Source organism: Pogona vitticeps, chromosome 5 (assembly GCF_051106095.1).
Source record: "Pogona vitticeps strain Pit_001003342236 chromosome 5, PviZW2.1, whole genome shotgun sequence".
NCBI lineage: Eukaryota > Metazoa > Chordata > Lepidosauria > Squamata > Agamidae > Pogona > Pogona vitticeps.
In genome coordinates this window covers 122,665,147-122,737,235 of record NC_135787.1, presented here as the reverse complement: position 1 = coordinate 122,737,235, position 72,089 = coordinate 122,665,147, and the positions used below count along the sequence as shown (strand labels likewise).

General features: G+C 40.0%; 1 long non-coding RNA gene across 1 annotated transcript; it reads right to left on the bottom strand.

The window, feature by feature from the left end:
• Window positions 1-21,636: 21,636 nt before the first annotated feature.
• LOC144589541 (uncharacterized) lies at window positions 21,637-62,932 on the bottom strand. The gene is made up of 2 exons (XR_013545708.1): window positions 47,973-62,932; window positions 21,637-31,520 (listed from the first exon to the last, which is right to left on the bottom strand). It is a non-coding gene; the product is annotated as an uncharacterized LOC144589541 (long non-coding RNA).
• Window positions 62,933-72,089: the final 9,157 nt, after the last annotated feature.

Below are 72,089 nucleotides of genomic sequence, written 5' to 3'. Positions count from 1 at the left end.
GATATATTCTTTGGAGTCATTTTTTTAAAAATTAGTCCTTGGAAATGCAGAAGTGGTAGGTTATTAGGAGGACAAAGAAGAGACATTCTGTAGGTTCATTGTTTTTCTTCATTGCTTACTTGTCAGACCCCCCTTGAGAGAGGCAGACAATAATCTATAGATCACCTTGAACAACTTAACTTTCTCCTCTCCTTGTGTATATTGATCACGGTTCAGGATGTTCTTTTATCTAAGAAGCTAACAGCTTTGGTTGGCATTACAGAGGACCAGAGCTAATATTGCTCAGTAAAGGATGACCTCTTTGTAACCAAATTGTGAGAGGCAAGGCAATGGATCAAGTCTGTCAATGGCTGTTCAGAGTTAGAAAATAATGGGTTGCTAAAGTCCAAAGTCTCTAAGCATCCGATTAGGGCTTTAAATGGATCCAAGCTTCAAATGATTCTACTAAACACTGCCTTTGCTTATAATCTGCTGTCTTTGTCTCACCTATCCTTTTACTTCCTCTGTGATCTCCGATTGCCAAACACAATTGCAACGTTCATAAGGCAGCGATTTCTCATGTTGCTTAAGCTGCGAAATACAATCTATTTGGCAACAGTAATGGGTAAGAGCATTATTGATGCACTTCATGCTATTCTTTGTTGAAAATGGTTCAAGGTCTATGAAACAATTGTTCCAGCCAGACTCTGCATATAGGAAAGGAGGCCACTGATGGAGAAGGAGCATTTGTATGGCTTCTCCAGCCAAGCCCATGCTTGCAGTGTCAAGAATAGCTTTCAGGTTTAGAAGGGACAACAAAGGAGCAAGATGAATTTATCCCTCCTCCTCCTCCTCAGATTACCCCATCTTCCCATCCCAATAAACTTGCTGCTGACCTCATAAAATTTCATATGTGCGGGTGGATCAGAGTCTGTAAGCTTGTATTGCTTACAATTGTTTACCATAGTTAGGTAAAGGTAAAGGTTCCCCTTGACATTTAGTCCAGTTGTGTCAGACTCTAGGGGGTGGTGCTCATCCCTGTCTCCGAGCCGTAGAGCCAGCGTTTGTCCATAGACAGTTTCCATGGTCACGTGGCCAGCGCGACTAGACACGGAATGCCGTTACCTTCCCACCGTGGCAGTACCTATTTATCTACTCGCATTTACATGCTTTTGAACTGCTAGGTTGGCAGGAGCTGGGACAAGTGACAGGAGCTCACTCTGTCATGTGGATTCGATCTTACGACTGCTGGTCTTCTGACCTTGCAGCACAGAGGCTTCTGCGGTTTAACCCGCAGCGCCACCACATCCCTTTACTATAGTTAGTTTACTTCAGTTGTGAACTGTGAACTGTTTAAGGGCTGAGAGCAGTATCTAAAGAAAAACTACATGTCACTAATATTTGCAGATATGGACCTCTCTGTTTGGAGTGTCATTTCCTGGTACTATTTACAAATGTGAGAGCTGGCCATTGAAGAAAGCTGACAGGAGAAAAATCCATTCACTTGAAATGAGGTACTAGAAAAAAGCTTTGCAGGTAGCACAGGCAGCAGTAAGAGAGAATTTGCTTCACAAATTTGTAGACTTCCAACATTTTTTCACTGAAGAAAAAATATGAGCACACCGCCATATGCACATTTGAGAAATGTACACAAGCAGAAATGTGTACATTTGTAAAATATGTGCAAACACACTTAAGGCAATGAAGAAATATACACAAAGATGAATAAACAGATACAAAGTTTGAAACTCAACAAAACTTGGCTCCCAGCTCTCAAAAATACAGTGTGCAAAAGGTCAATGAACTCTACCCAGCCACAAAGACAGGGGATTACTACACACAAAAGACCAGCTAATGACACCCATCTATGACAGTGAAAGATAATCTCTCCTTCTTATCACAATAATACACCCACAACAAGACACACTAATCACCCATCTACAGAAAAAGACAAAAGCCCATCTCACAGCCATAAATAGTCCACTCCCAAGCCAACTACACCAGAGCATAGAGTGCTGTCCTCTGAAGGTGCCGGCCACGGAGACTGGTGAAACGTTAGGAAGAACAACCTTCAGAACATGGCCAAAGAGCCTGAAAAACCCACAACAACCATCAGATACAAACAGTTGGGGGCAGGGGTTATGAAAAAATGCAGAGATTTCTGCATATGGAGAAAAACAAGTCCTGGAATCCAGTATAAGACAGGAAGGCTTTGGGCTTCTGAGAATTCTAGGAAAAAATAGATTGACATGTTTTCACATTCCTAACAGTCCCCCTGCCCAATAATAATAATAATTGTGTGCCATCAAGTCAATTCTGACTTACAGTTATCCTTTTCAGGATTTTCCAGGTAGAGAATACTCAGGAGTGGTTTACCATTTCCTTCTTCTGGGGGTGCCTTGGGACTGTGCAGCTTGCCCAAGGCCACACAGGCTGGCTCTACTGACAGGAGGCACAGAGGGGAATCAAACTCCCATCCGATGACTCTGCAGTCCGATAACTAAATCACTGAGCTATCCAGCCAGCACCTGCCCAAACCCTCACATTTCTGGAAAATGATTATTCACTCTTCTGTGCACAAGCAATGTCTCAATACAAGAGATGAGCACAAACCATGCATGGAACAGTTGTGCACCTGTGAGCTAAACTGGCACAAACTGTTGAACTAGTGGGTCCTGCCCACCTCTACTCAGTACAACAGAATTATTTCCCAAGCACTGAAGCAAATACTGTAGACATACTAATACAATGCATCAAAACTTCCACTTGGTGTAATTTTGGCTTTCCTATGACTAAACTATGAGCACCATAAATTGCCCTACTTTGTTGCAGGAGCAAGTAAATGATGCCACGGGACAATGGTGGAGCGGAGGCCGAGAATGTGCCTTTGTCATCACTAAATCTGGTCCTTACTTGCCATTAGAATAGAAAGACATGTTTTATTCACAGACAGTGTCATCTTTCAGTGTAATGAACACCCAAAAAATGCAAATATGTATTGATCCAAACAGAGGTTGGGAAATGTGACAAGCAATCTAGGAAAACTTTGCCATTCTAAGTAAGGAAAGTAATTAGAAAGATGACTATAACCTTTCTTTAATGAATAGCAGTAATAAATGACTTCCTTGGTGTTCTTGTGACCCTGTCAAGTTGGCAAGGTGGTCTCTCCTCAGTCGATGCTGCATGTTGAACTTCTTTGTAATCGCTGTTTCACAGCTGTGGAAGGCAGTGCCCGTTCGTTAATTGATTGGTTTGCGGTTTGCATATGCAGTTAGTAAGATGCAGCAGGGTTCATCTCTCTCTGATCTCAAAGGTGCTGCAATGCACACATACAGAGAAAGGGGTGGAATTTATCATCCTTAGGCTGTGGGTGCTGATCTTGTATCTTCTTGCGGCTGGGGCTTGAAATGCTCACTTGTCAGTGTCACAACAGACAGGTTCTTCAGCAACCAACAGCATCTCCAGGAGCCCCATTTAAAGAAAGAATACAACAAACCATCCCTTGAAGATAAGGAGGGAAAGATGCCTTCCCAGTATTGTGAAGTTTCATTTGTCAGAAACCTGAGGAACTTTATTAGTTCATACATGATAGACAGAATTATAGCCACCTACCTACACAACCCCTGAGGTTTTTATAATTGTATTGGGAAATGCCTTCAGAGCTAAATTGAAACATTCATTTCCTAAACAAAATTATACACGGAAAATACATTTCCCACCCTACCCCAGAATAAAGACACGAGACCAGAATTATGGATAAAACATGGACCAACTTTATTGAAATAATAGTTGCCGTCCTTCAGCAAAAGGGGGTCCTGCCGTAGTGCTGAATCAGGTTTAAGCACAGAGGTCTCAGCCGACCCCTTAACCAACAAATGGCCGAGTCCCTGGCCCCAGGTTCTTACGGTCATAAAGACGGTGAGAACCCAGCTGGCCCCAATGTGACCACCCCCGGACCTCAAGCCACCTTCTCTTAGTTGACTGTTGGTCCGGGTGTGGCCCCAGCCCATATTTTCCCCAAGCACTGTAATTGCACAATCCACAGTGCTGGGAAGCCAGATGAGCTATACCTTACCTGAGATTGAAATGGGACTCAGCAAGAACCTGTTTTATCCACACTACCCGCCACAGCATAGGGACTAGCTTTGCTAAGTCCCATGACTGCCATCGAGCTATCGAGCTCAGCATGCAGAGCCTCTTTGATGTCTTCCAAGAAGACGTCCAAACCACCATTGGACAAAGATACACCATTTGACCAAAAAAACTCTGGCCTATCCAAATGGATCTGCTGGTGACCAATCACCAATCCAAGGCTGCTGCAGACCACTCTGAGGACTTCCCTATTAACACTCCTTCGAGCAGTGTTAACGGGTAAAAAATTCCTGGCATCTCTCCATGCCAACCACGGGATGTTCGTTGCCCAAACGATGCTCATGGCTGGGTACATGGCCTTTAGCCATGTGAGATCAAAAAGCACGTCCAGAATCAAGGCCTTTCCATGATGTTTGGCCAGATCGTTGCCCCCCCAGATATATTACCAATACATCTGGGAAAAACTGGCCAAAAGCAACAGCTCTGCACAACTGGCACCACAGCATTCCATGCAGCCCTTTCCATTCAATATGGACTCTGGCTCCCAGGCCCAGACTGCTTCCCCATGGGGGTGCAGCTGTGTAGCGAGCTGCCCAAAAAACATAGCTGTGGTCCACAATCATGATGTGCCTTCTCCTTGCTGCCACCATGGGACCTGTGAAGATAAAAAGAACCAGGCCCCTGCCTAGACATTAGGGAGTGTCCTAATATACCTATGGTAGGTGGATGAAGACCACCATCCTATCTGCTTAATTTCATCAGTGTTGTAGCCTAGGGTCCCTGCAGTGGATGCCTCACCAATTCTAAAGGAATGTGTGCTGAATCTCAGTCCCTGTACACCCACCTTGTTTAATGCAATGTTAATCAATTTCCAAAACTGGAATCTTGTCAATGGGAAACCATCCCTATGCTGAAAGAAATATCCTTGCTTCTGCCCCCTACACTTCAGATATGCACCTGTGGCTCTAACTGGGCAAATATCCTCCATGTGGCAATGCGCCAATGTAATGCGAGCTCCCCTACCTTGCTGATCAGCCTTGGATCATTGAATATGCATCTGAACCGATCCGTCCAAGACCCTAACATCCTGCCATTGCAGCACTACCTTGGTCTTGTCCCCCTTTCCAGAAGCAACTACCTCACTAATCCTAAGGGTGCAAATAAATGTTAATAGGGACGCTGCTTTGAATAAAGCTGTTTCATAGGTGTCTCTACATAGAAGCTCCCACTGCATTCCAACAACGCAGGTGATATAGGGGCCCTGAAATCCCTAACTCTTCCCCTCTCTTTAGACCACCCATCATTTTCTTGATGCGGTAGTCAGATGAGTAATCCTGATAACCATGAACCCTGGCATGGTAGGCAAGCACCGACAATCTACCTTGTATAGTTTTTTTTAATAGAATTTGTGCTGCGAAAGAGCTTTGGCTCTCTCCCTTCAAAGGAGGGAGGAGCGAGGGGGGTGTAAAGCAGAATGCCAAACAGCTGAGGATCTGAACAGCCTTGCCATACCACAGTCGCCTGCTATCCACCCAAACCCCACAACAATAAGGTGCTCCATCGACTGTTACTATGATGAAATCCCCTTTCCATTGCTCCTTATACCTTGGAATGTCTAATCTCATTGTTAGTATCGTCTGTCGCCCTTTCTCTCTTTTATTTTATTTTTATATATAAACCTTCAAAGGCTATTACAAAGAGAGCCCAAGGCGAACGTCCAAGAATACCAAAGATCCGATCACGCTAGGCGTGAGCCACAGGACCACGTGGTCGCCCCCCCTTTACTTTACCAAGCTACTCTAATTAAATACAAGGAATCAATTAGAATTAAGTACAAATAACTGATTAAAAAGTAAACAACATAATCAAATAAGGATCCAATAAGGATCAATCGAACCATGGTGGGGAGCCGATGCTACTCCCACTTCCTGAACTCTGAGCTGTGCAGACCTCGCCGGAGACTACACAGCGAAAAAACAGCCAAGCAGAAAAAAACTCCATCCGTGTCTGTTGCCAGCCAAGGAAGAGGAAGGAGGGGGGGGAAACGGCCCTTAAATAGCCCCCCCCCTCCTCCCAGGATATTCTTGTGGGAATAAAAGTCTTGCAATCCTCCAGAGAGGGAGGGAGGAAGGGAAAGACGAGCTGTGCTGCTGGAGCGTGGCTCAACAGCAGCTCGTGCAGTTTCATTCCAAGGGATTTCAAACTGCTCTAGTATTAAGGAAGTCTTCTCAGAAACTCTGAAGTCTCTCACAAACATGGTTTAAACTCTTAAGACAGCCTCAGAAACTGTTTTCAAAGGAACCTGTTTTCAGACCTGGCACGGGAGCAATGCCTTTAAACATGTGCAGTGCTCTGCAGCCTCCAGAGCCATTGCCATCCTTCCCAAGGCTGTATGGGATTAGCGTGCATGCATTTTTCATCACTTGACAGTGGCTGCATGAAGTGATGCATGTGATTTAATCAAATAGCATAAGGAGAGCTTTCATGTCATCTCATCTCACTTCAAATACTCAATTCTATAATGGACAATCCATACAAACAGAGATCAAACGACAAGCAAGCTGGTCCATAAACTCTGGAATCTTCCAGGGCAGTGCATAAAGAGGTTTCTAAGATGCTGGCTTTACCTGGCAGCTGTAAATGTAGCGGGAAAAAGTAATTAATTGTCTGTGAGAAAATACTGGGCCTTGTATTTCTTATTTAGAACATCAAAAAAACAAACAACCAAAAAAACAGAATCCTCCCCAGCTTCAAGTGATGTTGGGCACCACATCCTATCATCTCCCAGTGCACTATGACCTTTGGTTGTAGATGATAGGAGTTGCACTCAGGAAGCAGGCTGCAGGCTGTAGAAGGCTGTTCCAGAACAACGTAATATGTGTGTACTCCCCTCCTTTCAAATAATTATCACATTCATGTCATAGACAATAGGGTAAGCAGCTTTGGAAAGTCTGTACTCACACTGTTTGGTTAAGTAAAGATCCTTACATATCCCCACGAAATGGTAGGCAGAAGATGTGGAATGTCTACATTGTTCTTTATGCAGATTTATTTTTAAAGATAAAGTTGTAATAGAATCACCATCTAGTAGTTCAAATATGTTCCTCTATATCCTACCTTAGATTCAAAGTTTTGGAAGTAAAAATAAAGCAAAATATATTTTCATGTATAAAAGAAACTTCATTTTCAATCCAAAATATACTACAGTCTGCCGATTGTAAAATATCTGCTATTGTTGTTGTGAATTATCTGCTATAGAAAATTCAAATAAATAATATTTTATTAAACAATTCATATACAGTGGTGCCTCTACTTACAAATGCCCCTACATATGAACATTTCGACTCATGAACAGCTCCGTTCGCAAAATTTTGCTTCTACTTGCGAACAGAGCTTCCACTTATGAACACAAAAGGCAGGGGAAAAGGGTGGGAAATTCAAATTGCTAACTGTAGGTGGCCACGAGGCTGCTTCTTTGTAGCTCTTTCGCCCGGGCAGTTAGAAAGTGTGGGATCTGAGGAGGCTGCCTGCTAGGTAAAGTGCTGCTTTATACTTTTTAAAAACTATTCTGGGTATTTTTGGAGTGTGGTTTTTGGCTAGGGGTGGTTATGTTTCTGTGCTGTGATGGGTCTTTGAGGGGTTTGTTTTTTGGTTCCCCCCATTTCCAATGGGGAGTTGGTTGCTTTTTGGAGTGTTATTCCCCCATTTCCGATGGATATTGGGGGTTTGGTTGCTTTTGGGGGGGGTTTCTCCATTTTCAATGTGTCTGGCATGCTTTTTGCTTTGTTCTCTGTATTTCTTTTTTTTTTTTGGTATTTTTTATTTTTTATAAGGGATAACAAAAAGGAAAAGGGAATTGGGATTGATGAGGAAGAGGGGAGACAATAACATACTTTCATCCATTCTGTACCTATTGCCATATCAAGATATTAAATTATTCTATTTACTCTTTTCTGCCTTCTAGATTCAGTTCGCCTTTCAATATGTACTGTTCACAAGCTGCCTGTTGATTCTGTCCACTTGTTAAATAGATCCCATCTTTCTGTTGCCTTTTGCAAGGGATAGTCCTTCATGACTTCTGATAAAATGTCCATTTCGGCTATTTCCCGTATCTTTTCAATAAGATCTTCTTGTTTCGGTACCGTTGATCTTTTCCAATTTTTAGCATATAAAATTCTAGCTGCCGTAACTATGTATATAACTATATAATTCTTTGACTTATCTATATTTTCAGGTATCATACTCAATAAAAACAGTTCTGGGGTTAATGGCACTTTACAGAGCAATATTTGTTCCAACATTACATGTACTCTTTTCCAATATTGTTTCGCTACTCCACATGACCACCACATATGATAATAGCTTCCCACTTGTGATTCACATTTCCAACACTTATTTGATACATCTGTATACATCTTTGACAATTTTTCTGGGGTCATGTGCCATCTATAAAACATCTTATATATATTCTCTTTAAAGTTCACCGATCTTGTAAGCTTTATATTATTTTGCCATATTTTCAGCCATTGATCAATATCAATGTTATGCCCTATATTTTGTGCCCACTTAATCATACATTCCTTAACCATTTCATCTTGCATCTTAATTTCCAACATATAATTATACATTTTCTTAACAGTTTGTTCTTTTGAACCTAATAAAAGTTTGTCAAAAATCGTTTGCTCTAAGTAGAAGCCTTCTATTTTATCTTTTGTATATCTAGATTCTAGCTGTGCTCTAGGCCACCACTCTATATATATATTCTGTGACTCTAGCTCTTCTTTAGACTTTAGTTCACCATCCTTTTTTAATAGGTCTTGATATTTTAAAAAGTTTGTTTTTGTCATAAGACTGGGTTGGATAAAGGCCTCTAACGGTGACACCCATACAGGTATTTTATAATAAATTTGTTGTACAATTTTTCTCCACATTCCCAGTAAAGCTCTTCTTATCATATGTGAATTAAAAATTTTTTGTTCTTTGTCCTTTTTATACCATAAATAGGCATGCCAGCCTAATTGCAAATCATGTCCCTCCAAGCTATTTGTTCTTTGTCCTTTTTATACCATAAATAGGCATGCCAGCCTAATTGCAAATCATGTCCCTCCAAATCATGTCCCTCTGTATTTCTGATCTGCTCCTTTTTTTGCAATGGTTCCTGCATGCTTGCCTTGCTTTTTCCTTTGAGTTCTGTGCATTTCTGATCTGCTCCATTTGTTTTCTGTACATTTGCAATGGTTCCTGCATGCTTCTCTTGCAGCTTGGGTTTGGGCTAGGTGGGGGGGTTATGTTTCTGTGCTCTGATGGGTCTTGCAGACCTTTTCTGCAAGGGTCTGCGCTGGCTGGTTTGCTCTAAAATGGAGTTTAGACTCAAGTCTCCCCCCCTCCATTGTCTTCTCTCTCTCTTTCTATGCTCCCCAGGTGCTTGGTTTGGTTTAAAATGTATTTTGTTTAAATGGTGCTTGGTTTGGTTTAAAAGGTGTTTGATTTAAAAGGTGCTTGGTTTGGTTTAAAAGGTGTTTGGTTTAAAAAGTGTTGGTGTAAAATTGTTCCCCATTGTTCCCTCCTTCCCTCGTTTCCTGCTCTTTTTTTAACCTAAGCCATCTTAGGTTTTAAAAAAATTATCCCCCTAATGGTAGAGGATGGACTAACCAGTTTTGCATTAGTTCCTATGAGAACTAATGCTTCGACTTACAAATGGCACCTCTACATACAAACAAAAAACAGCCGGAGTGGATTAATTGGTCTTCAGTGCATTCCTATGGGAAATGCTGATTCGACTTATGAACATTTTGGCTTCTGGGATGGATTAAGTTCATAAGTAGAGGCACCACTGTATGTCTTACGGCTGCAATGCTAGATACATATACCTGATACTAAGTTTCATTGCACTGTATAATAAAGTATCTATCTATCTATCTATCTATCTATCTATCTATCTATCTATCTATCTATCTATCTATCTATCTATCTATCTATCTATCTATCTATCTATCTATCTATCTATCTATCTATCTATCTATCTATCTATCTATCACAGAACGAGAGAGAGAGAGAGAGAGAGCTGGGGAGAAAGGGGCAAGGGTCCAAGACATGCAACCATAAAGCAATGTTGGCACAAACATAGGGAGAACCTTTCAAATTTGACTGTAAAATACAGAAATAGAGGAGAAAGTCTTCAGCACATCACTAAATACATGCAATTATAAGTGGAAGGAAATCTGAAATGCAGTTATATATAACTACCAAAGGTGGGAGGGACAAGACAACAATTCTGGGTGACAGAGGGTATATATTCAAAACAGTCAATACATACGCATTTGGTAATAACCTATGAATTGTGTTTCTGGGGAGGGGGACTGAACGAAATATGCACAAATGTGTTTTTGACCAAAAAAATGAAGGTGAAACAAACTAATTTAAAACAGCAAAAATAAAAGGGGGAGGTTGATCTTTATAGGCTACCCTATTCCATCATCTTGCCAAAATGTAATTAATTTTTTTGAATGTGTCCATGTTAACACATTAGTAGGAAAATGGATAGGAAACAAAGAGAGAATATCATCTATCAACACACAAAAGCAAATGTGCTACTGAAATGTGTGCTGTGTTTTTTAGAGGAGCTGCCAGCAACCAGTCATGCATGCCTCTATTTCTGCTGGAGTTAATCGTGCACATTGTACTTTTTTTAGTCCTTTGTTCCCCTTGAGGAGGGGGGATTATGCAAGGATTGCCCAGGGGATACGGGTGGAAACTGGGTGTGGAAGAAGCTGGGGAAATGATGCGATGGCATCTCATTTTCTAGTGCACAGACTGACAATAAAAATAACTGCAGTGATATTGCATTCCTTCTGCCCATTCTGAAAGTATTCACATAAGATGGACAAATTGTCAGGCTCCAGTGTTTCATTCTACTTCCTTTGGTTCAAAAAAGAGGAAGAATTGCACATTACAGCAATGCTAGATTCTGTAAAGGTAGGGTCTGATAGGTATGAATATGTTTGTGTGTACAACCAGACACTGCCATGATGATGATGATAGAACCATAGAATGATAGAGCTGTAAAGCTGAAAGGGACATCAAAGGTCATTGAGTCCAACCCCCTGCCAATGCAGAAAATCCTCCAGTGAAGGAGATTCCACCACTCTCTAAAGCAGTAAATTCCATAATCAAAATGGCTTTCACTGTTAAGAAATTCTTCATAATGTTTAGTCAAAATCGCCTTCTTTGCAATGTGAAACTGTTCATTTGGATGCTATATTTCTGTTGATACATCCTACTGTAACTTCTCACTTTAAAAAAACAATTTTTCCCTGCAGCTAATGTTTAGCTACTGGTGGTCTGATGATGATGATGATGATACATGAGGGAATATAAAGAAACTGGAAAATGACCCTCATAATATTAGAGCACAGCAGTAATGAACAACAAAGCAAAAAAGATTAGCTTCTTGTGACCTAGCCCTGAACCACAACAGTGTAGCTCAAGAATGCAGTGAAGAAGCTGTTCACATAATCCTGTATATGAACTGTATGTGAATGTTCAGATCAGTGCTTGGCTCCATGCAGCTGTACTCGACCTGACCTATGTATGGGAAGGAGTCAATTAACAAGGCAAAGTCAAGTCTGGGAGTTAGAGGAAATGAGTCTGAAGAACCCAGAGAGAAGTGGCAACAAAAGTAGCATGACAATAGTTCCCAGTAGGAATGGAAAGAGAAGAGGGTCCTATGGATGGGAGTTGGCTTACTGGGAATAAATAGATGCCTAGAGAACTTTTTGAAAAGCAGTCCTGAGAATTGCTTTGTGTTGGAATGAGAAGTGGTTAACTAATGAAAAAAGGAGTCAGATTCTGGGATTTTCCCCTGCTTAGTGTCTCTTTGTGCATGTTACAAGAGGATATCCTGTAGACCATCTTGACTGCCAGTCTTTTTGCTATGAAACACTTGGCAACAGAGGCACGATATTGTGCAGCAATATCAGGTCATTACATGAACATTTAAAATTATGGATAGAGAAACACAGTACCCCACATTCATAAACCAGAGGGCTTAGGAAGACTTGAATTCTGTTTGAAAAAATCATTTCTAATTTTGCATCTGTACAAATAAACAAGCATAGGCAACTTTATAGAAATTGTGTGATATTTCGTACTTTTTGGTGATTTAGATCATGTTTTGTAAATAATAATATAAGTAAAGCCACTCTAATCAGATCCAAATTGCCTTTTTTTTCCTTGCAATGTTATATCAAAATGCATGTATACCTCTGCAATGAAGAACATTTTTAAAAATGCAAATGCATCGAAGAAAAGAAAATCTGGAGCAAATGGTATATACCTGAATTGTGGGATCAATTTTAAGAATTGTTAAAGTGGAATGCATGCAGAGTAAAGCTCAGTATCAGACAACAGGAGATGGATGGGACCTATAAAGCCCTACATCACTTAAACCATATTCTCCAACAAGAACAAGCATGACTTTTAAGATCTTCAAGGGAGGCTCATGTTTCTCGGAGGTGCATTCTGCAGGAACATGAAAGAGAGTCTTCCTGCTCACCTCTCTCAAGGCAATGAACTCCCTGCTAAGGGAGTCCAGCCTAGCTCCATCCCTTTGCCAGCTGACACAGATATTTTCATTCAAATAGGCTTTGGGCTTTTCAGCTGACTTGTGTGCTGTACTAGATCTTCTTCTGAGTGTCTTGTTAACTGCTAACTTCATATTTTATCTACAATGTTATGTTTTAGTTTGTATTATTCGGTATCTGTATCTTTCTGTATTTTCTGTACGTCTTGTACCTGTGTAAGTGACACATCTATCACACAACCTCAGCTACAGGGAATATGATACCTTTCACAGACTTAGAAACAATGTGTCATAAAAATTGAACAGGCTGACAATGGAGGAGCTGTTGTGATCATGAACAAACTGGGCTACACTCAGGAGACTGGAAAACAATTCTCCAGTACAATGCTGCATGCAATAGACCTTTCTCCTCTGATCACTTTGTGGAATGCCAAAAGGAGCTGCACATTCTGTTCCAAGAATTCCCTGCAGATGTATATGATCTCATCTGTACAGACATGCCTCAGGAGCCTCGATGAAGCATTGTCTATATCTGCTACTAAAAATTCACAAACCAGGCAATCCCAAATGCCCTGTGTCCGTCTTGGGACGGTGTCTCAGGAATCAGCACTATCACAGCTGGGATTTCTGGCCATAGTCTCTATATTTAGACCAAATGCCACCCTGAGTTACATAAGGGACAGTCCACAGGCAGTTTTCAAGAAAACACAATCTTGGCTGCATCATACACCAATATCCCAATCAGAGATGGACTACAAGAAATCGGGAATTCCATCCCTGTTGAAGCTAAAAGACAGGGAGCCACCAAACTCTGCAACATTGCGTTCATCTACAATTATTTTAGCTTTGAGAACATATTTCCACAGATGAAATGAATATTCATGGGTACAGGTATGGCCTCCAAATAAGCCAGCATCTTTATGGCTAACTTAAAACAACGGTTTCTGAGTTCTCCAGCAGCCCCATCACCAGCTGATCTGGAATCTGCTTGTGCACTGGTTCTAGAGACAAACCCAAGGAGTCGTGACAGGAGTGGAGGATCATTCCCCCAGGAATATTCTTCCTGAATATTTATTTTTGTGTGTGGAGGGTTAAAGTTTGACAACCCATCCGCATGGAATAGAGTCAGATTCTAAAGGGGAACAGGGGAACAAGAAACAATAAAAAAGTTCAACTCTCCTCAACCCTTTTATCTTAAATAAAGATGGTTAATCTCATGTATTAGCCCATCTGTGCAGGTTTGTCTGTATTCTGACTCTACTGTGTATGACTTTTCTAACAAGGCTGGGAGACAAAACTCATCACCTGCTGTCAGCTAAGACTAAAACAGGCACCTTACAGTAACTAGAAACCATGCCTTTAATACATGAAAGGGTGATTGACTTGTGTCACTGAACTCTCCGTTGTCAGGATCTTTATACTAACCTGCCTTGGAAAAAAGTTATGACTAGGCATGTGCCATTTGTGGTTTTATTTTTTTACTCTATATCTCAGAATTCTCCATTCTCGGAATTCCACCTGACAGATCTACGTCTACAGACACCAATATTGTGCTCACTCAAAGAAATGATGGGCTGGAAGTCTTCATGGCCTAGGATAGGCTGGGCCTATCTGCCTTTTAGAACTCCCAGCAAACACCGGGCAACATCCTTTTCTAACAGGAAACTAGGCAATGAACAGCCTGACCTTTACCTTGGTGATCAAAATTTAGATTATGACCAATGTTGACAAAACAGTTGTCATTTTCTGTATTTTATTTCATTCTGTTCCAACCCTGTAACTAGAATCAGGTGCATATAAGCTTGTGGCTTGAATCTTTGAATCTATGAATTTGAAGAAGCTAGGTCCACTCAAAACTCATGCCAAATGAATCTTGTTAGCGATACCACAAAATGGTTCCTAATTTTTGCTGCAAAAGACTAACACAGCTACCTCCATTGAAAAAGTATGTCGGTATGCCATCATGAGCAATAATTGCAGTACAAGGATCCCTCCCCCACCAGCCAGCTATTTATTCGGATTATGAAGTTGCTTTTTTCAACTATGACTCTGAGAACCTTTCAGTCAGTATGGTCATGTCCCGGAGCGTTCTGGGAATTATGGTCCAGAAAAGTGCCCTTTCCCAGCCTTCCCCTTCTAAGTTATGTGGAATTGATCCAGTGGCACTCAAAACCATTTGTTCTGTGGAATGGATTATTAGGTGAAGAAGAAAGGAAGGCAAGACATGCTCAATTAGTCAGTGATTCAGTGCAGGTGGCTTTCTTCACTAAGGTTAAGCAAGCAGCCTCCCACAGTGAGCACAAGGGCAGCAACCCCACCAGATGGCTACTGGAGAGAATGCTCATCATTTCTAAAGGTAGACAAATCATCTCTACTCTCAGCTAAAAAGAAGTCATGAGTTACCGGCAGTCTCCGCAGCAAGCGAGGTGAGAAAGTGGCCGCATGCAGAAATAATTACAAGAAGCGATATTTATGCACGCTCCTGTTATTGTGCTGGGCTGCAAAAACAGGCTGGGGTGACAGATGTCCCTTATTTTGAAAGAATGCCTTGTTTTCTAGAGTATGACAGCTTCATAGATCACTATGGATGTCCTGGGTTTCAGAACATTGCAACTCCCTAGCGGTTTACTCAGTAAACCAACAATTTGACCTGTTACAGTTTTTGTCTTGGCAGTCCTGCATTCAGCAAGTATTAAGGGAAATATTGACTCTGATACTGTAACTATCTCTTGCCCATGCATAAATTAATCAGAGTTGTTCAGGCCAAACTGGTTCCCAGTTCAAGCTTGATGATTTAGTCCAGATCTAACATTTCAAATTGCTTCTACTACTCAGTCCATAGCATGATTTGTGGCAAGTGGATGGTAGAAATTAAAAAATCAATGGCTTCTACAGAAACCATGTAATGAGCTCAGACCTCAATATGTCAAATCTGAACACTTGGTTATTTGGGGTCTAGCTTGCATTTTGTACAAATAATGTAACTTCAGAGCTGCATATTCGTGGCTTAAATTGAAAGGAAAACATGAAATTATTCAAAATGACCCAATTCACTTTGGTCTCACCTGTAGCTAGTTATTTTTTTTAAGAATTAACATTTCAAAGACTGTGCCAGAGGACAGTAAACTTGGGCAGAGACTATCAAGGCTGGTAAGCCTTTGAGTATGACCACAGACATAGAGTATAGGTTATCTGAGGTCCAGTCCATCAAAGAGTGGTGGAGCTCTTGACCAGGATGATTGCCATCTGGAGATCACAAAATCATAGAATTATGGAGTTGGAAGGGTTGTGCTCAATGCAAGAAGTCAAATCTAAGTACAGTGGTGCCTCGCTTAACGAGCACCCCATTTAACGACAAAATCACATAGTGATTAGTTTTTTGCAATCGCAAAAGCGATTGCATAACGATGTTTTGAATGGGAAAAAATCGCTTTGCGATGATCGGTAAGATGTTTCGCTTACCGATTTTCACATAGCAGGTTTTTTCCAATAGCTGATCGGTGGTTCCAAAATGGCCGCTGGAAAAAAATGGCTGCCCGCTCTTTTTTGGGACGGATTCCTCGCTTACCGGGCAGCAAAAATGGCTGCCGTATGGAGGATTTTCGCTTAAAGGTACGTTTTTACCCCATTGGAACGCATTGAAGGGGTTTCAATGCATTTCAATGGGGTTTTTGAAATCACATAGCGATGTTTTCAGTTAGCGGCGATTTTTGCCGCACCGATTAACATCGCTATGCGAGGCGCCACTGTATATCGGATGGATGGTTGTCTAACTTTCTCTTGACTGCCTTCAGTGTTGGACTACTTACCAACCCCCAAGGTAACTGCTTCCACTCCCATGCTGCTTATTTGATTTATATACTGCCCATCTAACCAATGGTCACTCTGAGCAGTTTACGGACAATCACAAAACATGAAAACAACATCATCAAAACACAATTAAATGATTTAAACAAAAGTTAAACAGATTAAAATTTGGTGGTGGTTGAGTAAGAGGCTGATGGTCAGCAAATTCTTAAATTGACAGATGCTGAGAAGCCTGATGATATAGATGTGTTTTTCAGAAAAAACATCTATTTCTTTTAAGAATAAGATACCAAGGTGGGGGTCAGGCAAATTTCAGTTGGCAGTTCATTTCAGACATAGCGCGCAACTGCAGAAAAGTCCTGCTTCCTTGTTCTCCTTCCAGGCCTCCCTCAGGGTTAACACCCTTAGGAATGAGTAGGGTGAGCTGTCTCAACCGGGGACAGGCATTCTACCACATAATGAGGTTTTTCCCTGATATTCCCCTGAAATCTGGATCCTTGTAACTTGAGACCATTATTGTATGTCCTGTATTCTGGAATGAAGGAGACACATCCTGCCCCTTCTCTGTATTGCAACCTTTCAAGTATTTAAAGAGTGCTATCATATCCCTCCCCCCAGTAATCTTCATTTTTCAAGGGTAAACATGTCCACTTTTTTCAGCCGTTCTTCATAGGGCTTAGTGCCCTGATCATCCTCATAGCCCTCCTCTGAACTGGTTTTAGTTGGTCTGTATTCTTCTTGAAATGCAGTGTTTAGAACTGGATACAGTGCTCAGGATGAGGCCTAACTAGTGTAAAAGAGAAGGGAGCTAGCACTTTGCAGAATTTTGAGACTATACCTCTGGTAATGCACCCTAAAATAGCATTGGCCTCTTTTGCACCCACATCACACTGTTGGCTCATATCGCTTAAGTTTACTTAACGATGTGCTGGTTTGCAGTCATTTCACCCCCACATAAACTTATCTTTTATCCAGGAATAAATACAGTAATTACTTAAATAATGTCAGGGATTGATGAGATGTTGGAATTTAAATATCACCAAGAAACTGAGAGAAGGGGAGTGCTTTTGCCATTCCAGACAAGAGATATGAAAAATACTCATTACATTCCTCATTGTTGATTGAGACTTCCTCAGTATGATGAAAACACCTGAAGAAATTTTCAAATTCTGAAAGATTCTTCATCTCTGCTTCATGACCAAGTGAAGGAGCTTTTTTTAAAGCTTTCTTTTGTCAAGGTGCCTCCATTTTGAATGAAATTCCTCTGTACAAAACTAATGCCATTTCCCTTTGAGAATAAAATCATGCAGCCACATAAAGCAATAACACTTGGTATTGTGATTCTTCTAAAAGATGTAAACAACTCATCCAATGCTTCTAACTGCAAGTCATCTAAATAAAGCCGTACCTATCACAGTTACATGAAATTTCCATCATCACCTCATTTGTACAGACGACTGTTTCTTGAAACTATAAAACGACTACAACAACAACAACTACAGGGCAAACAGCAAATACCTCACACTTCCACAAGCAAACAGAATATTTTGGCAGATTCTTATTCCCATACAGAGGAATGAAACAAGTGAGGATTTACATCTCTGCCCCAAACATTTCACTCCGCAAATCAACTCCACATCTATTGATGGCACCCACCTGACAAAGGCACACAGTTGTTGATGGCCAAGGGAAGACACTTTGTTGATGACACTGTTATTCTTTAAAACATGTACTCCTCCAAATAGTTTGCACTGCAACAGCATCACTTTGCAACTCAACAATATCTGGATGGAGCACAAGTTGCCAGCTTCTGTCAAGATCCTTGTGCAGTCTGGAACGGTTTCTGGAACAGAAACTCATAGAGATAGAGAACATGGTAACACATAACCTATATATTCATCTTTACATCAAATGAACCTCTTGCAGTTGGCTCCAGTTCAAAATTAGATCAGATTGCATATGTGACACTACACTGCCAAGCAAAAACAGATAAAATGGCAAAGCCAGATGTTTCCTCAGTTAAATGTTTGCAAATGTAGCAATAGATTTGACATGTTTGACAACCTTCCAAGGCTTTTTTTAAAAAAAAATTCCCAGGTCTCTGATGCTGGATCCTCTAACATAAATAGCCGAAGAACTGCAACACCACATTCTGATAAAATTCAGCTCTGTTTTCTCAAGTTAATAAAAGTCTTTTTGGGAGTGAAGATCATTAATTAGACTATTCAGCCTTGCATTGGTGAAAAAGTCAATAAACAGGCTAGTCACCTTCCGGTTGACATACTAAAACCTGAGCAAGAGATTTCATGTAACCCGCTTAAAAGTATTCTTGATTGAGTCAAAATTGGTTTTCTGCTCAGATTGATTATCTAACATGATTGAATATATATATTCACAGTTCAGGAATGGATGTAGATTTCTGTGGGAAATTAATCTGTTAAGCAGTGCTGCCCAGTGAAGCTTTAAATATATTCAGTATAGTATAATGTAATTGTATCTGTGGATGACAGCTGTGATATGACTGCCACTATAACTGCTTACCTTCGAAGATTTACAACAAATATGTACATTAATGAATTATCTTGGCTTTGAAGGAGTTAAATTAGAATTCAGATTTGAGATGACTAATCGCTTTTCCCAGTAACTTTTCAGTTTGGGGTCTTTGGTATCAAAGTCATTGAAATCAGTGGGCACCCATATAGTGAAATTAAAGTACGCTAGTTAACCTGGCATTGGAAATGAAATTAGGACTGATCGAAACAGCCTAGATAAGCATGTGGGGTTTGCCAGAAGTAGAACTGCCTCAGAAGTTAGGAAGAAGAATGTTTCTTGGGTGGGGGATTTACTTATGAATGTAATAATGGGAATCTACAAGAGTTCCTTGTACTCTTGATACTTCCAAAGCTTAGCTACACCTCACTTGAGTGCTTATTAATGTGTCTGCTGCACGATAAAAAGCTTCTTCTGGAGAAGCCATCTTTCTTCCTCTGTAATGACTCAGGAAGATACTATATCATCATGTACCCAAGGGTATCAGTCAGAGGCCCCATTTTCAGGGTGTTCAGCAGCTATATTTCCAAACACCCAGCTGAGCCATAGCTTTCCTCTGAATTCATCAAAATAAGAAAAAGGTAATGATCTGCATTGGACTCAGCCAAAGTTTGAAACCCAAGTAGAAGTAGAGGTAATTCAAGTGCTTTGTAAATTAAAACACCTCAAAGCATTCAGTGCTAATAGTGCTGAACCTGAACCTGAACCTCACTAGAAGTTTATTCAGGTTCTGAACATCAGAAAAGTGGGATACAAAATCAAAAATAGAAATGTTTCTGTACCAAACACCCAATATGATTTCTGTGGAAAGCAGTCAGGGAGAAACAGGAAATACAGAGTTCCGCCTTCTAATCCTTGAACTGATTTTATAAGGCACTGCTCAGTCATTGCACTTTGAAAGAGGAATGTGATATGGGCAACTGCTTTCTCTTTCCTCATACAGGAACCTTTCACTGTTGTTCTTTAAAGCCTTCAACTAAGGGAGTACATTGTAGTTAGTTGAATACCAAAATGTTATCTGAATGAGGGCTATTCAGCTAGAAAACTTCAATCTACACACAACCTCTCAAACAACACCATCCTAGCTACAATGGATGTAGAAGCACTCTACACCGACATCCCACACAGAGATGGACTAAAGGTAATCACAAATACCATTCAAAACAAGGAAGAAGCCCACATAGTCACCAACCTCTGTGATTTTGTACTCATACACAATTATTTCACCGTTGACAATAAAACCTACCTCCATATCAATGGAACTGTGAGGAGCACATACATGGTCCCATAACATGCAAATGTATTTATGGCTGACCTAGAACAACTTTTTCTTAACTGTTGTACCCAAAAGCCACTCTTCTATTTGAGGTACATTGATGACATTTTTCTAGTCTGGTCCCACTGAAAGGAATCCGTAGAAAAATTCCACAAAGAGTTCAATGACTTTTATCCGAATATCAACCTCACCCTGGAACAATCTATACAATAGGTGCATTTTTAGACACTATTGTAAAACTACAGCATGGAGATCTTATCACCATGTTCTACTGAAAACCCGCCAATTGATACACTTACTTGCATGCTTCCAGCTTCCATTCTGAACACACAACAAAATCCATTGTTTGCAGTCAAGCCCTCAAATACAATCACATCTGCTCAGACCCACCAGATAGAGACTCCAAATTCAAGGATTTACAAAATGCATTCCTCAGACTACAATACCCACCCAATATGATTAAGGAACAAATTAATAAAGTGAGATGGATACCCAGAAGCAATATCCTACAGGATAGATCCAGAAGGGAAAACGTGTCACTCGCGCGAGCCAGGAGATAAGGCTGAGGAGCCTAACGCCGAGAGAGGCCCCCGAAAGGAAAAGACCAGAAACCGGGCCTTCTCGGCGGTGGCTCCTCGCCTTTGGAACAACTTGCCCCCTGAGATTCGCGCGGCTCCCTTGCTGGGCATTTTTAAGAAACAACTAAAAACATTGATGTATAGGCGGGCCTTCCCAACAGAAAACCCTTGACGATCTTTTTCTTATTCTGTTCTTTTTTTTTTTTTATTTACGTTTCTGCTGTAAAGTCTTAAAATTACATTGTTGTTTTTACTGTAAGCCACCTAGAGTGGTCTAATATGATCAGATAGGCAGGATAGAAATTAAATAAATAAATAAATAAATAAAATAAATTGAACGCCATTAGTGGTCACTTTCAGTCCACAACTGAGACTACTCACATGCATCATAAGTGATCTCCAACCCATCCTCAACAAGAACACTTCGCTCTCCTGAGCCCTATACCTATAGTGACCTATAGACACCCCTCCAATCTCAAACAACTACTGACATCCAAGAGACTACATGACACTGACACAGAGATGGAAACAAAAACCTGCTACAAACCCAGATGTCAGTTCTGCCTCCCTATTTATTCAGGCAACACAATTACTGGACCTAAAAATATAACACACAACATCAAAGGCACTTTAACCTGTTCCTCTAACAATGTAATTTACGCCAATTTTTGCCAACAATGCCCACCTGCACTTTAAAGAGGACAAACAGACAAAATCCATGTAAATGAATCAATTGATGTAAATCAGATATCAGGAATGGCAACACACAAAAACCCATTTCACATCATTTTAATTTACCAGAAATAGTTACCACAAACTATTTGAAAGTAACCATCCTAGAAAGGAAAAAACAACAACAACCTACAGGACAAGAATCCAGAAAGAAACAGCTGAGATTATATATATATATATAATATATATACATATACTAGACACACATATCAATGGACTTAATATAAGCCACGGCTTTGGAGGGCACTACCAGATATAAACACTACAAATATTGTACTCTACTGCATCTCCCAGATATTTTCCCTCCTCTGAATAGATTGACCTTATAAATTTATAAGGTAAAACAAAATCTTTGCTCTTGTGGTCATCCATTGTCTGCAGCTGTTTACAAAAAAAAAATCTTGTGTGTGGGAGGAAGTTCACTGAAGAGTGTAAATAGTCCAACGAATTAACATTCATATTACTCTAACATTGTTATTTTTCCATTGTTAATTTCATGGGTTCTCACATTCTTTACAGCATAAGCTTCTATGAAAGACTTATATATCAAAGACACTATCATCACAATGTTTAACAGCCACTGACTTTCTTACCAACCAACCACAATCTTTGTATTTTGATATCTATATTCTGATGCCGTGTAGAAATATTTGCCGTGTTATATCTCCTTCTCTTACATCTGATGAAGTGGACTTCTACACGAAAGCTCACATGTAAAAAAATATAAAAGTTAGTCTTTAAAGTGCCACCATGTTTTTGTCTTTTGTCATCCATTGTTTTAGATACTATGTCTTCAGTGGCCAACAGAGCCTTGAGAATTCCCAGCTTTGTTTTGATCAAATGCCATCTCTTGTTTCACCTACTTCAGCATCTGCAATTAAAAGCAGTAAGGCGAGCTTACAGACCTAAAAATGATAAACATAATAGAATTGTTAGCCATGGTCATGAGTGTTTGAAGGCACACTCAAAATTGTTTTTGATGTGTGTTTAAAAAACATACATCAAAAATGCAAAGAGGTTAACTTCAAAGTTCAATTTTTTTTCCAAATGCCTAAATAAAAGAGTTAAAGTGGCAAAGAACAACCACAGAAACAAGGCTAAAAAACAAACAAAGTGTAACGGGGGGGGGGGGGGAGGTCAAGGTATACGATACCAGGAGACAGTATGGACTTCCATTCCGGCCTCCAGCATGTAAATACCTTAATGCATAGGACACAATACAATATTTTGTCATGCCAATTCTACCTAAAGAACCAATGCTGCAAAAACATATAAGACATCCAGGAAATTCTCAACACTGTCCTCTAGTTGTAATGAGAAATCAATTACTAGAGAATGTCATTACACAAGACCATTTTGGTGAGTCATCCCTTTTCGTGAGTCGTCAAAAGTTGACCACGAAGTTGCCCCATGAAGTGACGAATAATGAATATATTTGTCGATCTGTGGGAGGTTATTTTTTTTAAAAAAAAAACCCCACCCACTACTGCCACCCCACCACTCCCACCCCCACCGCTGTGCCGCTGTCGCTGCCCCCTCCAACCCCCACCCCACCCCTGCCGACACCCCCTTACCATAATTGTTGCTGCCAAGGTCTCCATCAGGCCTCCGCAACCAGTGTGTGTATAAAGGGAGTCTGACTGCCCTTTGCAAAGATGGTGGCTGCCGCTTCATTTAGGGTAGGGAAGCTGTAGCTGCCATCTTTGCAAAGGGCAGCCTGGATTCCCTTAACAAGAAGTTCCTTATTACCACTAAGGAACAAATACCTTTATATCTGCATATGATGATGCAGGTCTCAGTTATTATCAGCCTGCAAGATCTGTAATTTAAACTCTTAAACAAATATGTGAAGTATACAAATTGAAAAAGAAAAAGAGAAGCAGCTAAAAGAGGAACATCTACTCAATCCAAAACTAGAATTATCAGAAATTAAACCTTTTGCAGAATTTATACAAATAAATTCAAATATTGAGATAAATGGCAAAACACATTTGATTAATCTATTTGTTGATGATATTCTCTTCCTTTCTAATCCAGATCTGGCTGTGTTCATCCTAAAATATGTGCTTGAACAATTTCAAACTTATACAGGGCTAAAAATTAATTATTTTAAATTAGAACTTCTATGTATAAATGCTGCACTTCTTCTACAGCATAACATTTAGAATACATCCAGAGTGAACCCACACTTTTCCAGCCTTAAAACGTTAGGATTAATTTTGACCGAGAATATAAATCAATTTCTTCAAAGAAATTATGAAATATTAGATAACTGTCTTAAAATTAAAATGAGAAACTGGAAAGATCTGAGGCTGTCACTGTTTGGCCTAATTGCAGTTGTTAAAATATTTATTCTATCAAAATGTTTATTTTTATTCCAAACAGTATCTATTGAGCCAGATAAGATTTGATTTCACAAATGGCAAAGGTAATTAAAAATGTGGTGGCTAGTGTTAAATTTTTTTTTCTAAAACAATTAAATACTGTACATTTCAAAATCTAGAAGAGGACTGGCAGTCCCTAATCTAAAATTATACTTTCAAGCTTTTCAATTAAAGTAATTAGCTCAGGTAATTAGAGATGATAATTCAATACTATAGGCTGATATGCAAAGTGGAGATCAAAATCAGATACAATATTCTTTTTCCCCGAACTGCCTCAGAGGTTTGAGATATAATGTATGGAAGCAATGGGTTGGACTATTGGCTCCACCTCCATCTCTTCTTTGTTCACCGTCCACAGTTCTATTCTGAAGAGGCGACTGACCAATATAAAACCTGGAGATCACGTAGTTTCTTTAGAATACAAGATCTTTTCTTATGGATCATCAATCAGTAGCAATGCTCTCCAGATAACACTTCAAGGTAACAATCTTACTCGGTATCAAGAGTTCCAAGTATAAAGTTGTCTGAGACATATAATGCTCACTTGGGGACCAGCAAGACTACGAACACTGTGTGAACGTTATGTTTCATCTACCAACACAGCTAGGAGGAGACAGGCATCCAAAAAGTATGAATGGCTATTGAAACACAAGCATGGAAAAGCAAAGGGATTAAAAATGGTATGAAAAATGGATCTTGGTTTTTCAATATTGGATTCTCATTGGGACAACATTTGGTCAGTTTAAATCAACTTCTTCCCAGTTCTGTGAAAATGTATTAAAGATAGTACACCGGTGGTATTTAACTCCTACTAAATTATGCAGATTTAAATAGTACATAGCCAGCAACATACTGGGGAGGTGGAGAGATGTGATCAGTATGGCTCATTTATCCATTCATGTTTGGAGTGGTCTCTTGTGGTACAATATTGGAAGAGTGTTGTCTCAGTTCTAAATGAGATAAAACAAAGCATGGTGCTTTTATAGCACCCCATAGTGCTCTAAAGAACTCTCAGGGCAGTTTATAATTGAATTATGTGGGCTGCACTGTTGTCCCCCCCACTCCTGAACTGAGTAATCAGTTTACCAGCCTCAGAAGGATGGAAGGCTGAGTTCACCTTGAGCTGGCTACTTGGAATTGAAGCCAGGTCATGAGCAGAGTTTCAACTAAAGTACTGCAATTTATCCACTGTGCCACAAGTCTCTCTCAAACTAGTCAAGCAAGAGATTATTGTGATCAGCTTTTAGTATTATCATTTTTGTAACATAATAATGTCATTAGCATCTGAGATGGAAATTTCTCAAAAGTGAAAAAAAAAGTGGATGGCTTGTTTAGATATTTCGATGAGTAAGTTATGATCAATTCCCAGTAAATTCTGTGGTTTTGGTGCAAGAAATCCCAAATCCCATGCCTAGTTGGAATGTATTGAAAAGGGCACAGGGTGAACACAATCTATGTGGACTTATTTGGGCAGACTGGATTGGGGGGCCAGTGTACATTCCTACTTTAAACAAATGACAGTTATCACTTGCGTCCTTCAAACTTAGTAGTTTTCTGGCTTGGTGACAGTTTGATGATGTGTTGTGTTCATGCAAACTGCTTCCCAGAACAAAGTAAAATTAAAACAAGGAAGGGAGGGAAGAGGGGGGGAAGGGACATCACAGTTTTGTTCCTTACCACCATCTCTGTGGTGTATGTCATATTTATAGCAGGGATCCACAAGGAGCAATAGAGACAAAGTATCCTTTATGGACAACGTCCAAAAAGGAAAGGCCGTTCTTGTACAACTTCCCGTTAAAATATCCATTGTGAAATGTGGAGGTCTTGATGCCCTCACAAGATGTAAGTGTGTCTGTCAGTATCTTCCTAATTTGACCAAAAAATTGAAAGAAAAAAAGAGTTAATGGCTGTTCTACTTAAAAATAAAAAATGGTTTGTTTGCAATTTAGTAAGCATTAACTGGCATCTATGTCTGACAAAGAGAACAAATGCTACAGCTGTGTGCATTTTCTACACTAGCCAATGGGAATTATGAATCTTCGGTTCCTAAAACTCATTGGCATGGGCTTCTAATCAAAGCAAAGAGGCTCCAAGTAGCTCTAAGTAGGAATGGGCCAGCGCAAAATTCCAAAGTACAACATTCCAAGCTGGAATCAGAACTGAATCTCATGGTCTATGCACAACACATTTAAAAAGTTCTCTGCCCATCTTACCAAACTGTGAAGCACAACTCCTTCCACCTGTGAATCAAATGATATATACCAGCCATCAGCTGAAATCCTGTGGCTTAGTGTAAGAAAATGGCTAACTTTCACACCATTCCGAATCAGCAAATAAAGTGTTTGCACGATGATTCTTATGAGCAAACATGCATGCTGGGGTGGTACTTGTGAGCTTTTCCCACGAATCCCAGTGGGGACTTCTCTTTTTTTGCAAGTTAGGAACAGATTGAAACTTATTGGGGTTTTTACACTACACAATAGGATTTCAGCCATCGTAACCTAGATTTTTAACTTACCAATACTTTTGTTGAGATGGTCCAAAAAAGGAAAAGGAGGATGGGGGGAGAGACCAGAGTTTAAAACATTTCCCTTTTGGGGGGGGGGGACAAACAGCACCCAGAGTATCTTAACTAGGAGGACCAGCGGCCATGCTTGCAGGAGATTCTGAGGATTTTTTTTTAAATGTAACTTATTCAGCTTCTGAAGAAGACTTTCCAGTTGCTCTACATCAAATTGTGTGTGTCAAAACACAGACTTCCATTTCAAAGCATTGCAATATGCTTGCTAAACTGCTTTGCAGATCAAACACTGAGAGTAATAAACATAGAAACGATACTTCAAGCAATTACACTTAAAATACAAAAAAAATTAGAGGGCAGCAGAATGAACAAAACAGATGTTTCTGTAAGAGAACATAATACTTGTCATAATTTGTACTGAGAACAGAGACACTTGACTGCATTAATATAATACACACACAAGTATTTTGCATATCTAGTTATCCACTTGGATAAGTTAGTACTAATGTATGAGAAATGCTTCTTAGAAACAAGCATTATAGGTGTGAAATATCTTTGGACAAATATATAATACAAACCCGAGAGGGCATGTGAATTTCCAAGTTGACCACAGGATGGAGCAAAGAGCCCAGACGCATTGGTGGGGTGAAACACCCTCCATGGATCCCTTCTGTTAAATCTGGTATTCACGTGTCATTATTAGATGTGGCGAAAGAGAAACTAATGAAGAGTATCAGTTGGCAGCAACAGAGAAGGAGAGAATGCTTTTTCCTTTAGAAATTAACCTTGGTTGTCTCTCTTGCTGTCAATTTATAGATTAAATCACCCAAGTTTTATGGATGCAGCACCACTGATTTCAGATACAAGAGGAACGGTTAGTGGGGAGAGAATACAGAAGCAGTGTAAAGAATAGCAGCACCCCATATTACCTTTATAAGATGGAATCAGAGTACCATACTCATCATTGCCCTTTTAAAGCCCATCAGTCACTCCATTCCAAGTAACTGTCTTGAAAAGCCAATTGGGGCTTTGTTTGAGAGCTGAAAAAAAAAGAAGAGTGGAAGTATTAAATATTACATTGGTTAATAAAGCATGGCTCTGGTTTACCCCATTACTTTGTGTCTCACAACATTGTTCTGGGGTGGGGGCAGAGAAGAGTGGAAGTAAAATAAAACAGACTGCCATTGGCCAGGACCCTTTCTGTCTGTTCTCAATATTCAGTCTATCATGTGGCTTTGGCATTTCCTTTCCCCATTGACCAGAATGGAGTTTAAAAAAAAAAACAACTGAAAAAATACAAATACCATAATGGACCCAGGTAAGGATCAGGTTGGATGCACGGCCTGTAGAGTGTGCCTGTATTTTGTTATGAGGATGCTGTGCCTAGTCTATTTGGATAGAACTACAAGTAGTAGAACACTAATAAAAACATACTGACCTTGCTAGTAGGATACCCCACACACAAAGGAAAACCAACTAAGTAAAATAGCACAATCAATGCTTTTAATGAACATGATTCCCCCCCACTGCAAATACTGACAGATTTTAATCCATAGTAACTGTGATGCCTCCAGCCTCACAAAGGTATTGCAGTGTTGTAAAGATCAAAAGTCTGGTTTTGTATCGCAAACAAATTATGTGAGCTACTTGATCTCTGAATCACATGTCTCCAAACGTTAGCTCCGGAACGCTTGCAGCTGAAAACATTTCTTTTATTCTGGCTTGACCCTGAAAAGGAGCACTCACAGGTGACTCTGCCAACCGTCTTCTTCATCTTTAGTTATGTTCGCATTACTGATTTCAATCAGACCTTCCTACATTGATTCAAAGGAGCCCTGCCAATTGTAGTTCTTAGAGAGGGATGGGCACTTTGATAAAAGAATTCATAGGTCCTGTTCAAATACAAAAGAGATAAGATTCTTCCTTCTGTCTTGGGTAGCAAAATATGATTAGAGAGAATTTTGGATCCTGGTGGCAACAAAGAGCTATTCCCACTTGAACAGTAACCCCGGAAGTAGGTACTCAGTTACAGAGAACTCCCTTCACATACAGTTATATGGTTCCAGGGTCAATGCAGGACACAATCTATAGTATGGAATTTGGAGCACACACATATATGCATGCTTTCTGTATATGAAGTTCATCAATTACATTTACAACAATTCACACACTTATTACCTATATATCATACTGATTATTGTTCACCTAATGATTTCAAGATGCTGTGTATGTTGTTTTTCCTGTGGCCAATATCCTATTAGTCATACTGGCTGCTGTAGGATAATTGGTTTAAATTTTGTTGGTGAATTGATGTATGTGAAGACTTCAGCATAGGTTAACACCTTACCTTGCAACATTTTGCCAAAAGGATGTAAGCCAATTGTGTTATTATGCCATGGAAACTCAACAATATAAGGGTCAACATTTTCTTCACAACAATAACAACCAACTCAAAGTTGGCTGCAGACCACCATAGATGACTCAGGATTCAAACCTTTGATTCCTGTCTTCTGATCTAGCACTCTGACAGCTACACCAGATAGGCTCTCACAAATAGCTTATCATATAAGATTATTACAATCCACATATCTGAATAACAAGAAGAGTGAATACCCTGTCATAGCCTATAGCAGAAGCAAGTTGAGGAAAAAGTTCTGTGAAACATACAGCGGTGCCTTGCTAGACGATGATAATCCGTTCCACTGCAATCGCTGTTTAGCGAAATCATTGTCTAGTGAAAAGCATTTCCCCATTGGCATGCATTGAAACCTGTTTAATGCGTTCCAATGGGGAAGAATCATCGTTGTCTAGCAAAGATCGGCCATAGGAAAGCCACTTTGTGAACCGCCGATCAGCTGTTTAAATCGCTGTCTTGCAAAGCTTAGGCCCCGAAAACACTTGTTTTGTGAGCATGGAGGGAGCTGTCAAAATTGTCATCTAGTGAAAATCGGTTTGCGAAGCAGGGAACAAACATTGTCCAGCGAAATTCCCCCATAGGAATCACTGTTTTGTGAATCACTATAGTGATCGCAAAAAGTCAATGTCTAGCGAAAAAACTGTCATACGGGGTAACTGTCTAGCGAGGCACCACTTGGCTTATTTTGTCATGCAGGCTACCATTAGGACAAACATGCCTTGAGTTACATGTACATAGCACCTGGAGAAGGAGAAGCTGGTGGATGTTGCACAGTAACAACTTTGAGCCATCCACATTTGACTGAGAGGCCAAATATTCTTCACAAGGGAAATGAGTTACAGATTTTACTCTGTAAGAGGGCTCCAGATGTTCTCCAAATTTCTTCAGCTAGCTCATTTTAACCATGTAAAGGGGAAATATTTTCTTTAGTTTTGTTTTGGTGTTTTTGTTATTGCAAGGCATCTTGGATATTCATCAGAAAAGGACATTCTTTACAATTAGAAAAGCAGACTATACATTACTAATCAATGAACTAATTAATCAGTGCTTCCCCACTAGGAATCTGTAGACTGCTTGCCATATTGTGCATCCTTGTCAATTTTGTGTTATTTTATGCACTGTTCCTTTTGTTTAACACAGAAGGGACCACCTCTTTGGGGACCTTTTTTGTTTTATGTTTCCCTATTCATGTTTTCTGGCACTATTCTATTCTCTGTGCTTCTCACATGTAGAACAAAAGAGCAGGGAGTGAGAGGAGGCATTAGAGATTGGATTTTTGGATTTTCTGAACTAGAAATACCACAATTGTCAATTCTGGCAGTTCTGCCTACAATCCAGGCACCTTGCAGACATCTGAATGTTATGAAATTGGGAGGAAGACCTAAATTAGAAGGCCAAGCTATTGTATAAACTTCCTGTTCCTGCCCCAGTGCCAACTGCAAACTTCCTTTCTACCCACCATCAAAATGGTAGCTAAGAAAATAAATTGAGTGGATTGGAAAATAAAAGACGCCTATCCCTAGGTACTGAAGGACACCTGATCTTGATGCAGAGTTTTGAATTTTGGTTAGATTCCTCTAGCTGCACAACAGAAGTGCAGGGATTCACAAAGCAGAATTACCTTCAAGTTCCCCAAAGTAGTCCACCCCTTTTTCTCATCAACTGGCACTTACAATCTCAATCACTCACTGTGAAAAATTAATAGGAGAAAGAATAAAATGTTTCATTACTTACAGTGACCAGATAGCAACAAGCTAACAACATGACTGCTGTTCAGCAATAGGTCTCAACACTCACTGACTTTCAATAGATTACTGAAGTGTGTGTGTGTGTGGGAATACACAATAGAGAAGTGTGGCTATCTTTGAACTCAGAAACAGGGAAGGAATAAATGGTTAATGCTGGATAGATTGACTGTCACACAGCCCAGAAAAATCTCTACCAACCACACCTACTAGAGGCAGCATGCAAGATTGCAAAAAACTCCAACAGGTCTTGGGCAGAGAAGAATATTTTCATCCAATAGAAGGATGAAGTAATTCACCAACAATTAGATTTCCTCAGTTTGTCCTTGTAATGTAATATTGGAATTCTCCAGTAAGCACCATCCTTCTAGCTGACACGAAGAGAGCTATTTTTAAACATTCTGTTTTGTTTTTGTTTTCATGTTTTTGGTTTTACCTCTTTTGCTTTCAGCCTGCTAATTGTTAATGGGCTCTCCTCCCACCTGATTTTACTTCCAGGATCTACTCACTGGTGTGTTTCCTACAGCTATAAAGGCACACTCAGTACTACTGGGTTTTTTTTCCACCTGGATTATCAAGTACCAGGATCAAGTGGCCTACTTCATTTCCACGTAGTCTCAAATAATTTTTGAGAACATAATTGAAGCCCTTTGCTTGTGTACCAGCCAGCACTGCAGAGCCACTTAAAATCTGTATGACGTTGCATTTTTATTCTCTTCCTGCTTCCCGTCTTTGGAAGTTCATGCCACACTCTTGAAACAACAACAAAAAATGTTCTGTTCCCTTCAAGTATCACAGTTCTTCCGGCACTGACCTCACTCTTCTGCAGTTAGAGCTTCTAGCGCTTATAAACAGCATCCTGTAGAAACAACAAAAGAGAATTTTATCACTTCCAAGGATGCGGTGAACTAGCAGAAAGGGTTCAGATTGAACAGCCACTTCAAGTGGAGGAAAAGGAAGACAGATAGGGGCCAGACCAATGCTTTGGCTGCACCAGTGCTTTTTACAGAAGAATGACATTACGGACCAGCACCCAATCAGAACATAGAGAGGAGACACTTGGGGCCACAAATTAATAAACTGTGTAAGGAAAGGGCAGGGCCATTGTCCTAGAGCTTGAGTCAGATCTGTTACTTGTTGTTGAGGAGGAGCCATTCAGCTCATGTGGCCTCAAACTCCAACAGATATATTCTGGGTAAAGGGGGATCATTTTCTTAGTTCCCAAAGCCCAGAGAGCAGATCTGAAGAACATCATTAAGATGCCTCAGGGTGCTGACTGAGGACTGACTAATACACACTCTCTTATACTACATTGCCATAATCAACCAGGAAACATCTGCTTAATTTGCTTTCATCCACTGAGCTTCTTAATAGAACCTGCTGACCTGACAAGATGTCCTTCAGATAACTTAAGCAGACTGTGTTTCCATTTTCTGCGTTCTCATTTTATCTAGTGTCCTCATCCAAGTAGTATCTAATTATTCTTGGTCCAGTTCTCTTAACCATTTATACAGTTTCAATGGCTCCATCTCTTTCTTCCCTCCCAAGACTCTAGCTTTCTCCCCTTTCTTTTCCTTGGACCTTCCATTTCTCTGACTTATTTTCCTCTCTCTAACCACAGATGGTCACACGAGGTTGGTTTCTGGTTTTTTTCCTTGGTGTCTAACTTTCTGAAAATAAAAATGGCTATTCAGCTGTTGAACTCTGTAATGTTTTGGTCTTTGTCTGGCTTTTCGACTTCTGAATGAACTTTTTAACATCTTGTTTCCTAGGCTAAGTAGCTTGACCTCTACATCTTAGCTAAACTTTCATCAGCTAAGATTTTAACTAGGGATGTGCACTGGCTTTGGAGTAAAGTATCCAAAAGGGATGGAGCAGGGATGTTTGTGTGTCTCTAGTTCAGCTACAAGTTGGTGCAAGAAGCCCGCATTCACCCCACATGTCATTTTCTTCATCCTTAGAAATCAGGAAGAAAAGAAGGAAATTTGTATGAATTTTGCCTACACACAGAAGACCTACCACGTTCCCAAAACTGATGGCAGTGTACACTGCCCCAATCCAGGCCATAGCTCTGTAGTTTTCACATTTGCATTCCCGCAATCCAAAAACATACAAAAACTTGCAAAAACTGGAGAACAAATGGGTTCAGACTGCCAAAATGTATAGCAAATACTTCACATTCAAATCTGATAGGATGGTAGTTGCACATCCATAGTATTAACATTATGGCTGAAATTGACTAGTAATTCAAAAAGCAATAGAGTTCTACAAAACCATAGAACCAAACTAAATGCCAAAATGCAGGAGGACCCTGTTCTTTTAGAGTGTGCGACTGCTTTTTTGAGCCCCCAAGAAACCACCAGGGCTGCTTAGAAACTGTTTTAGGAAACAGAGCAGCCACAGAAATAAATATCTTTGAAAGAAGTATAGGTTTCAACCTGTTTTCTAGGTGGGCAACATACAACCTGTGGAAAACATCATACAGTCCCTGACAGGTTTTGCACCCCAAAGACCCTGAAAACCCACACAGAGACACATGTGACCCTCTGTCTACTATGTTATTATGTGCCAAAAAGTCACCTTCAACATAGGGTGACCCTATGAATGAATTACCTCTAAAATATCTGTCATTATCAGCTCTGTTCATCTCTTGCAAACTCAAGGTCATGACTTCCTTTATGGTCAACTCATCTCATAGATGATATTCCTCTTTTCCTGCTGCCTTCAGCTTTTTCCAGAATTGTTATATTTACCAGACAGTCTTGTCTTTTCATGATGTCATCAAATTATGACAGTCTTAGTTTTATCATTTTTTGCTTTCAGAGAAAGCTCAGGCCTGATTTGATGTAGGCCCCACTTGTTTACCTTTCTGGCTGCCCATGTTATCAACAAAGCTCTCCTCCAGTACCATATTTTAATCCACAAAATGATGATTTTTTTTAAGTGGTCTATAAAGCTATCATATCTTTTTGCATTTGAATTTTATTTTGTTTGGACCACATGGCTTCCATTTACTTCTATGGAATTACAAGGATACCAAGAAATAGCTCCCCCCCCCCGTACCAACAAGAAGACACATGGACTCTCAACATCAGTAGAGCAAGACTGCAACCACTACGTAATATCATTTTGGCTTTAATCCAACCCCAATTGGCTGAACCTAGTGAGTTTACTAAATTGTCATCCAAATTCTCAGATGAATGACTCATGTTTTCTGTTACCCCCTCGCCAGCCAAGCAGAAACATATCTGTTTCAGAGGCCAGATTGAGAGGTGTGTGTTTCTTTGTTTGGAGAACTGGGTTCTTACACTCAGTCCACAGCTACCTAAAGCTGTAATGATAAAACAGCAACCAGACTCCTGACTTACATCTAAGAGAGACATACCTGTTGAAATTCATCCTGCCTTTAAGTTCTTCTCACTGGTATAAACTTGATGAAATGGTGTTTCAAGCTACAAAAGCTCATGTATTGGATGATGATTTTTAGTAACCTATAAAGGTATTGCCTATTTTTGGATTTGGGTTTTATTTTTTTCCTGGCAGCTTTCTTTACTATCCAGCTTTCACATCCATCCATATCTTTAGGAATACAGTACATCAGTGTGGATGATCTTGGCCTTGATCTCCATTGGCACATCCTTACAAAACTTGCATTTATCTTGAAGCAAAACACCAATTATTGTCTTTTTTTCCTTCTGTGTTTCTACCAGACCCTTGGATTACAGCTTTTGATGATACTTCTGAGTTTTCATGTTATCTAAACTAAACTATTTCATAGAACATCCCCAATCTCTAAAAAGAGGACACAGACAAGCCAAAGGGCACCGTTTAATAGGGAAAGAGACAATCACTATGCCTGAAACCTTTAGTTATGCGGCATATACTTAGGGCAGAACCCTAACATGTAAGGTCTGAACAAATTGTTGTGGCTAATGGCAGCTAACTGACAAGGTGACAGGATAAGTTGTCATGTGCCTGGTCATGAACCCAAGTGTGCAACTAAGATGCACCCTAAACCTTGTCAATTAGCCAGATTTAGCCATAGAAAGCTATTCAACTCTTATGCAAATAACCAAAAGGATTCTGGACATAATTGAGAACTGTGCACAAGGGCATAAGAGTAAGTCTCACTGTGTTAATGAGGCACACACTCTCCAGTTAAAGTGTGCACAATGATTTAACTGAAGCCTGATTGTTCAAACTAAAATAAAACATTATCTGTAGATAGTGGTTTGGATTCAGACAAGGTAATGCTTTCAGTGTGCACACTGAAACCGATGAGACTGATATTGGTCGTTTGGAGAGGAGAGAAGGCTTTTAACTATGTATAGCCTAAAGAAGGATAATATTGCAAAGGAATTTATGGCCAGTGCCTTGATTATTGTGAGGTTATCATCACTTTCTCATTAGAAAAACCAAGATACAATGAAGTTTATCAAGGAAACTATCCATGTCAATACTTTCTGGCACTCTCTCTGGCCCAAGAAGAATTCAAGTTTCTTGATGTTAGTTTTGTGAAGCAAAGCAACTGGCACTGCAGTTCCTTCAGCCTCTGAATATCACCTCGTCATATTTAGCAATGACATTGTTGGTTAGGCTTCATGTAAGTTGTCACTGGTCTAAATATTGGACTAGCCACTTTCTTCTTCGAGATATAACAAACCTGTGGTGAGTCACTGGAAAACAATCCATTGTTTTAGGTGAAGCTTAGTACTTGCATCCTGAAACAATTTATCTTTCATCTTCAAGATTTTACGTTGAGTCAATTGTCCAAATACAATATTTCCCCTTCATAGATTTTGAAAACCTTCAAGACCCCATCCACCCAGCTAATGCTGGATGACATGCTTTCATTGTTCGCTCATAAATGCTATGCAGCATATAGAAGCAAAGTTAATTGAATGGTTTAGCCCCTTTCCTTTCCTTTTCTCTAAACTCTATTACTTATTCCATCTCAAAAATTTTCAGCTTCATCCTTCAGTGATCTCTCAGTTCTGCAGTGTTCAAAACCTTTTAGAAATGTGGTTAGTATCTCTTGATACAAATATCTATTTCAATTTTCTCTTTCCATTCTAATATCCCTTTTATCTGTTTTACAATTTTTCTTCATTCTTTCTGGCTATCTGTTTCATCTCTCTGAATTTTTAATATCCCTTTTTGTCTTTTTTTAGCATTTCTATATATTCTCGGCAGGGTTCTGCAATTCCTACTTTTCCTATCTGAGCTGATAGCTCTGAGAAGTGAATCTGACTATTAATTTTGGAGTATGTTTATTTCCATTAGTTTGACAGTTAGAAGACATTAATTTAGACTTTGCACTTACCCACTCTGGAATCATTTAAATACTTCTCATTTGAATGATCTACAAAACATCTTCCGGTAGTTTATTCTATTTTCCATCTCATTCTTTGTAAATGGGTCCTCCTTAATATCAAATTATTTTGCCATATCACAATGTTTTCTTGGAAATCTGATTAACCTTGAAATCTATATTACAATGATTTATTCCCTCTTCTTAGAATCTTATTGTTACTCTTTGTTTCCTAATGATAACCTGTGCATCAGAGCATCTCAGACTTCTTCTTAATTAGAGCTGGTTCATTCATTGTTCAGAAATAGAGAAAGATGTAATCATCTACAATTCTTGTCACTGCTTTGTTCCACTTTTTCTGTAATTAGCATGTGCAGCCAAGCGAGGGGGTGGCCTCTGGATCAACTTTTGTAAATAGTAGCACCACATATCTGAGTAGTGGGTGGTGATTTCCATCTGGAAAAACTTGACCAGGAGGCATAAGGAACCTCAAGGAACAAAATCTCCTCAAAAAAGAAACTGATCCTGTACAGGAGCAAAGTCAGTATGAACAAGGTGCCAAAGGTAAAGTATGTGTCTAAGGCTTTGATATAGAAAGCTGCCACTAGGAGCATGATGGTTATCATTACAAATGTCTGTAGCACTGAACTGTTGGAAAGCAAAGAAAATCAGTACATTATATATTCCAAATGCACTTGTCATAACTAGAAAAAAACTATTAAAAATTCCCCAGTCCTCAGCAGGCTTTAGATGACCAAAGGCTGCTAACAATCTCTAAACTGAAAGTTGGATTAAGAACTTGGAATTTATTAAGAACCTCATAGTAATCGAAGTGAAAAGGGTGGCTATTCAGATTCTTGTAGCAAGTGAAATTTGCTGGCCAAGTACAGATAACAGGCATATATATATATAGATGGTGGCTAACAGTATTGTTAGTACTATCTGACAGGGATTTCTACATATACATTCTCCTTGGTGGTAATCTGAATGTGGTGTTGGTGGCTTCACATAACTGTAATTCCTTATTGGTGCTGTATGTCAGGTCATTGCTGAATGTGGAATTTCCACAATTTAAAGCGGGGGGAAACAGCAACATAAGAAGCATAACAATGAAACAACTAAATAGTTCAGCTATATATAGTGTTATTAAAGAAGAGGTTTATTAAAGCATCAGACTGACGTAAATACTGCTTTGAAGTGACAGAAGAGCTGGTAAACCTGACCAACAGCAATCTCACAAGTGGAAATGTAAATGAAAAGAAGTGAATGGCAGAGGAAATATGACCGGTAGTGGGGAAAAGGATGAATATGGAAAAATAAAGAAGATTGGATGACTGATGATATAGAAATATAATGGTAAGTATCATAAGGGCTGGCTGGATAACACAGTAGATAAGATACCTGGTTGTGGAGCCAGAGGATGGGAGTTTAATTCCCCACGGTGGCTCCTGTGAGCACAGCCAGCCTGTGTAGCCTTGGGCAAGCTGCACAGTCCCAGGATATCCCCTAAAAAAAGGTAAACGTAAACCACTTCTGGGTTTTCTCCACTGAGAAAACCCTAAAAAGGGCGACCATATGTCGGAATTGACTTGACAGTACATGACTATTGTTAAGCTGGCTGGATAGCTCAGTGAATTAGGTGAGCCATAGTTTGGGAGTTCAATACCCCACAGTGCCTCCTGTGAGCAGAGCCAAGCCTATATGGCCTTAGATAATCTGCACAATCCCCGGATGCCACTGAGAATGGTAAACCACTTCTCAGTACTGTATTCTCTACCCAGCAAACCCTGAAAAGGGTTGCCATACATCAGAATTGACTGGACTGCATACAATTGTTATTTATTGTGATAATAAGGATGTATATATTTTTATCACTATTTTCCAATTTATGCTCCTAGAACTTCTTTAAGAGAAGCAGTTGTTGATTTAAATGAGAGTGTCAATGACACTGGAGAGGTTACCAACCACCTCCAACATGCAGTTGATACAATATTACTACTAAACTAGCTGACAGTTTAGGGTCTGAATAGGTTACTCAACAAAGTCAATAAAGCATATACATATTCTCAGTTCTTTCTCCGACCTATCTTAATTGTTTTGAACCAGTATGGGATTCATCCTAAGTCAATGTAAACAGAATAGTCTCAATTTCTGTCCACAATGATTTTCTGTATAGATTGAGAAACATGATTCTACATTCCCTTTCAAGGAGGTCAATGGCATTTGATTAGCATTACTCATTTATTCAAATGGATACTAATTTGTTTTCACTAATATATATATTGTACACCTGTTCTTAATTCCAAAACAAGGTATATTGAAAAAAAATGGATATCTCCGTGAGCCGTCAGACCTTATCTCAAAAAAGACTTTTATATAGTGTCCTACTCAAAATTCAGCTTCATATACACAGTCTTTTATGTCTCTCCTCTTTATAACAACTTCAGAATAATCTTTCCTGTCAGTCTTGACATTTAAGGATATTGCTTCTACTTCTGCAACTACAGAAATGATTCAATTTACATTATATGCTAGCAGTTTGTCTTCTTTTTGTTTACATGCAATGGAGGAACCAAACACAGTTAATGCAAAGCGGGGTATGCAGAGTTTCGCACTTCATAATAGCACAAATGTTTATGCCAATTATGTATGGTTTTTTTTAATGTGCAGTTTTGTATTACTGTATTAACTGGGGTCTCCTGACTCATGATGTCATCTGAGGCTAAATTATATTTCAGATTCATGCCTATTTTCAATAATGATATTCATGACTAATGATGTATAGCTAACATGATTAACTTTTCAAAAGAAAAGATAAACAAATAGTGCAGCACAAACTACTGTCTGTTTTGGGACCTCAGTACATGGCAGAATGCCTACTTCCAACTGGGAATGTCCATTCTACTCACACAGTTATTGAATTAAATAGAAAGCCATATAGCCTTTAAGAACTAGTGTTCTATCTTAATTTTATCTCCGGTGATACTGATATTTGTTGTTTTGTTGTTTAGTCGTTACATTGTGTCCGACTCTTCATGACCCCATGGACCACAGCACAACAGGCCCTCCTGTCTTCCACTGCCTCCCGGAGTTGTGTCAAATTCATCTTGGTTGCTTCAATGACACTGTCCAACCATCTCATCCTCTGGCGTCCCCTTCTCCTCTTGCCGTCACACTTTCCCAACATCAGGGTGTTTTCCAAGGAGTCTTCTCTTCTCATCAAATGGCCAAAGTATTGGAGCCTCAGCTTCAGAATCTGTCCTTCCAGTGAGCACTCAGGCCTGATTTCCTTCAAAATGGATAGGTTTGTTCTCCTTGCAGTCCAGGGGACTCTCAAGAGTCTCCTCCAGCACCACAATTCAAAAACATCAATTCTTCAGTGGTCAGCTTTCTTTATGGTCCAGCTCTTACTTCCATACATCGCTACTGGAAAAACCATAGTTTTGACTATGCGGACCTTTGCCAGCAAGGTGATGTCTCTACTTTTCATATGCTGTCTAGGTTTATCATTACTTCTTTCCAAGAAGCAGGTGTCTTTGAATTTCTTGGCTGCTGTCACCCTCTGTAGTGATCATGGAGCCCAAGAAAGTAAAATCTGTCACTGCCTCCATATCTTCCCCATCTATCTGCCAGGAGGTGATGGGGCCAGTGGCCATGATCTTAGTTTTTTTGATGTTGAGCTTCAGACCATTTTTTGCGCTCTCCTCTTTCACCCTCATTAAGAGGTTCTTTAATTCCTCCTCACTTTCTGCCATCAGAGTGGTATCATCTGCATATCTGAGGTTGTTGATATTTCTTCCGACAATCTTAATTCCGGTTTGGGATTCATCCAGTCCTGCCTTTTGCATGATGTATTCTGCATATAAGTTAAATAAGCCGGGAGACGATATACAGCCTTGTCATACTTGTTTCCCATATTATATACTGATATAGGTGGTTATATTATTCCAGGCCTCTGTTCTAGGTCATTTTTCTGTGCTTTTAAAAAGGCAATGAGCAGTTTACCTATCTCAGCCTGCCCTCTGGTCACTGGGGTGGAGACAGACCATTAAACTATGAGTCCTGCAACTGAATACTGATAGTTTAGTGCTTTTCCTCTTCACTGAGCCTGTATTTTCCATTTGGCAGCTGCAGAAAAACACACAATAGTATACGTATATCTGGATCAGATTTTTCAGTTTAATGGCTGAAATCCTATTGCTTAGTGTAGGTAAGGGCCCTAGAGTACACCCATTGAATCCGTGGTGATTTGATATGTCAGCTCCTCCACAGGTTCCTTTGATTCAATGCATTTACGCTAGTTGTGACTTATTATACTAAGCAACAGGATTGCAGCCATTGTATTTTCTCCAATCTTAATTATGTGCTGTTTTTGTAACATTTTAGTGGTCCTAACATATAAATTCTCTGTTGCTGATTTCTGACATTTTATCTAATACAGGCACAATATACTTATATTTAGCACACACACACACACACACACACACACACACACACGCATGAATACTTTCCTAAATAGCAGCTTCCTGAAGATGCCTATGTATCAAATTTCTTCTGTTATAATTCACACAAAAACCTATGCTTTACTAAATCATCAAATTTTTGAGCTATCACCCCAATTACAATAATTCCAGGGCTAAAAAATAATAGCACATCACTACAAGCAACCTTTGTAAGACAGCCTGCTGAGCTGGATCTAGCCAGTTCTTAACTAATTAGCCCCACTAATGACATAAAACACCTTTGACATCTGAACATCAAATGCAAAGGTGATTCCTGGAGCCAAATGGATTTTAATTAGGTAGGACTGTATACCGTATGCTTTTTAGAATGAAATTTCTTTGATCACAGTTAAGCCAGACATAGCAAAATTCTACTACCAGGTCTCAATTCTAGTTTGATACCAACAGCTACTTGAAAACAACACCCATATATTTTGAACTGCATAAATTTGTTATGATTGTTATGCTATTAGTGCTGGAGGTAGTTGCGATGTTTCAGGTATCACTTTAAAATGGCTGTGTTTGATTGCACAGATTCTGAGTCCTTCCAAAATGAAGTGGTAGGCATTTCAGAAAAACCAAGTAATCATATGTTTATTAACCTTTGCCCTGTAACTGTCAGGCCCTGGTCTCTTCTTTGATACAGGCCTCAAATAAGTTTATTCATCCATTATATATACCAGACTAATATGCTTTTCTGCTGAATCTTCTAGAAAGGCAAAAGAGAATTGATTTTAACTAGAAATTCGTCAATATGTTGTAAGAGTTATGTCCTTCTTGGCACATTTTTTTTTCTCTCCCTTCCACTTCAGCCAGCTGGCTTGGCACTAGCTGAAGCTATGTAAATTCTGCCCTGTGAAAAAATCAAATGGAAGATGGAACTAGCAATATTTGAGGCAAGAAGTTAGATTAATTCAAACTGACAGGATGTATAACCTGATTATTTAGATGAATTATGGCCAACTTGTTTTAAAAATAGATTTAAAAGAACAAATAAAGTGTTAGTCCCAACTGGAGAATAACCAACATACTTTATGCTACTTTTGTCTAATAGGGTCCATTCATTTCAGTAGTGTAGATGAGACAATAATAGAACCACTGGATTTAGCTCCCCAACCTTTGATTTATCCCTACAAATCCCATTTTTGTCACTCAAAAGGCAGTTGATTTATTTAACTGAAATTCTTCTGAAAATAAGGAGAATTAGGTTTGACACAGTTGCAAGGAATGAAATTCTACTGTTGTCAGGTAACCAATATGACAAAAGGAGTGAACTGTTCACTTTAGATATTCAAGTGCCATAATCATTCTGAACTAATTCTCTTTCCCACTACATATCACCCTACCTAGGCAATATTGTGCTTCTTTGTTTCTATCCCACCTAGTATCAGCAAATCTCAGGTCCTTAAAATAATGTAGTCCAGGTCAAATATTCTGAAACACTTTGAAAGCAAGGGAAATCAACAAACCAATGCATTGGAAATCAAGTCATGAACTCACTAGGTGCTGAATGCCCATGTGCACAGATAGGTTTTAACATGGCATTGAAATAAAAGCCATATTGGTGCCAGCTAGATCTCCAAGTGGAGGTAATTCCACAATTTGGTCACTATAGCTGAGAATGCCCTCTCTCAGGTTTTCTCACTGTGTACTACTCTTAAGGGCAAGATATGGAGGCCAAACCACCAGTTGATCTCTATGATTTCTCAAGTCATTTTGTGGATGAGTTGTTCCCCACATAGCCAGTCCTGCCATTAATAATGAATGAATGAATGAATGAATGAATGAATGAATGAATGAATGAATGAATGAATAAATAAATAAATAAATAAATAAATAAATAATGTGCTGGTAAATCAAATCTGACTTACAGCAACCCCTTTCAGCATTTTCTCAGTAGAGAATACTCAGAAGTGGTTTATCATTCTCTTTTTTTTAGGAGCATCTATTAGGGGCAGTGAAAAGCCCAGTTCAGAGAGCAGAACCCAGACGTCATGAGAAGTGATACCATGACAAGTTCTTCTTGTTGTCTGCAAAATGAGGAGGAACTATTTTCTTCCTCAGGTATCAGAACAACTCAGTTGTTCTCTTGAACTTGGGTAGAGACATGCCATTACTGAAGTTTTTAACTTATAAATTGCCTGTATAGTGCTTGCACTAGTTGAGTGGTACATACAGTAAATAGAATGAATGAATGAATGAATGAATGAATGAATGAATGAATGAATGAATGAATGAATGAATGAATGAATGAATGAATTGCTGGCATTTTCTGCCCAGCCAGAAAATGTATTGGGCTCAGCCAGCTTCTTATGTTCCAGCAACATGTAGAGGAATAAGATGATGTTTGTCATACATCAGGCACCCAGTAATAACCCAATAATTGCCAGTGTAGTTCACACTGAAAATCAGGATGGTGGATTAGAGACCAATACTGAACTACTTACCTTGCAATAAACTGTTCAAAAGATGGTCTTTCAAGACACTTTCCACTAAACCTACCAGGCTACCTCACAGTATTATTACAAGCATAAAATACAGAAACAGTATAGTGTTCTTTGTTTTGTTTTTTGTTTTGTTTTGTTTCTTTGCAGAGTCTTAAGAATGGGAAAAAAACATTTGTAGACATTCATACTAGAGCTACCTGGAAATGTGAAGTATGAGGGTGGTTCCTACTCAGATAAAATCTCTGAGGGAATTTGAGGTGTGAGAAAGAAAAAAAATGTTTCAAGAAGTCTAGATGAAACATCTCAGTGGTTCTGGCACATTAGACAGCTGCTGGAAAAATAAAATACGAAGTTTCCCTTTCAGGTTAGAATCTGAAAAAAAAATCTAGTTAAGTCAGAAGATTTCTTAAGAAAAGCAAAATTTCTAATGTGAGTTTTGATACACTCCATTTAGCATGAAGAAGGGATATTTTTCCTCTGCTTTTTGACCAGCTTGCAACCTTCTCTTTCATCCACATATAAAGAATTTTCACATTACGAAGAGCTATGAGATATAGCTTATATTTCAGAATACAGTCATGGGAAGTGGCTGGTTGAAAGAAAGCATAGTAACTTAAACACCCACAGAAGTATACACAAAATATTTAAAAGCCACGCAGGGTGCAATTGAAGGACAAAGACAGGTAGGTCTCCGATTTTACCTTTGGTGATACAGATTAGAATCCCCCAAATTTTCACACACACACACACACACACACACACACACACACACACACACACACACACACACACACACACACACACCTCTTATATTGAAAAGCAGAGTTCCTTTTTGGCTGGGACAGATATACAAAGAAACACGACTGTCCATCTTTTTCTACTCCCTTTCTCCTTTCCATTCAATTGCCTAGTATTTATACTAAAAAATACCCCTTTTCTGGATTTTCTCAGATACAGGCTACCAGAACTGTGTCTACCTAGTAGAGGAATAAAGGCATGTTGTTTTCACCGTCTATATTCGTTTATTGGTTCTCCATTTACTATTTCATTTCATTTTGCCAATAAAGGTGTCATGATGATGACTGTCTGGGGAATTCTGGAATTTGCAACCCAAAAAAACAAAAATTTAAACACCCCTACTATCTACTTTTATGGTTTTCTTCACTTCTACTAGTCCTCCATGGGCAGATCAACAGTCTGATCCTGTCCAGCACTTCATAAGCCTTTTATTTTCCAAAGATCTACCAGATATTCATTGGGCCAAGACTAGAGATGGAAAATGAATTTCATTGTGTACCTTTGTACAGCGCATGCTACATGGCACCACGGGTGCTTCACATTCCCTCCCCCCCCCACAATCCACTGCATGCCACCGGGGTCCTCCATCTTGGGTGGTACTCCAGTCTGGCCAGGAGCTCAGGCTGCCATTCCCTGCTTCCTTTGGATGAGTACATAGAATGGGGATTCTTTGCCCTGTTAAGTATTTCTAGATGCATTCTAACACTTGCAGACACAGTGTGCTGCCCATTCAGTTTGCAAGACTTATCCTGAGATTGAATCCAGCTCCAGACCTTGTGGCCAAAAATATCTTCCCTAATTGCAGGCCTTTTCTGTTTCTTCCCTCACCTCAGCCTTTAGACACGTACCCCGGGGTGAGCAATATCAGCAGTCTGTGGGGTCAACCCCCTCCCTTGAGACGATCTGCAGGCCATACAGTGTTTGGAAATGACTGGAAAAAAAATACTTTAATTATGTTCTATTTTTAGAGAGGAATAAAATGGGCCTCCCCTCCCCCAGCTTCCTATATTATCTATAGACATATAAGAGGTTGCACACTTTTGTTAATTTTTTGTTGGTCCTAAGAAAAAGGTATTGCCCAGTTGTGGATTTTAATCTTTTTCCACATGGAGCACCATAATAGTTATCTTTACCCCCTCCTTTTTAATTTCCTTCTCCACAGAGAATGTTTTAAAGGCTGTATGAGTGTGGCAGTGGCAATGTTTGCATATCAGGCTGACTGTCAAAAACAAAGAAACAAATAGATACTTTTAGTAACTCAGTATATTGAAGAACAAATAAATGGCCCCATCACAGTAAATCTATGTCTGCCTGGGAGATAGCGGGTGCCTCGTGTAAAGCATTTACTGTATAAGGAAAGTTGAGCCTAAAGGAATCCTGATATGCTTCTTACAACTTGCTGTAAATCCACTTATGTTACTTTTGTGTCATTGAGGATAGCAGACAAAATAATCCTTCAGCATGTGATCTTATTACATTCACAAAGAGAACTTCCGTTTTGCCACATATTCTTCAAGCATATTCTTGCTTTTCCTCACTTACTGTATGTACCTTCTTGACAAATGAGGTTATAGAATGGCTGAACAATGCAATCTTTGTTTATTCTGATAATGACTTCCCCTGATCTGCACTTTCAGTACTAATGCATGGATTCAGTCTTAGTAATCACTCAACTCCCACACTTCATAAATGCTCTAACACAATTCTTGGCTCAAAACAGGCTTCTTCAATATTTGAGTTAATTATAGATTTAGAAAGGTGGTGAGAGAAAATACACACAGAAATGTACAGTAAAAAATAACACAAAAAGAGTACTGGTCCCTTGAAGATTTTCAAATTTCTTTCCATGTGAGGTTTCATGGATCACAATCCCTGTCCTCAGATGAAAGAGACATAATGGTTGGGCTACAGGTTTATATGCACAAAGGAGATGGTGGGTACCAAGTGACATGGGAATGAGAGGGTGACAATTACCTTTTTGTTCCAGTTCATCTTTTAAAAATCACAGACCCATGTGGATATTGGAGACACTTGACTAAACATGTGTGAGTGATGGTGGCATGAAACAATTCATCTTTAGGAACACTTTGGACTGGCAGATTGTTCTTTTTGTAGGCATTGCAAAGCTTGAATTTGCCACCAATATAAATAGTATCAACAGCCTTAACTGTATGTTTTACAATGCAGTGACATCTTCTCTTACTATTTCTCATTTGTTCCTCTTCTCCAACCATCTTATTTATATCTGAAGCCATTACATTATTTAAAAAAACAACTATGGTTGGAATATGACTTTGATTAGTCATAAAAAAGTGCAAATATACTATGAGTAAAATCCAAATATATTAAAATGATTGCACAACTTGAGGTTGATATTATTTCTAAGAAAGAAGGAAATTAACTGTTCTATATGTAGAAGAACATCTGGTCTGGGATGATAGAGTCAGCGTTAGAGATGGGCACAAACCAAAGAAACTAGTTTGTGGTCCGGTTCACAATCCAGTTCAGGGAACCTGTTTCACCGAAGCAAAACGAAGCGCCAAACCTCTTGCCCCTCAGTGTTTTGTTTTGCTTCAGCAAAACAGATGCCCGCCTGCCCGTTCCCACTGCCTCTGTTGCCTCCTTGCTTGGTCATGCCACTGCCACCACTTCCTCCTCCTGCACCGCCTCCATCATCAGAGACAGCAGACCTGACTTCCCTTCCAGTACGTGCATCATCCAGATTATAAGGAGACACGTGCACAGAGACAGTGTGCTGGCTTCCCTTCCCAGAGCCAGGCCTGTTGCCTCTGCACATGTGCCTGCCACCCAGCTGATAGGCGGGTCCATGTACAGAGGCAACAATCCCAGCCCCTGGAAGGGAAGCCAGTCTGCTGTCTCTCTGAGAATGGCAGCAGCGATGGAGGAGGTAGAGGTGGCAGTGATTGCAGAAGGACCAGATAGGAAAGTGACAGGGCAGTCTGACATGGGCAGGGTGTTTTTCAGAAACTTTCTCGATGGTTTGTGGTTCTTGGGTTGCCATGAACCCTCACAAAACAGTGGTTTTCCAGATTGTGCTCATCTCTAGTCAACATGTTGTGTTGTGTGTACTCCGTTCCTGCTATTTGGCTTCAGCTCCTTACAAGCGGTGCCAGCTGCTAGAAGTGAAAGCAGTTTCCAGATTTCTAAAACACTATGCCGGAGGAAAACAGATCTCTGGCCATTAAATGCCGCAGTCCAGTCCTGTGCAGTGATTTTAATCAAGGATTGTTTTATTTCACACACACCCAGACACAACCAGAACACTAAGGGTTACAGTGAATAATTACGGTCCAGGAACAATCCCTCCAAAGAGCTGTATCTGATCCCACATTGCACACCTTTGAAGACATCATTGTGATGACCATACCTGTGTGAGATACTATAACACATTCCCTGTACCATTTCTGTGTTGTTTTATTGTTGTGGTATTTAAAAATATTGTTTTGTATTGTTTTTTATTTTAAATTGAGGTTAGGTGCCTTGCCCTGACATTTGCTTTGACCTGTGGGGTACAATGTTAGTGTTTTATGTATGTATGTTTCTCACTACTTCTATAAACAAACAAATAAATAAACAGTTAATAAATAAATGCTGGTTTCATTTCGCTTTCAGAGCAAAACTTGTCCTGTAGATAAAGTACCTTGCCCAAACAAACAAACAAAGAAATAGGCCAACAGGTCTGATTGTCAGCTCTGTGAAAAATGAAACTTAACAAAAAAATACCTTAGCTACGACTCTGTAAACATTTACCTACGAGTAAGTCCCAGTGAACTCAAGTGGGCTTGTTTTTAGTAGATACGTATAAGAATGAATTGCCAGTTCCCCATGCTATCTTTGACAGTGGTTCAGAACTGTACTGGTTGGGTCATGGCCCATTCTTTTGATTGGGAAACATGAAGCACAATTTCAATTGTTATAATATATAGATTATATACAATATCAATTCCACTTGAGATTTACTTTGTGAAAATATTGTCACTCAATATTATGTGCTTTCCTTTTTTCGGAGCATTCCCTTTAGAAGGAAGCACCACTGCATTAATTGTTGTTAACCCATTTCTTATCTACTCCACCATTCTCTTTCTTTCCAATAACTAACGAAACAAAACAAAACAAACAAACAAACAAAAACACAAGTAGTTTTCAAATGGGGGCAAGTTAAGAATTTCAGTTTGTGAAAATTACTCTCTTTTTTAACCTTCAATAGTCTTTTTTTTTGTTCTCCATCTTACCTTCTATGAATCTTCTTATATCTTCTTACATTTGTCTTTTTCTCTCACACACAGAGACACACCTCACAAGCAGTGTCTACAGAAGAGACACAGGACATCAGAGAAATACTCAGATCCCCCTCTGTTCAGGTATCTGTTTCTTCAAAGTCTGCACAAACGTTATTTTTTCCATGCAGGCCTCACTCAGAGCAACAGGAGGACGTTACTTTGTTCACAAAAAGCTGCTCAGTTCAATTGCTGTCATTCTTGTTCCCTTGACAACAGGCTGTCTTTCCTGCACTCTCCTTTCTATGGCTAATATCACAGAAATCTTCAAAGACTTTCACTCTTAACAAACAATGCCACTTAGGTTAATAAACGTTCTAACTTGACTGATAATTTATTGTAATATATGGGTGCAAATTTCTGGTATTTTATTTTGTCTGGTATGTCCTACTACAAACATTCAAAGAAGATCTAGCTATTGCCTCGCTACTGAATACACAGCTATGACTGTTCTGTATGATTATTCAGTATTCCACTTATGTTTGCTATCTATGGATATAAAGAACCCTCATATTCCTGAGATTTTCACTAAAATTGGCTGCCTTGGTGTGATGAGTTTGAACCCTGAGGATATTCCAGTGCCCTTGGGAGAGTTCATCTGCACCATGAGACTGAGAGGTCAAAGAGAAGTACTTGCATTCCTGATTGTGTTAATCATACAATTTTTTGTGGACAATGCCAGTCTTTCCACAAAAAAATAATATATTTTTCCATTTTGAAACCAAGCTGTAGCGTTCCCCCTTTATTTTGTCAATGGTTCATGTTTTAGTATGTTAATTGTTCATGCATATTCATGTTGCTGAGAGGCAGAGATCTTATAAGAGATGGAGCCTGAGAGTCAGAGAGTTGGAGTGGAGTGTGTGAAAGAGAAGTAGTTGGAGTGTGGAATTTGGGGAATTCTGAGGTGTGATTAAAGTTAGGAGTGTATTATCAAATAGAAGGTGATGGTTAATAATAAATTTACCTAAAGAAGATATTCATGAATCAATTTCAATTTCTGTAATCACTAAACAAAAGTTCTATTTAAAAGACCTTGAAGTGTGGACCTCAATCTTTATCTTCCTGAAGTAATGAATGGTGATTTAGTGATTACCTGGAGGCAGCAGTGTAAAAGAGGAGATTGTTTGCCTTCGTGTGCTCTGAGTTTTGATGGTCAAGAAAGGGATACAAGGGTGAACACCACACAAGCACAACAGAGTAGGTTGATGGATCACAAAAACAGCAGCCACCCCATAGCACCACTAGTTCTGTACAAGGCAACAGTCCCCACATTTTGCAGTGCTACACAAATGGCACATTCCATTGAAGTGTTCAGAAATGCACAAAGACCACTTGCAAAAATGTACACATTTCCTCTGAGGATGGCAACAGACCAGCAATAAAAAGGGAGGAAAAGTCAAGCATCTTGCAACAGCTAATGTGAAGAATTTTTAAAAAGTTTTCTCATTCGCTACAGAAGGTAAAATCAAGTCAGCATTCACAAACTGCTGTACCAAGGAGGCAATGCACATACAGGGAGAGATTATTCTTTTTTTAAAACTGCAAGGTTTTGTAAAGCCCTACAATTCTTTGCCGACTCTTCACTGGAGAAGGAAAGAAGGAGAAAGAAAAAGAAAGCGATTACAATATCACTTGTAACAATGTGCCTTGTCATATTGAAACACAATTCAAAGACATATGTCTGTGTTTAAAAGAACTTCAACAATACCGGTGTAGTAAGATGACGTACAGGTGTCTGTCACCAGGAGGATTTATTGAATTTTTTAAGTGTCATGTGAAAAAAGAATGTATTGAACTTTCTATTTTGGTACATTCTTTTCCCAAGGTCAATCTTGTTTTATTGTAGTCGGTTGTTGAAGGCTGCCAGTGTCTTTCACTTGTCAGCACACAGCTGATATTCATAATCCAAACAATTCTTTCCTGTCTAGAGAATAAAAGAAAAAAACCACCCCGATTCCATGATAACAAGTGAGACTCACAACTCAGCAACAAAGAAAATGTCTTCTGCAAAATGTAAAACTGTCTTTTAACACATTGATCATGCCATGAAGTAAACACCTCCCCATGGAAAACAAAGCCATACCGTGTTCTTCTGCTCCCAGGTGCACATGTGTATTACCTAGGACTGCACTAAATGGTTGTTGTGGGTTTTTTGGGCTCTTTGGCCACGTTCTGAAGGTTGTTTTTCCTAACGTTTCACCAGTTCTGACTCCTGTCCTCTGAAGATGCTGGCCACAGAGACTGGCAAAATGTTAGGAAGAACAACCTTCAAAACATGGCCAAAGAGCCCCAAAAACCATAACAACCATCAGATCCCAGCCGTGAAAGCTTTTGAGAATACACTGCGCTGAAAGGTGGGGCTTGTCGCGATGCTGCTGGTAGCTTCCGGGAACAGCTCCCAGGAAAAGCTGGAACTGTGGGTGTGGAGGTCCTTCAGAAATGAGAGATTGAGGGGGAGACTAGGAGAAGTCTCCCTGAAGCATGGTGAGCAGCAGAGGTGAGGGAAGCTGGGCAGCAACCTGGTGTTTCTTCCCTCTGAAGAGATCACCCTGAGCATAGATCGGGCAGAAGCCATTTTGGGCACTCAGCTGTGAGTAACTCACCCACCCCGGAGGAGAGGAAAACAAACAAATATGGTGTTGAAAATACACAACAACAAAGTAAGTTGAAGCCTTTGATTTATGAATAGCCCCATCAAGCGGAAAAAGGAATCAGAGTGAAAATATTTGGCCAAAAGAAGGCAAGGAGTGGCAAGCTTGCTTACCAGTCTGCTTCCTCAAGAGTGAAACTGACTCTTAAAGCAGGCTGTTCAAGGCCAAAAATGAGAGAGTGAGACAAAAAAATATTTTGTTTCTGGAAAAAATCCAAGGTGAATAACTGTGGATGGGACTTAAAGCTCTTAGAAACAAGAAAATCAGATTGGAGAAACAGAGACTGAAATCCTGTGATTGCTGTTTAGCTTGGACTTTCTCCCTAGACCTCTGGGTAGTGTGGGCGGCATATAAATTGAATAAATAAATAAATAAATAAATAATAGAATTCTGTTAGATTTAAGAAGGAATGAGCTTTTAGAAGCAAGGAAACCAGACTGAGAAACATAACATCGAGGTACCAAACTTCTCAACAGCACAGATCTGGGAGAGGTAACGTTGTTGAGGGTTGACTGTGGAGCTAGGACAACCAGGACTGGAGTTCTTGATCTAATCTTTGGATTAATGGAAGGAACATGCAACAGATTATAAGGACACCTACTGGAAAGACGGAAACCCTGTGATTGCTGTTTAGCTTGGACTTTTTCGCTGGACTGCGTGGGACTCTGATAATAGAAATTTGTTAGGTTTCTGGAGAAGAAGGAATATTTTTATCACGGTTATATTTTAAACTGCTGGGCTAAAAGTTGATTTACATACTATAACTGTATAAAGATTGGAGGAAGATCCTAGGGGAGGTTTTTGATTGTGGGTTTGGTTTGTTGATAAAATAGTGGAAACTTCTGAAAGAGTAGGTTGTATATTTGAGGGTTGGTCACTTTGGTGAAGGATATAGTATTATTTACACAAACCCCACTCATTGAAAAGATCAAAATGGGCTACAAAAAACTAAAGCACTAAATGCTGGAGACTTTTCTTGCCCAGTCTCAAAGTTTGGGAAAATTAGTGGCACAAAAATCAGACAAAGAATGGCAGACTACTATGCAAAATATAATAACAGCAAGATTTCAGCAAATAAATGAACGCCTTAGCCAAATAGTTTTATAGGCAGGTAAATGGTAGGTGGTAAACCCTGAGATATAAGGTGGAGATAAGGATTTTCTTTGGTGTGCACCTTATGAAATTTAAAATCAAAATTTAATGGCAGGGGGAATTGAGACAATGCATCAATTAAAACAAAAGACTCAGACTGAGGGGTTTTTTTAACAATGCAAACAGGTGATAATGGGTTATTGATAGGACGAGGGGTAACAGGGGGACAGGCATTAGAATCCTCAATTATAGAACATAGTTCATCATCAGATGGCATGGGACCTAGGGGAGATACATGGGAAGCGACAGAGGAGATAGGGGTTTGAGGGAGGGACATCAGGGCAGTTAAGAGGCAGTAGTAACAGAATCAGTCCGAGAAGGACCATCAGTCTTACAGGGATTGGGAGGAGTAGGATCATGAAGGGAGCGGTTAGGGGGGCCAATAGGAGGGGGAGAAGGGTAAATTATATTCTTCAAAGGCCTGGTTGAAGAAGGAGGATCTACTTCCTCTATGACTTTATGTCTTGACTTTTGGTCTCTGGATTTTCCTTGTCTGGCTCATCTGTTTGTGGAACATTTCCTTTCACATCTATCCAAGAATAAGACACTGCCACCTTGAATCAACCAAAAATATCCAGTATTTGACATCCATGAATTCAGTAGCTAAACTGAGGATGCTCTTTGGCTGGACCATCATTTTACTATATGGTTAAGGATTTCCTTTTCACGTTTACAGAATAACCTCAGTCAAACAAGGATCATATAATGTCATGATGCTAAAGAACTATGCTGATGTGACCCCACAGAAAACAAAACTGATTCAGGTTATTGTCACACAGGCAATTTCTGTTCAGACTTTTTAAAAATCAGATTAAAGTCACATGGTATTTAAATCGTTGGCTGCATTCACATGATCCAAATGAAAATCATTTTATTCCTGGTGATTTAAACTACTTTTGGTGTTTGCGCTGCTGAAATCAACTCCATAATCCTCAATCATCAACTCATTTCCTTTCTCTTTTAGGAGCCCAATGGTCTAAAAGGTGTTTTTTTTTTTTTTTCAAAAAAAGTGATATACTATTGATAAATTGAATGTCTATGAGGTGCCACTTGGTGTCACAATAGTTACTAGGAACCATGTGGGAAGCACTGGAGAGGTGACCCCAATTAATGATGAAAAAATTGAGATTGGGTGGGAAGGCTTCAAGCTCTGCACCCACTCTGCACCCACTGACCTTCTGCTACTCCGCTGGCTCCTTCACTGGTCAAATGAAGAGAATGGGTAGGTGTTTGTAATGTCAAACATGCTGATGAAGTGATGCAGTGAAACAAAAATTAAAAGGATAAACAGCAATGTCTCTTCTACCCACAATACACATAGGCACAAGTTAAAACAACAGAAACATTGACATACAAAAAACTACATGGAATTGAAACAATTTTAAAATTGAGGTGTTTCGTTTAATAAGCCCCTGCTGGCCAGTTGAAAAAAACTTACTTTGTAGCCCATATAAGTCGATTTCACCCTTGCACCTTGTGAACAATGACATCCAAACTGATTTAAACAATGCTTAAAAGTGGTTCTTATTGCCAGTGTGACCGAGTCTCAGAGCAATGGCTGCTGCTGAGCAATTTTGCTCTTTAGCAGAAAAGTAGTTGTGTCATCAAAATAACATGACATATTAAAATAATTTTAATTCATTTGGAATTCAATGGGGAAACACAAAGAAGACTTCATGAATAGAGTGGTTTATGAGAATCTAGCCAGCCAGTGATGTGTAAATGCATTAAACTAATTGCAAGGAAACATTTTTGAAAAAAAAAAGAAACGAACACCTTCATCTCTCTAGCAGCAGACCCCAGCAACAACATGTTTGGAAGGCAGAGGAACACATGCTTTTAAAGTACAACTGAAATGCTAAAAAGGACACTCTTTTAACACTCAGTCTTGATATTTTCCTCAGTCAATTCCCTCATCCTAATCTAGTCACCCTTTCCCCCTCCTTTAGGACACAACCTCTAAGGGCCAAGCTGTTGAAGCTTTTCCTAGCACCACATGCTTCCTTTGGTGGGTTTGGCTGGGAAGGACCTTTCTGGCCTGGAATTACTGTCTATCTATCCAGTGCTGATCAATTCTTCCTTCTCTACCTCTGAATTCAAAGAGAGCCCTGCCTCTCTGCTCAGTGTTTCTTCCCTTCTCTAGAGTCTGTTGGAACCAGTTAGCCTGTTGAATTCTATTGGTGAAGGCAGCCATGTTTGTCAGTTTGTTGTTTGATCTGTTCACAACTGTACGTAGAGAAAATGGTTTTTATTCTTTCTCTAACCAATGTCTCAGAGTGAGTTGTTGAGACAGTATGTACTAATTAATGAGAAAGGGGTGATCCACTCTGGGCAACTTGAAGCCATTCTGCTCTGTGAATCCCTGCACTTCTGCTGTACAACTAAAGGAATTTAACCAAAAATGCAAAACTCTTCAACACAATTTAGAAGTGACATCAAAGGTATTTTTACATTTGCCATGTATTACTTAAAGGCAAGACGCAGCTGTTAATGGTGTACATGTGTGTGACCATCATCATCATCATCATAGAACCGCAGAACTGGAAGTGCAGCTATCTAGACAAGGGGGAATCACGATTGCTGATATTGTTAGATCTTTCACCAACGAGTGCTTCCTGTTGTGATGACCATATAACACTTATTTTGTGTCAGTTGCATTGATTGCCAGTTGTTTTCTGGGTTCAATTCAAAATGTTGCTTATTACCTTTAAAGTCCTACATGACTTGAGATCCATGTCCTTACTGGATTGCCTCTACCTGAATGAGCCCCTGCACCAAACAATGTCATCTAGAACTGCCCTTCCAAAGGTGCCAAACACCATCATTCAAGTATGTCTCAAATATATTTGTAAAAGAGCCTTCCATTTTGTTACCTCCATGCTCTGGAATTCTCTTCCTGAGTCCCTGTGAGGTATGACATCCCTGCAGGAATTCAGGAAGGGATGTGAGGGGAAGTTGTTTGGAAAGGCCTTCACTTCAGGGGCTAGGAACTGTTATTCCACATTATGTAGCATGCATTTTTATATGTTAATGTTTATATTGCTGATGGGTCTTACTGAATTTTATCATTTATTTGATGTATTTTATGGTTATATGTATTGTTTTCGCATTGTGCACTGTTCTGGGCCTGTTCACAGAAAAGAATGGAATATAAATTAAAAATAATAAATAATACTTGGTGTTCAACCTTGTGATCACCTCCTGTGAGCTTGATGAAAATCCGTCTTTTAAATTGTTATTTGTATGCAGAGGTAATCCTGCTTTGCTTTTTTTAAAAAAAATTGTCCTCCCCATGCAAATGTTCAAATCAGAAGATGGATTTTTCACAGGATTCACAGCAAAGGAGGAAAGAGTTAAATTTGCCATCCATGCTTATACAAATCCCATTCGTTCATTACTTGCCTCACAGGGGATGACATTCACATTTTTAAAAGAAAACCTGCAAAGGCACATTTAATCTCTCATCTACTTTGACCCTCAGGTGATTCCTTTCCTTCTTAAAGGAAAGTTAATGCTGTTTTTAATGTCACAGGGGTTCCCAAAAAAAGGTTTGTTTTGCTTACTTAATTGGAGGCTAAAAAGAATATGGGCAGTATTTGTCACACTTTGGTAGCCAGGGAAAGTGTACTATTATTTTGTGCGTGCGTGCAATGAAGTTTAATGAAGACATAAAAATCTTCTGACAACAATCTTCTCAACAATGCTGCAAATAAGCACATCCACCTGCCGTTGTGATGAGATGACACAAGCTGACTTACAAATTAAAAGAAGGACTGAGCAAAGGTTGCTCCTTAGCAGAAAATTACTTGTCTTATCAAACTATCATGATTATGAAAATGATTACATCTATTTGGAATTCAGTAGGAAATCATGAAGCCTTGAAGAAGACTTCATTATAGAGATGTAAAGCCCCAACTTCTGCTCTGGAGGCAGTGTTTTCATTCAGTGACTGTGGATATCTCTGTCACTCTGAGCATTGTTTTATAACTGAAGAACAAAATGTACTTATGAAATAAAACCATAAGATTGCTGTGCATTAATAACATAAAAAATGCATTTGTTAAACAATAGTGCAATCTCTAGACTGAGCACCAGTTGAGGGACAGAATTGCTGAAATCCTGTTGTTTAGCAGAGCAGCTTACAACTAGAATAGTCCCATTGAATCCACCAGGATTTGGCGAATCAGCTCCTCCATATTTTATATTGATTCAATGGGCCTGCTCTAGTTGCAACATACTATGCTAAGCAATAAGATTTCAGTCAATTGAAATCTACTTTAAGATTCAAGAACACTTCACTCGAACAGACCTTCACCTTCTTCAATCTAGCATTTAGGCTATTTTTGTTTGTAAGTGAAACAGTCTTTCTACATGATTTTGAAGAGCTGATAATACATATCTGATGCTTACTGAACCTACTTACACAATAAGTTATTAGTATGATTGACATATTAGTCTATCATACTAAGCCAAACTGTGACATGTTATTTGCTTTTGGCATGGAAGAATGTTTTAACTCATTGCACCTCTTGCCTGCTTATTTCATTTCTAGGTAGTTAAGAATAAACTGAAGTAACTTTGGGCTTTGGATAGCTATACTGATTAATAAAGTCTATGCCGATTTACATGCAATAGTATCCAAGGGAGACAAGCGCATTTTGCTATTTAGCTTGCCATCTGCAACCTCGTTATACAAGTGTGTTGCAGTTGGCTGCATGATCGCTGCATCAGTGAGTTGTCTCAGATCCAATCTCTGTCATGTTCTTACCCATCACTGATGAAATACACAATGCTTGAGAATATGGGTTATAACTGGCACAGCTGATACTGCCCCATGGTTTTACTACAAACATTCATTGCCCTGAGTTACTGCATTGTGCCAGTTCAACAAACTGAACACCGTAATCTATTCTCCTGCCTGCCTGGGACTCAGAATGTTGGCACCCACCATCTAAACAACTTATGCCTCATCAGAGGCAGGTCCCACTGAAATTATTCAGATCATCCGCAGGAAAAGAAATATAGGCTTGCAGCTGCGGCTTATAGGCTGGAGGGTTATGACACATCCAGGAGCTCAGCACTTGGGGACTGGGTGTGATGAAGCTTAAGAAGTTTCCTTATAACCACATGTAAGATTTGTCTTAGTGTAGTATTGTGTATTGCACTGATTGACATCAGCTTTTCAGACAGAAGCTTTTGCAGCCCTTGGAAATGCTAGACATTGACTCTAGGAGGAGCTTCAGCACTACTCTGCCACTGAGCTACCATTTCTCCTCCACCATGCACATAGGCTGGAATGTGTAGTTTACAAAGACCCCATCTTAAGCATTCTAATGGTATGGGTCCATGGTATTACCAGATTCATTGTTGCAGGTGGTGTAATTATTCTTCTGATAATTAGTCCAGCCCAGTGGGGGAAATGATTCCACGTTGCTGAAGCCATATGTTTCCTGGTCACTCTTAGTGGGCTTCAACTGTAACCCCACCAAGAAAGGATGAAACTGCCACTCTTGGCTTCATTCTGTTTCACTGCTTCTCTGTCATAATTTTTTTTTAATCCCATTTATGAATCCGTTCACAACTTTTAAAAAAAGTCTCCATGAAAAGTTGTGTGCAGTTTAGTTCTCTCCCGCCCCCATTTGTATCCATTTTTAACACAAGCTTATATAAGGGCATTTTTATTAATAAAATGTAAGTTGCACTTTTCACCACTAATATATGTTTAGTGCTCACATTTCCTTAATATACACATTGCCATAATTTTTTTGTTCAAAATACAGCATCACAATATTTTGAAGCTTCAATAGTGAAATAGAACATTGATTTCAGAAGCACAAACTTGGTAAATTGTGACTGAAACTTCATTGTCTCCCATCCCTTATTTTGAGACCTAATCATTATTTGAGTAAAAAATAATTGAACTAAATAGAAATGCTGATATCAATTACAGAACTTCATCAATGGTAACAGAGGCTAATGGGTTACATATCTATACTATTAAATCCATTATTCAGATAAACATTATATTAATTCTATCCACTATGTCTGTGTTTCCATATGCAGATGTAGAGAATCAGAACTCCTACTCAGTCACTCCATAATCCTCAATCATCAGCATGGTTACAGGAAGAAGTTCCTTTGTTGTTCTGCAAAACTTAGTAGCTATGAATCTGAAGGACAAGTCCTTGCCACACATAGGCTTTTCATACAAACAAGAACTTTGGGAAATATTGGTTTTGGGTCACATGTAGACACTACACATGGGCAGGATCCTTATCTGAGACATCATTGCTCATGTGAGCAAAGCAAGGAGGGAGAACAGAAGACTAACCTGCCCCCTGAAATTAATGATTCTGGAAGATTATAGAACAACTGAATAGAACTATAGGCAGATATCTGTGCATTAAATGAGTTCCCATTTACAGTAATGCAAATGCCAATAACTGGTTGAAATCCAGTAGTAAATCACAACAAGAGTGGACCCACTGAATCAATGAGATTTATAGAGGAACTGACACACTAAATCCCCACTGATTCAGTGGGTCTAACTTTAATTGTGATTTATTGCTAGATTTCAGCCATGATTGAGATGTGTGTCTATATTCTAACAAAGATTTGACAATGAGGGAAATACATACCTGCAAAAATGCATACACATTTCTAAAAACAGTGGACTTCTTTTACCATTGTTACATGTATTTAAAACAAAAAAAAACCTGCATTGAAAAACAGCAACCTCAAAACCATCCTCTATTGATTACTATTTCTTCTCAAAGAGCATATGTTCTCTGGAATCACAGAGTTGGAAGACCGGCTCTGAAAAAAACACGTCCTGAACACCAATAACCACAAGAACACAATGTATCATCACTACACATGACTTGCCATCTAACACAGTTGTGTGACTGGATTATCACATGGCTTCAAATTGTGTACCAATATTGCTATGTCAGTTGTCCTTGATTCTTCTCATAAATGTGTTTCAGATCCTCTTTGTTAGTGATCAAAATCCATTAAGCAAATTTTCTTAAAATTGAAGAAAACACACACTTTAGGAGGAATATAATCCATGAAAACAATCTGTGCTGTACGGTAGTGTTTTTTTCCTAACTATTTCTTACATCTAGTAGTAACCCACATTAAGATTTTGAAAAGTTTTTTAAAGAAGTATGAAAAGAATTTTTTAAGAAGGATAAAAAGAACAGATAATAACCAACTAATTGCACAAAAGGCATTCTGTTAGCTTACAATGGGGAAAAATGAATATGACAACAGTAAAGTATGTAGCTAACACAAAGTTATGCTGGTTGGGTCCCTAGCAAAATATCACAAGCATGATCACTCAATATTTTAAACATTTCATGCAACTTCTCAAATTAAGTATAATACACATAGGAGAGTCGAGAATAAGCATAAGAATAGCAAAATATCAGAAAGGAGAGAATCCATGAATTTATTCATGAATTGAAGCTTCACATGGATAAATGCTGCATGCACAAATACAATTAAATAATAATATTCATCACCATCAACATCCTCTAAGTTCAAGCATAAGTGTTTAGTTGTAAGTTACTTTGCTGTTATGTTGACCGGATGAGAACTTACTTTCCCTTTGTTTAAGAGTGGGTGAAAAATTCAAAAACACTGGCAGAGGAGAGGTTTGAAGCCACATCCTCCCTCCCTCCAGGCCCCTTGCAGACGGCAACTGTTTCCATCTAAGAAGCTAACTTGGCCTCTACATTGGCAATGGGACTTTAATAAAAACATATAATTTTGCAACTACCCACAATAAGTTGATGCACAGCCTGAGGAAGATGAAATTCCATCGAAAACTGTTGTTCTTTTCTTTATTTTTTTAATAGTCTAACAATGGTCTGTTCCTGCAGATGAAAACCCATGCCTTTAATATTTGCATGAAGGAGGACACATCAACAGGTGCTGTGGGGTGGGGCTTGTCGCAGTGCAGTCAGCAGCCTCCAGAAAAGCTCCTTGAGAAAGCCAGAACCTGCCCTGTCTGGGGGTCCTTCATCAGATGGGGGATCACAGGGGAGGCTAGGAAAAGTCTGCTTGAGCAGTACGTGAGCATCGGAGGAAGGAATGTGAGGCAGCAACCTGACATTTCTTCCCTCTGAAGAGATCACTGAGCACAGATCAGGTCCGGGAGCCATTTTGGCAATTAGCCGTGAGTAACCCACCCACCTTGGAGGAGAGGAGAATGAAGAACTACAGCTAAAATTTGACAACAATAAATAAAATTGAAGCCCCTAATCTAAAAATGATCCTATAAAGTGGGAAGGGCCGAAAAAAGTGGAGAAGTGGCGAGCTTGCTTACCGGCTCTGCTGTTTTGCTATTTCAAAAGTGAAACCAGCTCTTTGCAGACCGACCAAGGCTAGTAGTGAGATGGTGAGAGAAAAGGAAAATAAAAAGCTGATCCTGGAAAATTCCTTGATGAAATGAACAAAGACGGACAGAGTTTATGCTGTTATTAGTACGTAAATAAACAAACTTCTTAGCAACAGATAGAGTGCTATCAAATCTTGGGGAATATATAACCCCTGGGGTGGGGGAAGCCCCCCCTCTCAGAGGCCACGACTGTAAGAGGCAATATTATAAACATTGTTAAGTTAACTAGGAGAGTTACGACTCTCAAAAGCAGGAGCTGCATAATTGAAAACCAGGACTGGAGTTGCTGACTGGATTTACAGGGGAAAGAACATAGACATAGAAATGTGAAGCACACGAGGAAAGCTTTTATCATATGTGGTGGTGGACTTGTAGAGTAGCGAAACAATATTGGATAGGAGTGCATACTTTTTTTACAAAAAATATTGCTTTGTAAGGTTCCGTCAACTCTAGAACTGTTTCTATTAAGTATGATACCAGATAATATAGATAAGGCAAAGAAATGCTTAGTTATATATATAGTCACAGCAGCCAGAATTCTTTATGCCAAAATTTGGAAAAAATACGGTGACACCGAAACAAGAGGAACTTATGGAGAAGATACAGGAAGCAGCAGAAATGGACATTCTATCAGAAGTGATGAAAAACTGTCCTATACAAAAGGCAACTGAACGATGGGATTTATTTTATAAATGGTTAGAGTCAGGAGATAGTGCTTGAATAACACAGATCAAAAATAGGATGTAAACCTGAACTAAAATCTGGAAGGTAGAGAATAGTAGAAAACTGGAAAGTATGAATTTTGATACTGCAATATGAATAGACTGGATGTCAGTATATTTCTCCTCCCCCCCTTTTTTTTCTCCCTTACATTCCCTTTTACCTTCTGTATCCCACACCCTATCCCAAATTATTAAATAAAAAAAAAGGAAAAAAAAAACCAGGCACAGCTTTTAATGGAAGCTTGGGCCCACTGCTACCCAACTTTGGGCTACTTTAAAAAGACTCTTGGCCCTCTCTATTTCCCTGGGCCGTTCTTGCTTGCTTCCTCTGGGACATTTTAAAATTGCCTCCTTAGGAAATGGCCTATCCAGAAAATTAGATTGTTCTCCCTATACCTTTTCTAACTTGGTATGTCTTCCTTGCCCTCTTCTGCTTGTTTATCTTGAAAAAAGGACAGAGAGGAAGCAAAGGCCAATGGAGGACAGTGTTCCTGTACCTCTAAGAGTTGTGCATTTTAGAGGACATTTCAGTATGTGCACCTTATGAAATATCCTCTTCTTCACTGCTATTAAAGGTATAGGAACCCTTTCCTCTTTTTCCTCTGGCCATTTTATTGGCTACCCCACTTTTCTTATTATGAGCTCAAGGCAGTCTCCATGGTTCTCTTTCCCTGCTGCCACCATTTTATCCACACCAAAGCCCTGTAAAACAGGTCAGGCCAAGAGAATTTTGACTGAGCTAAGGTTAGTAAGCTTCATAACTGAGGAGCCCAGGTCTCCTGAATCCTACTCTAGTACTCTAACCACCACACTACACCTTTGCTCTTGTGAAGCATTGATCCTTTCATACACTCCATCACCATTCACACACTAGTGAGGAATATCAGCAGGGTGGGAGTTTCTCCCAGCTTCACAGAGGAAGAAAAGACTCTTCGGGAAATCAAAGTATCATGAAGCCATCTCCCAAGGGAGCATGCATAATAGCTATAGAAAAGATGGGGTCAGTTGAAGAAGAAAATGGGCAAGGGGAGGAAAGAGAACTTCTAGCTGCAAATGCTCAGGGAAAAGGAGGCTAATGGCTGCAACGAGCTGGGAGGTTTCAACATTTTAAAAAATCTCTGCTTACAGTAGGTACCTGAAAAGGCTAGCTGTGTGGAAAGGCAAAGAGGGATGAAAGAATAAGGGGGAGAGTGTAAGGTGGACAATTACATCTTTGTGTCTCTTCCTCCATTGCCCTCTACGTCCTCTCTGTCCTTTTCTGTCCTCCTTCAAGATAAACAGGCAAAAGAGGGCAAGAGAAGAGACACATCAATTTAGAAAAGATGCAGAGAGAACCATCTAATTGTCTGGACAGGTCATTTCCTAGCTCACACTGAGAGGCAATTTTGAAATGTCCCAGAGGAAGCAAGCAAGAATTTCCCAGGGAAATAAATGGAAAAGGCCAAGAAGCTTTTTTAAACTGTAACCTAGGTTGGGGAGAAGTGGGTCCAGTGTACTCCCCCTTTAAAATAAGCAATCAAATAATTAAATAATCTTTTCCCCAACGGTAGAGAAGAATTCCTGTTGTTCTCACTCACTTAATAATTTAATGTAATGGTTTTTAAAAAAAAACACAAAAAAAACCACAGCCCCGTTAATATCACTTCCAAACGACATCCCACTGCCACTTGTATTTCAGTATTCATGTCTGACATGAGTCCAACTGGGCCCGTGTTATGTGTCATCAAGTCAGAAATTATTTGTAGCAACCTTAATAGTGTTTTTAAGGTAAGTTTCTAAGCACTGGTTTTACCAGTTGCACCCCTGCCTAGACAGTTTCTATGGCCAGGCAGGGATTCAAATCCAGGTTTCCTGAGTTCCTTTCTATTACTCTATCCATTACAGGACACTGGGTAACCAAGCTGGGCAGAGATCATTAGAAATACTAGGTTTTATTAAGCCACTAGTTTCAGACTTTCTATCTTCAAGCAGTGCTCCCCATGTCACATCTGCCATAGTCCAATGCATTGTAAACAAGCTATGAGGCATATTTCATGCACGATACTGGCCATGCTTGTTGGGCCTTAGCACTGTGCTCATGAATAAAGAATATAATCCCTAACGGTCTCCTTTAGCTGTATATTACAGGAGAAAGAACTTTCTAGCAAAGTTATCCACACATTTTGGGGGGGGGGGGGCTTCAAAGCTCATGAAGAATCCACAGAAGACAGTGTGAAGGCTGCTGTTCAAATCTGTTGATAAATGAATGAAACTATGTCAACAATTTATCTTGTTTTTAGTTTGAATGCTGTTCTGACTTTCAGACCACCAAGGGGTTCAAAAAAAGTAATGGAAGGTACAATTGGTCTAAAGCAGGGGTCTCAAACTCAATTCACCTGGGGGCCGCTGGAGGCAGAGTCTGGGTGAGGCTGGGCTGCATCAGATTTTCCGCCAAGTGGAGCAAGAGCCCAAGGAAGCTGCCCAGGAGTTTCCTTAGCCCAGCTGGGGTTTTAAGGAGGAGGAGTGTGTGAGTCCTCGTCGCCAGCCACGACCCCCTCCAGCTCCTTCATTACCACCACCACAAGCAGCAGCAGGACGAAGAAATGGAGAAGGGAGGGAGCAGCGGCAACCGCCTAGCAGGGGGGGAGGAGGGCACAACATAAAATTTAAAAAACAGCCCTCACAGAATTGCCTTGCCAAAGGAGAAAAGGCCTCATCGGTAACCACGAAATTAAACAGAATGTGGTGCCCCCCACAGGTGCGCACACGCACAACAACAGACACACACGTGGAGGTCCAGCAACTGTTCTCAGAGGGCCCCCCTCAAAAAAGGCGAACTCAGTAGCAGCAGCTACCATCACCACCACAACAGAGGAGCAAACTTTGCAAGGCGAGCCCAGGCAGCCTCCAGAGCAGAGGCGGCTGAAGCAGGATGAAGAGGAGGAGGAGGAGGAGGAAGCGCCACTGGGTGCTGAGGCGGCTGCTGACTGGGCTGGTGCTGGGGGTGCTGAGAGAGAAAGAGAGCCAGAAAGCCACTTCCCTGGAAGAGGCAGCGGCAGCAGCAGCTGCTGTTGGTGGCGTTGTTGGAGGCACTCTTCGATGATGGGTCGGGAGCGAGCTCCGCTCTCAGGCATCACTCGGCGGCAGCTCAGGCACTCGGGGAAAAGGGCTGGCAGCACACCACGCTCGTTGGCTCTCCCCCAAGACAGCGCCTCTTGCATCCTACATCCGGAACTGCAGCCTGCTAACCGGCAGACAGGCTGGCTGGCTGGCAGGCTGCAGTTCTGGATGGAGGATTCAAGAGGTGCTGTCTTGGGAGAGAGCCGGTGAGCAAGGCGAGGCTTTTTTTGGCTCTTGACAGCACTTCGGGGGGGCAGGCAAGGCGGGGGCCACAAACTATCATCCGGCAGGCCACAAATGGTCCCCGGGCCACATGTTTGAGACCCCTGGTCTAAAGGGTTGCCATTTCCATGACTACATTCTGACAGTAGGGAGTGTGGCCTTCTCATGTCACAGGAGCAGGCTTTGGGATGGCACCAAAGCAACCAAGTGTTTGAAGAAAGGACAGAAATGCTTGGGGATGCAGCTCATTTTGGAGAGAGGCAAAAGGATAATGCAGATAAATGGGAAAAGAACCCAGGTAAAACATCACTGATTTGGTACTGTGGCAAACCAGAAACAGGAGGGAAATAGTTTCTATCAAAGCCCAGTATGCTTACCAGCAGGAACAGTTTCTGCCATTCCTGCAAGGAACACAAATGATACAAGGGCAGCTGGTGTTGCCGCTGGAACTTGAAAATAGCTCATCATGACCAGCCTACAGGATTTCCTTTTTTAAGGCCATGCACTGCTGCCATAAGCATTTGTACAACAAAAGCTGTATGATAATGGAACCAATTACCTTGGGCGGTGGTGAGTCCTCCAATGGATGAGGCATTCAAGAGAAAATTGGGCAACCATCTGTCAGATCTGGTTTGTTCTGGATTCCTACACTGAACAGGGGGTTGGACTTGATGGCCTTAGTTGGCTCAGTTATTCTATGGTTCTATGAAAAGGGCTTATGAGTTATGACAATGGTGTTCCATACCGCCTCAACTGCATGGACCCGCTGGCTCTGTCTGGACTTCCTGCCACTTCCTTCTGGCTTTTTTGTTGGTTAACATTCTGCAGGAAAAAAACACAAAAATACCTTCATGGTATCCCAACTGACACCAGCTGGGAATAGGTGGGTAATTATTTAGGCTTTCAAGCAGGGAGCTGCAACTTTGCTGGGCTGGGCCAAATTGTCTATCCCTACAGGACCTTTCAGACCACCAAATTACAACCTTTTGAGAAAGAACAAATGCCAAATACCAACGTGGACTAAAGTCCACTTCTGGTTTGGTGTGTGGAATTTGTGTTTGTTTGTGTTACACAACATGGAAATGGTGAAACCTGTTTAAAGATTGAAGTACACCACAAGACACTTCTAAGAACGGCAATACATGTTTTTTTTTGTTTTTGTTTTTGCAAAGGAACAGGGAAGTCTGAGCAACTGAAGGCAGCAAAATCAATCATGTAAAGGGCCACATTTTGTTCACCCTGCTTTTAAGCCCCTTAGCACACATAACCAATCAATCAATCTTTCTTTTCCAGCATCATTCAGGCTGAGATTTGTCTTCCTAGCTGGATACCTGGCAAAGAATAACAATTCTTTGAGGCTTTGGGCTGCACTCTGACATTGGGCAACCCTACAGATCAGTGCAAGTAACGGGAAATTAAAAGGGGGAAAAAAAAGAACCATGAATACTATGTGGACTAGAAACACAGAATCGATTAATTTAGGGTGTGATTACACAGTGAGGGAATGGTGCATCCTCTTGCTGTGAAGTTGCTCCAGGGAATTTGGTCTGTTTGATTTAAGTGGCCACGTTTAAATCAAACTGCTTGCAGTTCTACTTACAACCCTGCAGGTGGCATGGCTCGAAGAACTGTATTAATAGGCAGCTTTTGGTTATGTGGTCGTGCCCTAAGCAGTGGGGTTTTTGTGTGTGCATTTGTGTGTGTAGGAGAGAAGAACAGTGTATGTAAGTGAAGCTACCAAGCAAAAAGTCTGTCATTTCAAGTGCCAGAAATAAGATGTCAGAGTGGTAGAGGTCTGAACTCCAGGGATAAAAGAAGCTGCGTTTCCTGGAGCTGTATTACCAAAGGAATAGGATGAGTAAATGAAATTGCATGATGATGAGAACTGGAAAGAAACACTCTTTTAAAAAATGTTTGGAAGGAAGTACTCTAAATGAATTGAATTTGTCCCCATGTCATTTCATGACCTAATTGCTCTTATGGTTTTTATTTCATATCTGATTTTCTCCTCAGTCCAGTATTGAATTGTCTAGAGCTTCAAGGAAGCCCATTGGGCAGGACTGAGTAACTTGTAGCTTTCAGGAGGTTCATACACTAGAACCACACCTTTCTTGGCAATTGACCATATTTGGGCAGGATGATGGGATCTGGGAGTGCAACAACCTGGGGAAGGGCACCGTTTAGCCAGTCCTGCCACAGGAGATACCACAAAAGATAAAGGATTGCTTCCACAAAGACACCCAGGAAAAATTTTAAAAACTTGGTTTAATGAAAAGGTTGAAAACCACAGAGTGGGAAGGAAAATCAGTGACTAGATTGACAGTTTTGCTTGTGCCCACTTCTGCCTCTCTGGATTAAGATAGAAGCAACGCTGGACATGACCACTACAGGATTCCGGTGATTGCTGGTGGCATGCGAGGGAAGAAAACCCTGGTTTTGAATGAGTTCCAGGATTTCTGAGTAGAAGGCAGGTTTCCACTTTTCTGTGTGCAGCATTTGTACCAATTGAGACCCTACTGAATAGAACAAGTGAGCAATCAGCAAGAGATGGCAAGCTCCTTAATACCATCAAAGTGCCATGCCTGTCATTTGGCTCACATGTGCTGGTAGAAGGGTTACTGGCTGAACTGAGTCATTTCCCCTCTGTTTCCAGTGGGTGACCAACTCAGTCTGCTGCAGCAAGAACAACAGAAGCTGACAGCATTTGGCACCAGTTAACAGAACTGGCTTTGTTGAGGTTAAAATTTCACAAGGGCCACCTTCACCCCAGTGCTATCTGTTTTCTCCATTGTCGGACGAAGTAATAGACAAACTGACAGGAATATTTCTTTCTACAGATAAACCCCAATGGACCACAACCAACTGATTAAGGTGGTACAAGGTTTGTGGGTGTTTTTTAAAAAAATGTTTCTAGAAGCAGCTCTGGAATGTTTTAGTCCATATGCTGCACGTGCTCACAGTTGAATGTATAATGGAAAAGAGAGTCAAAGATTAAAGTGCTCTCAAAATAACCCTGCAGCTGTATATCATTCATATTCCCTTATTTGAGTTATCTGTGTTTCCCAAGTTCTAAAATTGAAGCCTGGAAACAGCTTGGGTATTTATATATGCTCAGTAGTAATTACACTCATGTAAACCGTATGAAAGTGGCTGTTTTAGCAAATTGTGTTTTCCTGCACAAGTTGTCTGAAATCCATAGTATTCCCCACCCATTTTATTTTTTTAAACCTGCTTCTGCTTTAATAGGCTTCTAAAACTGTGTCTTGACTATTCTGATCTAACAGTGCAACTTTCGTGTGAGGAAGAGGAAAGGAATGTGCAGAAATCATCAGCTGAAACTTAAATAAAATCTACAGTTTTATCAAATGGCCATTGTACAACGTTAGCTATTATATATAGTACAACATTCCTGCTGAAATGTTCTTTGAGACTGACAAGGCCAACCAGCTGAAATAGCCTTCGTGCTACTTCTCTCCTCTGGCCCTTGAGCTACACCTGATAAATGTAACCCATTTCTCTTAAGCATTGAGATAGGTTTCATGTCAGACCATGTCGATGATTGACACCATTCTGTTAGAGAAAGCCCTTTAAGTCAGTTCCTCAAAGGTGCTACTGGCTATGAAGGAGTGGAAGGGAGAAGATACTTCCACCCTTTCTTTCTTTCTTTCTTTCTTTCTTTCTTTCTTTCTTTCTTTCTTTCTTTCTTTCTTTCTTTCTTTCTTTCTTTCTTTCTTTCTTTCTTTCTTTCTTTCTTTCTTTCTTTCTTCCTTCCTTCCTTCCTTCCTTCCTTCCTTCCTTCCTTCCTTCCTTCCTTTCTTTCTTTCTTTCTTTCTTTCTTTCTTTCTTTCTTTCTTTCTTTCTTTCTTTCTTTCTTTCTTTCTTTCATGCAGACAACTTGTAGAGATAGCCAATGTGGTGTTTTGGATGCAAGTTCTGAACTTGGATTTTGGAGACCTGGGTTTTGTATCCTCACCGGGCCATGGAAAGTCACTGTGGGATAGCTATGGCAAACCACTCCATGGACATCTCACTTATCTCACAAATTCTACTAGGATTATCGTAAGAAGCAGAAGCAACCTCAAATCACATCACAGAGAGAGCTGATCACAGTTGAGTCTGAATGAGACAGAAGGTGCATTTATTATTTATTTATTTAAAATATTTATATGCTACTTTTCTCCTAAAAGGATCCAAGACAGCTTACAGTATTAAAAAATCCACTCCACTCTGTAGGGCCAAAGTTGGTGTTAAGGGGAATGTGGTTACCACATTTTCCCTTCAGAGACTCATGTCTCGTCAATTGAATTAATAAGACAATGACTTCCAATGACAAGTCACAAAACCAAGCATGTCTAAAAGCAAGGTACAGAGATGAGCAAAAGCACATGCTGTGACAATCAGATACCTTCATCATTTGGGGGAGAACTTCTCCCAAATATATGCTAAACTGTGCTAATATGTGCTAATTATGTGCTAATTATCTAGCTTGACCCTAAATAGCTAATTTGACTAAGAAAAATGATAATGGAAGATCAAAGAACGAATGTTTTGTCCACAACACAGGCATTTTGCCCTCATAAGCTATCAGTGTACTTCAGGCTCGATGCTCGGTATGAGAAGGAGATTAGTTAACTACTGGGCATGGATGAACACTAGAGATGGGCACAAAATCAACCATGAATCGAAACAACAACAGCCACCACCAGCTAGGACCTGCTCTGGTCCGTGGTTCACTTAACAACCCAGTTCAGGGGTCCTGTTTCGCTGAAGCAAAATGAAATGCCAAACTTTTTTTCCATGTGGTATTTCATTTACTTCAGCAAAAGGGGATGTATGCCCACCCTCTGCCCCCTGCCTCTTTACCCTCCACCTACTTGCTTCTGCCACCATAGGTGTCATCCTCAGAGGCAGCAGGCCCAGTTCTGCCAGGAGCCACCCAGCTAACAGGTGGGAGCATGCTCAGAGGAGCAACCAGCTCTGGGAAGCTGGGCTAGTCCTTCTGAGCATGTGCCCGCCACCCAGCTGATAGGTGGGTGCATGGTCAGAGGTAGCACACGGCTTCCCTTCCAGGGGTCTGCTGCTGCCTCTGAGCATATGCCCACAGTGGTGACAAAAGCAGAGGTGGAGATGGCAGGAGCAGCCTTCTCCAGACACAAACCAGAAAAGCAATCTGCAAACCTGTCCATTTTTCTGGAGATGCCTGATGTTTTGTGGTTCATGGTTAGCCATAAATCATGAACCAAACCATTGGTTTTCTGGTTCATGCCCATCTCTAATGAGCCCAATGACAAGTTCTCCTGAATTACCACCAATTCAAATGAAGACAGTCTTTATAGCTACTTTCACTATTAGATTTTAATAGCGACTGTTTCAATGTTTCTTTCTTGAGCAGATTTGAATCTAAAGTGTAAAATGATGTTGCTTTGCTCTTTGATGTGTCTAAATTCATCTCAGTTTTACTCGAGGGATTACTGTTGTGAAGCCTATTCACTTGCTCAATTTAGATACTTCGTGCTAGGGAGTAAAAGTCTACAGTCAGTCCTCGAACGCAGTTCTGTTTCTTGTTTTAACTTAAATATTTCATGTTACTTTTTAAATTGACATTCAGAGGAAAATGAAGTGAATTAAGATGGCAAAGTGTAGCAAATCTCATGCAAATGTACAGAGGTTGCAAGCTTAATTGCCCTTGTTCCATATTGAGGGAAGGATATTAATATTAACAAAGAATAAACAATATTCTGCAGGAGTTCTAGTGGGAACATTCTGGAGCTGAGGCGACACAGTGGGTGTTTGGCATGGTTTTGCTGATCTTTACGAATAATTCATTCTCCATTTTTTCCATACAATGCCTGCTCTGTTTTCATTTTATTTGAACACAATGATTAAGGGTGACTGCAATGGAATCTCAGTGAGATATACCTCTGAGTAGATAAGTATTAAGATACACTTTAATTGTAGATATTTCCATATTGGGGGATCTTCACACTAACAGTTAAAAGGCACCATGCAGCTACCCCACCTTTTAATCCTCACAATTTCCTGTGGCAAAGAATAAGGCAGTGAAGCAATAAGGGATGATTCAGTAGAGATTGTTGTCATATGATACTCCTAAAAATTCCATGAATGAGGCAGACAAGGCAGTGGTGGGATTATAGCCTTGTCTGAAACCTCTCAGAGTCAAGTTAAATGTGAAGTGGTTAAAAAAAAAGGAGGATACTGTAGTTCATAAGCATACTCATTAGTAGACAGTCAGACATTCACTTCAGAAGAGGTCTATGTAAACACAGAGAATACCAGCTTCTCAAAACCAGAGGACAAGTCATCAGTGTTCCAGTTGGACAAGTATGAAGAAGAACTGACTTTCCCTCATGGGAAGTCATCACACTGGCTTTCCTTCATGGGGATAAGAAGTCGAGTCAACTAGGGTTCATATTTAATTATGACTGATGCTCTGTACACAATGAAGTTAATTTCTTCCAGACTCATCTGATAGCAATCCAGATCTGGATCATTGCTGATATGTGGGTATCATCAGGGATCTGGAGTTACCCACAAGTAGCAGAAACACAGAAATCACAAATCTTTCATTCCTAGTAGTTTTCTGATTCTGGCATTTTAGAACGCCCTACCAAGATTTCTCCCTGTATTAGCAAGAGTTGCCAGCTTCCCACAAAAATGGGTTTACAGTCTCTCCTACCTTCTCACTTTCTGTTTGTTGTTTGTTTGTTTTTGTTTTGCCTGTTATTCAGTGCAGGACATTGACATCCTTTCTGATGATTCCTGTGCAGGGAAGATCCTATTCTTCACAATAATTTGTAACAATCCTACTCTCCTGTTCCAAACTCAGTGAGGCAAGCAAAGTTGCTGAGTAATAAATCCCAGACCCTGGAAAAGATGGAGACTATAAAACTCACAGCAGCAGACAACCAGGCCTGGCAAACCAAAGTCATAGCCAGAGAAATAATCCAAACAGTCCAGGGATTCCAGAGGAAAGGGAATAAGGTGGAGGTTGTCAGACAAGTTACTTCCAACAGCCTTCAGGGCCCCCTGAAAGTTATTTTTTAGCTGTCCTACCAGAGACCCACCGAACACACAGTTTCAGGTGTTCAGGCAGCAAAGGAAGACCCCCAGCTGCAGGGTTTGGCCTCTGAATCTCCCTGGCAGAAAAAGACAACTTGTGAAGAGAATACCTACACACAGGAAGATCTCCCTTCAGAATAGCTGTCCACCTTGGGGATTCAAGCTGGGCTTATGAATTCAGACTTCTTCACTCTTGAAGGCTGGAAGGTCACCCCACCTTCTCAGACTGAGTCCCCATCACACATCTGAGTCCCAGATGGCTCAGGATCAACTATGCCCTCCATCCTATCAGGCTTTGCAGTCTCCAGTTCCTTAGGCTCACCCAGTGGAGGACTCTTCTGCTGAGTTCATGACACCTGCAGAGTTTGGCATTCCCAGATGAATTGTGAATAGGGCAATCACTATTTTGTACAGGAATAGTAATAATACTATGGATAAAAAATGACCACAAAATGTCTTAGAAATCTTGTGAGCTTTCCCATTATATTTCTTGTGGAGGGGAGGTGGCTCTCACACAGAGATATCTCACTGCAAAGAGAAAACAGGTTTTTGTAGATCGAGAGGATATAAGATTCATATGCGTCCCTATGTTAAAAGTCATTTATTCAAGGAATTTTAATTTTCTCCCTTCTCTTTTGTATGAGTAATTTTTTTCTAGTTCTATTCAGTATTTTCTTTTAACGTTTTTCATCAGGCTTTCTTTTTTTATAATAAACATTAGTGTATAGCAGTTCCTCAGTAA